The following is a 59,702-nucleotide window of genomic DNA, read 5'->3' as shown; positions in this document are numbered from 1 at the left end:
GATACATGTTACACACTACTATTATGGCCACGAGGGACGAACGGGTGCCGGTATAAAGAGCTTCGCCCCTAATAAGGCAGAGTTTAAAACGCGGTGTAAATCTGACGCTAGTCGCAGGTGACGCTGCACGTGCAGTGTCGCCAGACAACAGCACGTGCGGAATGCGTGAACATGCCACGGCCGGGCTAGACTGCATCTGCGCGCGCTTCACAGGTGCAGTCTAGCCCAGCCGTGAACCTGCTGACACAGCACCAGCAGAAGGCGAAAGCGGGGTACTGAGCGACCGGTTTTTGCTAGACAGGCAGCGAAGCCCGCGTGGTGCAGCGCCCCCAGGCCGAGTTTAGGAGGCTTATACCCAACTCGCAAACTGGCTCAGAACGTAGCCGTCCAATCTTCACTGCCACCAGGAAGCGTCATCACAGGACACTATTAGGGCATCACATTATGATTTAGTAAGGAGCCGTCGTAGTAGATGAGTACAGCCACAAACAATATCGGCTTTTCGTAATTGAAGGTTACCTACTTTCTTGGCCCCAAAAGATTGCGAGTTTACCGAAATGGTTGTGCGCGAAACGTACGAAACGTTTGTCGTGACGTTTACCTTGCTTGGTTAGTTTGCTGTACCTGTCTTCGTATCTGTTTTCAACTCGATTTTGATCCTTCAGACACGATACGAAAGCACAACCTACGAATGATCATTTTACAAAGACTGAGCCACACAAGCTATAGCAATCTGGTCTGTTATCAAAATTCACTGACATTTCTCGTTTGCCGAGTTTTCACTGACACGTGGTGCCATTCACTGACATTTCTCGTTTGCAAACAACTTTACAGGGGCGATAGCAACCCCGCATCCTTTCAAACTTAACTCGAACCATATCCCGAAAAAAAAAACAGAAAAGAAATCGGCTACACAAGCTGTAACAAAAATGACAACACATGTCCCTGCGTAATGTCGGTGCACCACGGCACCGCCACTGGTCGACACTGCTGCACTGTCCGGCTCGACGACTTCACCTCAGTGCTGGTCCAGCAACAGCAACGTTGCCGTCGGCACGATGAACCATCACTTGCGCCGACACGTCTTCTGGTTGCGACCAGCAATCACGAGGGTGCTGGGCTGCAGGCAGATGCACAGGTCCCAGTCATGTACATCGCCTGGCCTCACGACCGCATTCCTGGCCGGCGATGCTGACCATGTGCAGAAGACAGACAGCCGCGGGATACATCCCCGCGGTGTGTACATTAAAAACACTCGAGACCACAATGCTGTAGAGCTAAGGGAAGGCAGCTTCGGGCTCCTCGCTCACATGGTACGATGGTCAGTACTGCTAGCTAATTCATCGGTGGCAGCTGAGACAGCCAGCTAAAGGACAATAAAGTTCATTTTTCCAAACTCGTGCATCGTAAGATGAAAAAAATGAGGAAAGCCGAGTGCAACACTTCAACGCCACGATCCACCTATAGTTGTGGCACGTGCGACAGGCGGCTGCGCAGAGTCTTGAGCCTAATGAGTCGCTTGACGACAACTGGCATTCACCCAGCCTAGGCACAGAAAAGGCAGCCGCAAGGAGACGTCCTCTCTGTCAGGTGGCCCTACACACTCGGCGCACACAGCCGCGGCCCACACCGAGCGATCGGCGTCCACCGTCCCGGACGGTGTCACAACGGCGTCGAGCCGCAAGACAACGACAGCAACGACGCCCAGCTTCCTGGACCCAAAGAGATGGACCACCCACGAGGCTTCCGTACTCACTCGCTTCGGCCTTGGCCCGAAATTCACGTGCTCTAAGCTCTGCTCATACCGGGGTGCAGACCGCATGGCTCTCGTACCAACTCAACAACGTTCTTGAAAACCAACGTCAACAGGGAAAAAAGAAAGAAAAACACTTCGATAAAAAAAATACTCAACGTGCTGACAAGTTATAACACGTTTCAAAAATTGGCCCCGTATCTGCATGTTACATTGTAAATATCGTCGAAAGACAATAGTCTTGCGTCTTGAGAGAGTGAACAAGACGTTTATTTGATGTTCTGCGCAAGACAATTGGTGAATGGTATTCTGGAGGCACTGCGTTAGTGCCTAGAGCGTGCAGCGGAGGCGAACGAGTGTATCAAGTTACGTCACATGTAAGACATGAGCGCTATCTGGCAGTTATCTTGGGAAAACAAAGCGCGCTTCTGCACGCCCGTCTTGGATGTGATAAGGTATAGAACACAAGGCGACGGGTTGGTGCCACCACCGTGTCGTCTTAGCAAAGCGTTGGAAACACTTGCCTTTTCGTGCAAGCGTTGCTTGGTCAGCACAACGTGACAAACTCAATGGTTTTTATAATTACTTATGTATGCTTTTTCTAGTAAGAGACACACATACAGAATATTGACGTGTTGTTATGGTGCCTCAGATATGCACAATAACTGCTTTTTAATTGACAATAGCACAAGTTGAACGCTGAATCAATATTGGTGGGCGCTGCGGATGGGGTTGGCTGTTTGGAGTATTGTTTGGCCACTTTAGTGCCGTTTAAGGTACCGTTAAGAGCGGACAAACAGAGAAATTTACAGACAGACAGACCAAAATTTTTGCGTCGAAGGTCCCCAAGACAGACTGTTGTCTTTAAAATCAATCCCCCCCGCTCTCAAGAAAGCAAACCACCGACGCACGCAATGGAAGTCCCCCTAACCACCTTAGGCCTACTCTAGCCCGGCTGAAACAGAAGCTTGTACCGAACCGCGAAAACTGTCGTCTGATGCTCCAAGAGCTCCACGTTGGGCAGCCAGTGTGGGGTCTCGATGTGGAGAGACGCCCTGCTCTTGGAGTTAACGGACACAGAAGACGCGGTCGAAACGAACCGATCAACAGCGAATTTTTTACCTACTTGTAGAATGACGATATTGTCAGTCAAATTATTTATAACATCAAATATATGATCAACGATCGCAATCACACCGGCACCTAACCGTTGAAAAGTTGTGACCCCAAAAGACGGTTTTTGTGCAGAACACACTCGCCACGCGGCGCAAACGCCTTCACAAGAGGCGTCAGCACCTTTACAATATGAACCAAATAATAATAATATTACTTACCGGGCTTTTACATTCTAAAACCACGATAATATTTTCAGAGACGCCGCAATGAAGCGTTCTGGAATGTCTTACCGTTTTGTGTTGTTTAACGTGCACTGACAACTCAATATACACGAACTTATACAATTAACCCTCCGTTTAAATGCGACCGCCACGGCCGGCATCGAAGCCACGACGTTCGGGCAACATCCAAGCACCTCAGTCACTAGTAGTTCTACTAAGGCGGAGTGTATCTGATCCTAGTACAGTCCCTGTGGATTGCAGCAACTCGAGAGGAGCGCTGCTGAACCCGTACTTGAATCTCCCATTCTCATTAGACATGTACGCCGGTACCAAAAGCGTTCGGTGACAGCGACAAAATATAAACAGTAGTTGTGTTTTTTAAGCAGATTGTAACATAGTTATGTTTGTGGTGAGGTGAGAAAGTAATGAGCGCATATTCGAGTCTAACCAAAGCTTTTATCCGCTGTGAGTCAGCATTCCTTTGTCCAGTTGCTTAACGGGCGTCGAAGACAACAGTTTTCGTAGAGCTTGTATCGAATTGTTTTGATACAAGCTCTTTGTTCTCCGTAGTAGCTTTCCTCCTGATTAGGAAGAGAAGATCTTGTTTGAAATAAATGAGTGCTGCGAATATCGAAAAAAAAAACACAGTTTAAGTAATCATTATAGGCATTTGTTATATCTTCAGCGTTTGAGAAAGATTGGCCATGAAAAATGAATGACGAGAGCCCAGACGATGCAGTTCAAATTGACCTATAGAACCTAGAAAGAATTCCTTTCTCCTAAATGTAACCAAGGCATTACTAATGTAGTACTTCATAGCCCCTTTCATTCTAGCTTCTAATTTACTTTTGAACGCAATAAATGAAAAGCATTACCATCACACTCTTATTGACGATTCTTCCGTAAGTGCATTATGCAATGAGTGAGATGAATTATGTCTTTATGGAACCATGGGTCTTTTAGCTTCATTTATATATGCTTGAGGCGCACCCTCTGATAGGCATTCACGAACAATGTCACAAAACTTAAGAAAGAGCACATCTATCTACGTTGGAAAATTCGCTACAGCATTGAAATTCCTCAATAGGTAAGGCTAAAACGCTCTGTTGCCAGCACTTAAACAATAATGAGACCCCTCCGAGATAGTAAGTAGGGCAGACAAAAATACGACACCCCCCAGATCCCCCCGTCCTGTCCAGATGCACGAAGATAGAGGGCTTCCCCCATCGTTCTGAATCTGTGTCTTTTTTCTTTTTTTTGGGGGGGGGGGTCCCGACACCTCTTTCTGTGTTAAGTGTACAGCTGATGTTGTAAAGGACGTTTTTTTATGACTCTATCAAGCATTTTGTATGCCTGTGTTCACTCAAGTCTTGTTTATCTGTAGTGTACTAACTAATTAATTTCGTCTGTATTGATTTATTCACGGTTTACAATAAGCTTAATCACTTAAGCAAATATTTTGCGCCACAAGAAATACACGTTTCATTCGCAAAAATGGGTCAAGAAACACAACATGCATATACATACGTCAAAATAACACTAGTGAAAAGAAAGATCCGTATCTTGAAGAGGGTTTTTGAAGGACCTCCCTGAAAATGTCCAGCCAGTCGGGTAAAGGCGCCCATCGAACTGGGTAGGTGTCGCCATCGTCTTCGTCCGAGGAATCGTCTGCGAAGCCGCTGGGTCCCTTAATAGGCTCCAGGGCCGCCTAATTGGTCACGTAACCTTGTCACTCGCCAGGGAAGTCGTCCAGCCTGCGACGCCTGCAAGGCGGTTCCACCTCGTCATCTGAAACATAGAAGCCGAAGCACTTGCGGTATCAGGCCTTTCGGACGTCTCAGCGTCACTTACCTCGAGTCCAAGACCAGGAGCCGGTGCTGGATTTCCGCCATCAGCGGTTGACGATTCATCGCTTGATGAATGGTCAGTCGATGAGTCATCATGCCTGGACTACTTTTGAGGCACTTTACGAGCAGGACGCGGCGGTGGAGGGTCGAGCTTCTCTTGATCTTCAAATGAGCCTGCGAAATAGCATCTTTAACGTTCGGGGCACGGTTGACGGGCATGACAGTAAAGCAGTGTACTCAGGGGAGCGTTCCTTTTTTTTTCTTCAACACACCGCAAGTTATTTCAACGCTGAAGCCAGCAGGCGACTGAAGACTGAGCTCCTGTCATTTGAATTTATTTTCCTGTGAGAGTTTCACCAATGTACTTAAACTATGCAAAACACCCTCTAGACTTACACTATCACTATTATATCTAAAATGAAGAGGCTGTTTCTTATTTGAAATTGTCATGGCAGTCTATCTACACTGTTTCATGCTTCACTCCCGTAAAAACGACGAAAAAAAATATTATTGAGCACAACCTTATTTTGAGTATTAGAGATGGTTTTATACAGATAATTCCGTTGTCTGCATACATGCTATGTTTACTTTGACTATCACCGATGATTATCTCTCAATTATCCACCTTATCTGTCTTTTATATAAATAATAAACAAAAGCGAACTAATCACGGAGCTTTGAGGACTTTTCTAAATGACGTCAGTTCACTTCGCGTGGTTAAGTGTAACAAACATTGAGCGCGACAGCAAGTATTGATGCTTTCCCATCACCCCGCCTGTAGTCACCACAAAATATGTAAAAAGGCTAAAAGCTTAGAATATCAAGACCCGTCAAAACTGTTCCAACAGTCGGTAAATATTGCATCAACTTGTTTTCGGTGATTAAGGGCAGCAGCATTGTCGTTCGTATTATGAAGCAACTATGTAACAGCAGAATACCCCGCACTAAATCCAGGCTGCAACGGTCAAGAGAGAGAGAGAGAGAAACGAGAAAAAAGGAAGGCAGGAAGGTTAACCAGGTGCAACGGTCAAAATATATTATGTACATTTAGGCATTGTACAAAGTATTCGTTAATGATATGGTACAAATGTTTAGAGCTCGTAGAAAGCAAGCATATTGTCACGGGGTCGTGACGTGGCCGAAGACAGGGGACTTTATGTTGGGATTTAGCTGTTTTTTTGGGCGAACCTGTACCCGGTAAACAGAAAGTCCGATTACAGTAGCAGTCTTGCACAGATAGCAGTGAACGGAGCGTCGGCCGTCGATCAAATACTGACAAGCGGCGAAGTGCGTCGGCATTTATATTCTTGCCATCGAATGTTCTAGCGTTATCGCTGGTGGTGACAAGTGTTCCAGAATAATCTATACAGTTTGCGGAGTAGGCATGATCTTATTGAAATGATCTACTACAGTCCCGAAGCTTCTCGAAAACTGCAGGCTCGGTTGGCGCTGAGAATTGTGTAGTAAATTGGGGCGATAACAAAGCTTGAGGAATGGAACGTGGCAATATTGACCTATAATCTGGTATTTGCTCGTTTCTACAGTTAAGTATGGCGCAACGTTTGCTGATTTCCACAGCTGGGGAACTGCTGAAGAGATCATTCTGTTTTCTAATACTACACTGAAATAGTCAGCACACCATTCTAAGCATTACTTTAATAACATACTTGGAATACTATATGGGCAAAAGTGTTCATTGCCTCAAATTTTTTAAGGTTATGTACTCCGGAGGAGCTTACCTCAAAATGAGGAAGAGCAGATCTTGTTTGAAATAAATGAGTGCTGCCAATATCGAAAAAAAACGTAATTCAAATCATCATTAAACGTATTTGTTATATCCAGCATTTGAGAAAGATTCGCCATGAAAAATGAGAGCACAGACGATGCAATTGAAATCGACCTCTACAACCTAGATGGAATTTTTTTCTCCCAAATGTAACCAAGGCATTACTAATGTAGTACTTCATAGCCTCTTTCGTTATAGCTTCTAATTTATTTTAAATTCAATAAATGAAAAAGCAATACCATCACACTTTCATTGACGATCCTTGCGTAAGCACATTATGCAACGAGTGAGATGAATTATATCTTTATGGAACCATGGGTGTTTTAGCTTCATGTATTATACGGTTAAGGCACACCCTCTGATAGGCATTCACGGACAATGTGACGAAACCTAAAAAGCGCATCTATCTACGTTGGAATATTCGCTACAGCATGGAAATTCCTCAATGGGTGAGTTTAAAACGCTCTGTTGCCACGTGGCGTACGCTCGAGAGCAACAGGGGCAATACTGCTTCCCTCCCCGATCTCAAAAAAAAAAAAAGGCCAGAAAGCTTTGCGCTTTTTTTTATTTGGCAAGTCCAATAGTTTTCTCGACTGCACACGAATACAGCCACCTGAGACGTTCGTTGGGAAGGGTAGGATTGCGGAATATAGGCGCTACATGGTGGGAGTCACCTGACTCCTTTTGATTTTGGCATGACTAAATTATACAGAAACCACACAATGTCAAAGCCTGTAAGAAGGGAACCAGAGCCTTGACATGCATGACTACCATAGTAGTAGAACAATAAGAACAGAATCGGAAAGGAAATGTTTTTTTTCTCAAGATACAACAAGAAAGCGTAAGACGTTAAAAAGCAGATGTTCTGTCCCTAATTCGCAATTAAAGAATGAAAGACTGAGGCAATTATCTTTCCGCACCATTTCTTCTATATATACGAGAAAAAAAAACAATGCAGTGTTGAAAAGGCTCTGTAAATCCGATGCCAGGAAGTCTAAAAAAAAGCTATTATGCTTTGTGGGAGTTCGCGTTACGGTGAACGCCCCTAAAAAGACATCACCACTGATATGCATCTCGGAAAAGCTGCACCTAAGCAATAGCGAGACCCCTCTGACGCTAAACAGAACAGACAAAATATGCGACCCCCCCCCCAGATGCCTCCGTCTTCGTCCCCATGCATGCACGAAGACGGAGGGCTCCCCATCGTTCTGAATGTTTTTTTTTATTTTATCGGTCAAGGCTTGAGCCCAATTAGCTCAGATCCTGACCCCTTTTTTCTGTCTTAAGTGTGCAGCTAATGACGTAAATGACGTTTTCTTTTTGATTCTATATAGCAGTTAGTACGTCTGTGTTCTTAATAATGTTGTCTGTATTGATTTATTGACGGTGTACAATAAGCCTAATGGTTAATTACAAACAATTTGCGCCTAAAGAAATACGCATTGTATTCGCAAAAACAGACCAAAAGACACGGAATGCAAATATCTACCACAAAAGAACACTAAACTGCGTAGTGAAAAGAAAGATCCGTGTCCTGAAGAGGGTCTTCAAGGATTTATCTGAAACTTCCAGCCAGTCAGGTAAATGTGCCCCTCGAACTGGGTAGGCGTCGCCATCGCCTTCGTCCGAGGAATCATCTGCAAAGCCGCTGGGTCCCTTAATGGGCTCCAAGGTCCCCGAATCGCTCACGTATCCTTGCCACTCGCCAGGGAAGTCGTCCAGTCTGCGACGCTCGCACGGCTGTCCCACCTCGTCATCTGAAACAGAAGGCAAAGCACTTGCGGTGTCAGCGTCGCTTACCTCGAGTCCAACACCAGGAGCCAGTGCTGGATTAGCGCCATCGACGGTTGACAATTGATCGCTGGATGAATGATCGGTCGATGAGTTGTCGCACCTGGACCACTTTTTGAGGCACTCCACGAGCAGGACGCGGCGGTGGAGGGTCGAGCTTCTCTGGATCTTTCAATGAGCCTGCGAAATAGCATCATTAACGTTCGGGGCATGGTTGATGGGCATTACAGTAAAGCAGTGTACTCAGGGGTGCGTTCCTTTTTTTCACCAACGCAGCGCACGTGCTTTCCACGCTGAAGTTAGTGGTTCATGAGGAAAAGGAAGAAGGCACCTAATTTCTGTCTGTTTACAGGCGACACGGCGCAGTGCCTTTGGGGTGGGGTGGAGGGGGATGAAAGAGGATAGGAGAAATAGTGTGTGGTGTGTAAGGAGGAATGTCCGGTCTGCTTCAGCGCGAGCAGGAGGCCGTCGGCAAGGGCAAGGGCAGCATGGCTCCTGGGATCAGCGGTATGCAGCGATTCCCGACTCCTCCACGAACTCCGCCAGGCTGCGGAGTGCTGCTGGATGTGGACGACACGGGAACAGCAGGTGTTCCAGGGTGAAGACTGGCAGACCCTGTCTCCTGTAGGCCGTGTAGGCCCTCAAGCGTTCCTGTGCTAAGCCAGGGCAGGCACAGAGGAGGTGTTCGAGGGTCTCTGGGTCTCCGCAACGGCTGCAGGCCGGGGAGGCACAGAGGGCCTTGGCGTGGCGGCGGGCCGCTGTCCACACGCAGCCGGTCCGCAGTCGCAACAGGGAGGCCCGTTCTCTCCTGGTGAGGCCCGTCTCAGGGAGAGGCTTTGGTCCTCACCTGCTGGCCACCCTCGGATTGATTGATTTGTGGGGTTTAACGTCCCAAAACCACCATTTGATTATGAGAGACGCCGTAGTGGAGGGCTCCGGAAATTTTGACCACCTGGGGTTCTTTAACGTGCACCCAAGGCCACCCTCGGGTCTGGGTGGACTGTGACGAGGAGCTTCTTGATACGGGCCTGTGAATAGTCCCTGGCCGCCACGGCACAGGAGTAGGGAGTACCAGGCTGGTGGGCAGCCTTGGCGAGTGTGTCCGCCTTCTCGTTTCCAGCGATGCCCACGTGGGAGGGCAGCCAGTGGAAGGAGACGGACACCCCGGCGGCGGTAAGGGCCCGAACCTTGGCTGTCAGGAGGCAGGCCGTCAGTCCGGCACGGCGGGAGTTGGCCAGGGTCTGCAGGGCCGCCTTGCTGTCACACAGGACCGCGGCTGACTCAAGGGGGATGTCTTTGGCCAACAGGTCTACCGCGAGATGAAGTCCAGCCAGTTCCGCATCCGTGGAGCTCGCCGCGAAGGGTAGCCTGCACTGCCTGCTGTTGGCTCTGGACGGGACTACGCATGCGGCCGCTGCGGTCCCGTCCGGCATCACAGATCCGTCCGTGAACACCTGCAGCCATCCCTCCAGTTGTTCCTGGAGCTTGCAGGAGGCCGCCTGTTGCAGTGCGGCCACAGGCGTCCGTCGCTTGATTGCCCCTTCCAAGCAGCGGTGGACCTCTGGTGGCTGGTGTTGAGGCGGTGGAGAGGTAACCGGGACTGGCGCATCCGGGACCATCTGGTGGTACAGCAGGCAGAGGCCTCCCAGCCGACTGAAGACCGAGCTCTTGTACCCTCTCTCCCTTCACTCAAGCAGCGACGTCACTGGCAGCGCCCGCCAATGAGCCCACACTCGCTGTCGAAACAGGAGCTGGTTGGCCAAACGAATTTTGGCGAGGGCAACCACTGGAAAGGCTGGCGCTGCGGTCGCGCTGACGCAGCAAACCACAACACGCGACTGGTTCATGCAGTCGTCACTGTAGCACGCTTCCTTTCAACCACAAAACAGATATTTTTCTATCTAACCGTTTTTTTACCGCACGATACCGCAGTGCCGGACAAAATCGAGCGAGTCTAATATGAATCAGCCCTTCCAAAACGCCACGGCAGCGATACACTTGCCTCACAAAATTTAAATTGGCGACACAAATTAGCCATCATGCTCGGGTGTTAAACTGAGTCAACAGCCACTTTTTTTTGCGCGTCCGTGCATTTGCTAAGAATCTGTGTCTCTTATTAGATTTCAAATATACAGTATGTATTGAAGATTTGAAAAATAATACGGTGCACCCTTACCTTGATAAATACGTGGCACAACTAGCTGCTATATGACGTCCCTTGTTATTTTGAAACTACTTTCACCTAGTTAAACGCCCGAAGGCCTCAGAATGCTGTCACTGAGTCTTGTTCAAACTTGAGAGCGATGACATCTGTTACTCTCTATAGTTACGTCCCACAGTGCATCGCCCTGCATTCTATACAATGCGTTGCTGATGCAGCTCTTGCGAAAAGACTTGCGCACCATATCTTCCGTGAAAGATTTCCTTGCTGACGACACTCAAACAAAACTGTCGCGGGGTGCTGGACATCGTATAGGCGCCCAGCGTCCACTTATTGTAGAGTTTGCGCATGCAATCTCGGAAGGTCTTATTTGGCAGTACGTACAGAGGCTGGAGGATGGATGTTAGTTCCCTAGAGATCACGGCAAGGTGCTTGTGGCCATCGTACAGTGCTCCGTTTCAATTGACCGAGGGGTGGACTCTAGATGAGTTGAGCAACAACATGCTCGGTCGCTGAAAAAGTGCACTGGGTCACCGATTTCGCATGCTCCCGATCCTCACAAGCAAGACAGACTAATTTAAGAATCCTTTTTCGTTCCCTCTCACGATAGCATGTCGGGGAAGGTCTTCTTTCAGTTGGCCCTTTTATTTCGAAAATGATAAAAGGTGGTAGCTTCGTTCAATCGACTGTGCACGCGAGCATGAATGTGAATTCCCGTTATCAAGAGCTTCACTTGATTGTATGTCTTATCGGTCGAAGGCATAGCGAACCAGATCGGAGTTTCGTCACTGTTGCCCATGTAGCAAAGCTGTCGACGAAGCGCTGATATTCGATCAGCTCTTTATCGTAATCTTCGGGCAGTTTTCGGCACGTGGCAGTACGCCGCTCAGCGCAAAGTCTTCCCGCTTCATAAATCGGTGCATCCGCGATGACGAGACCTTGAATTGCACCCTCGTGAGCGTAGAGTCGCGCGCTATCTCGAGAGCTTTCACGCGGATGCACTTCGTTGTTGCGGGTGGCGACCTTGCTCGCAGCTCTCGGACAAATTAGGCAAGTAGCGTTGCCAGTACGGGGTGCACTGCAGTCTGTCCACGCAATGAAGCTTTCTTTTTTGGTTGCTGCAAGAAGTGATGAGCTGTTTTTGGCTCCCCGCGTATCAGACGCTTTTCTCCCTTGCACCGAATGTCCGCACGGTAACCTGGATGCCAGCGTTGTTACGGAGCGCGCCTCCGACGACGTTACGAAGGGTGCCACGAAATCTCGCCGCTGACTCCCACTGTTACGAAAGACGGCGACGCCAACACGGTCCCCAAGGTGCCACTGCTTCTAATTCCGCAGGGAAGGTCACCAGCCGTTTGGTAGCGTGGGTTTCTCAGCTGGCGACTGCTTCTGCGCAGAGCTGATAGACGAGCGTACGAGACGGCGGTGAGTTCAACAAGGTTTATGTACAGCATATATATAGAGGCGTTACAAATTCGGCTCTGGGGCCGATAGCTTAGAGACCCGAAGAGCCAAGCTCTCCTCTCTAACACATAGATATACTGCTCGCGACGCGCCGCAGGGCTTTTTTTATATGCACCGGGTGGATTCTTTAAGTAACCAAATGTCCAACCAGAAGCGCCTCTGGTCGTGAGGTCAGAATCCTCTTATGGGGTCGCCGCTGGGCCGCATCATTCTCATCAAATCTGGAGCCGCTGCACTGCGCGTGGCTGCACTCAAGGACGAGTGACGTCGCCACGCATTGCGTCAGACTCGCCAGACAGGAAGGCACCGATTGCTCGCTCTACGGGCTCGCTGGCTGAGGTGAATCACTGCGCGTGCGCGGCCGAGAGGCACCGCCACGTGATGACGCCGTTGAGTTGTTTGCGTCAGGCGGGCTGGCCTTGACACAGATTGCCTTTTTCAGAGGCATGGACGTTCGCTGTGCACTCGCAGGCATAACTGCGTGCGTTTAAGTATACTCTATAACTTTTTTCTTAAAGTGTATCGTGAACTGCCGTCCACAACCACTCAATCCTGAGGGAAATAGAAAACATAAAACAGCAATATGACTAAGATAACCGAAGCGAAATGGCGTTGCTAGTATACTGTAGGCAAAGCCCAGCCCCCAGCAGTGCCGCTGCTGATGTTCACGATGGCAATGGAGACTTTTCACTTCCGCTGCCCATTCTTGTGAGAATGTCTCTTTTTTTTTCTGCCAATGACCGGTATGTAAGAAAAGCGTCGACTTTTCGTCGCGTTTTTTTTAAATAACCATTTGACCTTTATATTGCGGTAAATGAAGAACACCAAGGACACAAGGGAATCGAGTCGGATGCCGGGAAACGAATCAAGTTATTATGAGTATTAAAACGTCTTAGAACACCAAAGCAACAAATAACGGCGTACACAATGCACATTGCGTGACCAGTGAGTCATCGAATTATCCACCCCATTGTGATCTACGTTACAAGAAGAATGTAAAAGTGTTTATTATGACATCTTCAAGCATAAATCTTCCTCGTCGTCAGCCACAGCACAATGATTGTGCAAGACTCTTTGCAATTATGTAGCGGATATCATGCTTCACCGGAGAATGCCTTATTGTGAAAGCCTCCATACAGCATACAAATTACGATGATGTATGGCGTAACTGGCACCTTGCAAGTGTGTTCGTATAGCAATTACTGAAATACTTTATAAAAAGCTCTGAAATGCTGCTATTCACACTTTCGTTGTGACTGTGCTGTGTTTCCGCGTAGAACTGGCGGTTTTATCTGACATCTTTGCGCTTTGCTTAGGAAAAAAAACCCAAGCCAGAGACAAATATCCTACCGCACCATTTCTTCCACTGTACGAAGTAAAGAATGCAGTGTTTATAATTCCGTGTAAATCTGACGCTAAGGCATCTCAAAAAGGGCATGTGTTCTCTGCGGGAGCAGAACATGGTGAAATCCTTTTAACATCACCACCCAAGAACTCCGTACAAATGGTTAACCGGCGAGACATGTAACGTGCAGCCCTGGTGTTTCTATCCGTGTTCAACCTCTCGTGGCACTGAAGCCATTCACAATTATAGGTTAGACGCATGTTTGGCGTGGGTTTACCAGTATTTATTGCACATGCTGCACGTTGGGCCTCGTATGAGCACGGTCATGGAGTAGTGTAATGACGGGTTATGCGCGTTGTGCAGTGCGTGAATAATAGTGGTGGTTCTCGAACCACAGGCGGTCGCAGCCGCAGCCAATGAAGCGCTGGAGAAACACTCGAACATTGATGTAAACAAATCGGAAACATAGAGTTTTTCGTGTTTGTTGCGTTGTTCATATTTATTTACTTTCATTATTACTAAAATAAACGCGTAACAATACTTCGCGTGGTAACACAGGCAGACATTCTCGTTTTAATATCCTTTTCACTGTTCTTACTTATCAACACTTTGATAGGTGGCGCCACCATCCCGTCCGGGGAATGTAAATGCTGTATCGCTAAACTATAGGGCACTGTCCGCGACTAATGTTTCCTGCACGGTAACGTCATTCCCTTAACCTCTGCTATCGCGCAGAAGTTAAGGAAATAACCCAAAGCGCTGCCGACGGCGTGCATACGACGCTGCGAGTGATTAACTGATAAAAGAGCCAGTGGAGACCGCTCGTGACACCACCACTATACGAATTTTTCAAGTTATACACAGCTTTCACTGTAAAACGGAGCCCAAACGTAAGCTTACTGCATCTCGGGGAACAGTGGCGAGACCACTCGACGATAAATATAGTAGAGTCGAATGCACCCATCTCCCCCCCCCCCCCCGCCCGTCCAGATGAACCAAGGTGGAGGGCGCCTCTATAGTTCTGAATCAGTTGTTTTTTTGTGGTCGGTAATTGATCTCAATAGCTCAGGTCCTGACCTTTTTTGGTGTTAAGTGTATATCTGATGTCATAAATGATACTTTTGACGCCTCTATCTAGGAGTTCGCAAGTCTGTGTTCTCCAAAGTGTTTCTTGAGGGTAATATTGTACCTATATAATGTCGTCTGTATTGCTTTATTCTCGGTGTACAATAGGCCTAATAGTTCATTTAAAACATTTCGCACCACAAGAAATACATCTTATTTACAAACACAGATCAAAAGACGCATCTTGCAAAGACGTGCAACAAAAGAATACTAAACTTCGTAAAGAAAAGGATGGTCTGGATCTTAAGTGGCTCTTCAAAGACCTCCCAGTCAACGTCCAGCCAAATGGCTAAGGGCGCCCCGCGTTCTGGCTAGACGTCACCATCGTCTTCATCTGAGGAGTTGTCCTGAAAGCTGCTCAGTCCTGGTCTGGGCTCCGGGGTATTCAAATCGTCCGTGTCACCTCGCCCCTCGCCAGGGAAGTTGTCCACTCTGCGACGCTTGCAGGGTGGTCCGGCGTCGTCATCTGAAACACACGGTAAAACCCTACAGACGGTATCAGGTCCAGTAGACGTCTCCGTAACCTACCTCGACTCCAGCGCCAGAAACACCAGGTGCCAAACCCGCACCATCGACAGTCGACGAGTCATCGCTCCATGAATCGTTACTGGACGAGTCATAGCTCGATGAATCGTCGCTTGAGGAATCGTCACACGGGACCCATATCTTCCCTCTCCGTGAACGAGACGTAGCGAAGCAGGCTCGAGGTGTTTTGCATCTTCCCTTGAGCCTGCGAAATAAGATCGTCAATAGTCGGGGCACGGTTGACGGGCATGACGATAAAGCGGTGTACTTATGGGAAGCAATACTTTTTTTTCTCCCAACGTAGCGCACGTGCGTTCAACGCCGAAGCCAGCAGCCGACTGAATAATGAGCGCTAGTCCCCTCTCTCCCTTCACTCAAGCAGCTCCCGTCAATGAGGCCCACTCTCGCTGTCGGAACAGGAGCTGGTTGGCCAAACGAGTTCTGGCGAGGGCAACCACTGGAGATGCCGGCGATGCTGTCGCTATGACGCAGCATACGACACCATGCGAGCCGTTCATGCTGTCGTCCGTGCTGCATGATTCCTCTCAACACCAACCCAGATATTTTTCTACCTAACTGGTTTGTTTACCACACGATGCCGCAGTGCCGGACACAGTCTAGCAAGTCTAATATGAAGCAGTTCTTCCAAAACGCCACGGAAGCGATACACTTGCCTCACAAAATTGAAATTGGCGATACAAATTAGCGATCGTACTCGGCAATTAAACTGAGTGGGCAGACGCTTTTTTTAGTGTTCGTGAACTCACTAACCCCCGAATGCAGAGATGTTACTTTGCTCGTGAATTCGACTTGACTTGAGTAAGTCAGCTTGAAGCAAGCAGCGGACTTCAAAACACCCAAGTCAGCCTTCGCGTTTTATAGATGCTCAGGCTGCCTTGCTTGGTCAAGTCAAGAATGAGCTTTAAAGCAAAAACTCGCTGCTCGCTTGCTAACGAGGTTAATAATGAAGTTGCTCCCGTAAGGCATGTGTTACAGCAAAAAAAAAAGACCATACGTTTTAAAATAACTATAAAAACAAACTGCCACAAGCATAGTTTTGCCATTTTACGGCTAGCGAGCTGCATGTGGTGCCTGCCGCCACAGCGATGCGCAGTGTTGCTTCTGTAGAGCGTTCGTTGCCCGCTGGTTTTAGTGGCCACGCAAATGCGGCGCGTTTCTCCACGCTTGCTTGTTTTGAGGCGAAACAAGCATCGCGTTGAGTTTTTTCGTCGTTTTTTTTATCGAACGCCATGGCGTGTATTTGTGCTGACCTGGCTCACGGGGTAACGAGACTTGCACGGTATTAGCCTTTCAGTACGCGTGTGCACATGCTTGTAGCGGGCTAGGTCGCAGTTATTACCGAAAATAAAGAAAAAACAAGTTCTGGGAACAAAAGTGATTCGGATCCTTTTCTTGGGCTTGGTAAACAAGAGAAAAAGCGGAGGTCAGGACATTGAACTCAGCAGAATTTTGTCTCGAGGGGTGCAGCAATGACTCGCTGCATGATGGTGAAGGGAGCGGCACATGATCAGGAAACCCGCTATAGGGGCACCTCTTTTGTGTGTTTGGAATGTTTAGTAGCATTGTGCTTAGAGTGATGCCTTTCTGAGCGAGTAACAACGCCCTAGACAGGACGAAAAGATAGATGAAGCGCACAGACACAGCGCCGAGTCAATTTTGTACCGAAAGAGGCGAAAAATGTCGTCGTGTTTTAGAAAAACAGAAATATCCTTTGCGGTTACGGAACACTTCGGCGTTGTCACTACAGCGGCTATAAATACGCACGTGTTTGTAGTCGACACAACCTGTAACGCCAGGGAAGTCAGCCACTTCACAAAAGTCCCGCAAAGCTATGGAAAGTGCCGCCGGATGCGAAAAGCGCACCAGCATCGCGTACAGGTGCTTTGCGAGGAGTAGCGTAACTTTTGCTGCTGAACGGCAAACTGTCGACTACGGAATGCGGACAGGATTCCCGGTGACTGCTTAGAACTTGCCAGCGCCGTAAAACCTGAGACCCATCAGTAGCTGTAACACAGGAGTCACAGGCTGTCTTCGGTTGTCCCCACTTTCACGGAGCGGCAACATAGTCGGCAGCTGCCGCACGGCGTCTTTCGTGAATCTATACCGAGCGTGGAATTGTTGCGGTTTATACTACTCCATCGAATTTCCTCGGTCACGTAAAGCGGGTCCAAGAAACTTCGGCAGCCAGTGCGCCTCAAAAAATGTTAACGCTTACGGTGAGGCAAGCAAACTAAAAAGCTGCCACTCTCGGCGCGACGTCCATTCGAAAAGTGGCCATGTTGGAATAACGCATGAAGTCACTTTCAAGCTAGCCCCGCAGCTGACTTGAAACTTGTCCTGACTTCGACCAAGCGAAGTCGCCTTCAAGTCGTCCGCAAGTTCAAGAACAATTTATGGCGACCGGCAAGACTGTCTTGAGTCAAGAACGAGTCATGTAACATATCTACAATACTTTTTTGCAGACTAGTTGGTTCATACTTGAAAAATTGAATTGCTGCACAAACTTGAAGGAAAACAAGGGAGACAGGAAAGAGCACAGTCTACCAACTGTTTATTGTCGTTTCTTGAAGCTAATATATACGCATGCTACGCTGCGCTTCCACGATGCGCACAAAACCAAAGATGCCGCTAACAAAGCCGACCCAAAACAAATCAAATCAAAATTGACTGCCCCCACAATGACAAAAGTGATAAAATGGCAAAATACAAAAGTGATACCCACCACAATCTAAACTGCGCATTCCCAAGGTGTGCGCTCATCTTTTTTTAAATTTATCTTTTATTATTTATTGCACCAAGCATCAACAAAGGCGTGAAAAAATGAAAACGTACTCTAGAGACTTTTGTTTAAAAACACTAAAAATAGCACTTAGCACCAAATAAAGCAATAAAATAACAATTTATATTCACTCCAAACAGCCCCAATTGAGCAACCCGAAGAAGCAGTACGCCGATAGTCAAAAACTATAGTAACATAAAACTTCACAAAACATTGCGTAGCGTCACATGGGAAATAAAACAAAAACACTAATGAACAAAACAAAAGAAGTGAAATGGAAGAGAACACAATGCAAGGCGTTAGCCACAACATTACACATGACCATGTAGGAAGACCATTTCCCTGTGCGAAAGTGAAATTGAAAGCATGCCTATGCACTTGTCATTATATTGCCTGATAAAGTACGCTTCGATAATCTGCCTTTCGATCTTTCCATGTGCCTTAGCCATGACTGACACATTCTCAAACCAGGGGGTGCAACAGCATGTTCTACAATGGAAATATAAATGACCACCATTTTTTCCTTTTACGGCCGGACTGTGCTCACGCAAGCGTTCGTTGAGGCAACGCCCTGCCTGCCCTATGTACACCTTCCCAGACGACAAAAAGATCAGATATACAACAGCAAATACACACCTAATGAACACGTTCGCATGCTTTTTTGTGCATTTTGCTCTCTTCTGTTTACTCCTTAACGAACAGATCTGACCTAACTTTGTAGGCGCTGAAAACAGTACATCAACACCGTAGCTATGAGCCACCTTTTTTACATTGTGGGAAACACTATGTAAGTAAGGCAGAACATAAATAGGCCTCCTCTCCCTTCCTTCGACGCTTGGACCCCCGCCCTTGAATTTTTTATGGCTTTCGCAAGCGCTAGCTAAAAACTGTGCCGGGTATCCAGCCGCGCCCTGGCGAGCTACCTGATTCTCGAAGCTCTCAAACATCAGATGAGGGCAAAACTTGTCCAGAGCTGTCGCACAAGCTGACAACACAATGCCTCTCCTAATCAACTTCGAGCACGCGCTATCAAAAGGCAACAAGCCTTTCTTCGATCGCGGATTGTATTTGAAGCAGATGTGCTCCTTGGCAAAGCTCAGCCATAGGTCCAGAAACTGGATCTCATTTTCGACTGGCATTTCGGTCGTGAACTTCAGGCCACTGGAGTGTCTGTTGAAAACCTCCTTTCACAACACCTTGTACCCGTTCACATGAGACCTTCCCAAGCACGATAAGGTAGTCATCCACATACCTAAAGGTGCGAATGACATCCAAATGGGACAGCTCATTCTTCAGTTGTTGGTCGAAGGCTGCCAAGAATATGTCACTGAGAACAGGCGCGACTGCAGAACCGATAGAAATTCCAGCTTTTTTGACGTAGGTACCCTCCTGGTGGCTGATTGCAGTGGTCTCAAGGCAGAATTTCAAAAGTTCCAAAAAGTTATTCACGAAGATACCATGCTTGTTTTAGAAATTAACTTCACCGAATACTTCGATTGCACTCCTGACAGCATCAAAAAGCGCGCCATGTGGAATTGAGTAAAAAGGTTCTTCCAGATCCACTGAAAAAGCCGTGGACGCCACTGGTAAGTCTTCCTTCAAAGTAAAAACGATTCTTCAAACTTCAAAGTAGAAACCCCACTCCTTTAACATCCGCTATCACGGTAACGGTAAATTATAACTGTCCAATGACGTTGCAAAGATTTGACATCCCGAATGAACTTGACGGCATAGTGTTCGGGATGCGCCCGTCACAAGCACCTGCATTCCTGTTGGCATTTTAGTGCTGCTTTGAAGGCTCCCGGATCAGCGGTACGGAGTTAATGCCGGCACTCGGCCTTCCGGCCTGTTCTTGAGCCCGGGCTGAGCCATCGGCCCGGCGAATGCGAGCTCTCTCACGTTCTTCCTTCGGCATTCTTCTCAAGCTGTCCATGGCATGCCCATTCGGAAGGTTTCAGGAGAAACTCTCGAACACGCTCGGCTAATATACCTGTCTATTAAACAGTTATAGTAGCCCGGGCGTACGGTGATAGCGGGATCGTAGTGTGCATGCGCAGATACGTGTTACCCGTACCGCTTACCGTACGCATGCTATTTTACGTAAAACATGGCGGTGCTCTCGGACGCCCACTTGGAAGTGACGTAGTTGTTGAAAGATTCACTTCTTCTGCAGCAAATGACTATCCAAAGTGGCCTCGGTTGCCTTCAGTTAGCTTCGACGACTCAGTATTACGTATAAAATGGCGTAGTTTTACAGATAGCTTTCCATTTCGAACGTTTTTAGGCCTAACTACATTATCGGTGTAAACAAATCGGCAACATATTTTTTGTGTGTCGTAGTGGTCTGAGGAGTTGCCTTGAAAGCCGCTCGGTCCTGGTCTGGGCTCCAGGGTATCCAAATCGTCCGTGTCACCTCGGCACTCACCAGAGAAGCTACCCAGTCTGCGACGCTTGCAGGGCGGTCCGGCGTTGTCATCTGAAACAGACAGTATCAGGTACAGTAGACGCCTCTGCATTACCTACCTCGACTCCAGCGCCAGAAACAGCAGGTGCCGAACCCGCACCATCGTCAGTCGACGAGTCATCGCTCCATGAATCTTCACTGGACGAGTCATCGCTCGATGAATCGTCGCTTGAGGAATCGTCACACGGGACCCATATCTTCAGACTCTCCGCGAGCAAGACGTAGCGAAGCAGGCTCGAGGTGTTTTGCATCTTCCCTTGAGCCTGCGAAATAAGATCGTCAATAGTCGGGGCACGGTTGACGGGCATGACGATAAAGCGGTGTACTTATGGGAAGCAATACTTTTTTTTCTCCCAACGTAGCGCACGTGCGTTCAACGCCGAAGCCAGCAGCCGACTGAATAATGAGCGCTAGTCCCCTCTCTCCCTTCACTCAAGCAGCTCCCGTCAATGAGGCCCACTCTCGCTGTCGGAACAGGAGCTGGTTGGCCAAACGAGTTCTGGCGAGGGCAACCACTGGAGATGCCGGCGATGCTGTCGCTATGACGCAGCATACGACACCATGCGAGCCGTTCATGCTGTCGTCCGTGCTGCATGATTCCTCTCAACACCAACCCAGATATTTTTCTACCTAACTGGTTTGTTTACCACACGATGCCGCAGTGCCGGACACAGTCTAGCAAGTCTAATATGAAGCAGTTCTTCCAAAACGCCACGGAAGCGATACACTTGCCTCACAAAATTGAAATTGGCGATACAAATTAGCGATCGTACTCGGCAATTAAACTGAGTGGGCAGACGCTTTTTTTAGTGTTCGTGAACTCACTAACCCCCGAATGCAGAGATGTTACTTTGCTCGTGAATTCGACTTGACTTGAGCAAGTCAGCTTGAAGCAAGCAGCGGACTTCAAAACACCCAAGTCAGCCTTCGCGTTTTATAGATGCTCAGGCTGCCTTGCTTGGTCAAGTCAAGAATGAGCTTTAAAGCAAAAACTCGCTGCTCGCTTGCTAACGAGGTTAATAATGAAGTTGCTCCCGTAAGGCATGTGTTACAGCAAAAAAAAAAGACCATACGTTTTAAAATAACTATAAAAACAAACTGCCACAAGCATAGTTTTGCCATTTTACGGCTAGCGAGCTGCATGTGGTGCCTGCCGCCACAGCGATGCGCAGTGTTGCTTCTGTAGAGCGTTCGTTGCCCGCTGGTTTTAGTGGCCACGCAAATGCGGCGCGTTTCTCCACGCTTGCTTGTTTTGAGGCGAAACAAGCATCGCGTTGAGTTTTTTCGTCGTTTTTTTTATCGAACGCCATGGCGTGTATTTGTGCTGACCTGGCTCACGGGGTAACGAGACTTGCACGGTATTAGCCTTTCAGTACGCGTGTGCACATGCTTGTAGCGGGCTAGGTCGCAGTTATTACCGAAAATAAAGAAAAAACAAGTTCTGGGAACAAAAGTGATTCGGATCCTTTTCTTGGGCTTGGTAAACAAGAGAAAAAGCGGAGGTCAGGACATTGAACTCAGCAGAATTTTGTCTCGAGGGGTGCAGCAATGACTCGCTGCATGATGGTGAAGGGAGCGGCACATGATCAGGAAACCCGCTATAGGGGCACCTCTTTTGTGTGTTTGGAATGTTTAGTAGCATTGTGCTTAGAGTGATGCCTTTCTGAGCGAGTAACAACGCCCTAGACAGGACGAAAAGATAGATGAAGCGCACAGACACAGCGCCGAGTCAATTTTGTACCGAAAGAGGCGAAAAATGTCGTCGTGTTTTAGAAAAACAGAAATATCCTTTGCGGTTACGGAACACTTCGGCGTTGTCACTACAGCGGCTATAAATACGCACGTGTTTGTAGTCGACACAACCTGTAACGCCAGGGAAGTCAGCCACTTCACAAAAGTCCCGCAAAGCTATGGAAAGTGCCGCCGGATGCGAAAAGCGCACCAGCATCGCGTACAGGTGCTTTGCGAGGAGTAGCGTAACTTTTGCTGCTGAACGGCAAACTGTCGACTACGGAATGCGGACAGGATTCCCGGTGACTGCTTAGAACTTGCCAGCGCCGTAAAACCTGAGACCCATCAGTAGCTGTAACACAGGAGTCACAGGCTGTCTTCGGTTGTCCCCACTTTCACGGAGCGGCAACATAGTCGGCAGCTGCCGCACGGCGTCTTTCGTGAATCTATACCGAGCGTGGAATTGTTGCGGTTTATACTACTCCATCGAATTTCCTCGGTCACGTAAAGCGGGTCCAAGAAACTTCGGCAGCCAGTGCGCCTCAAAAAATGTTAACGCTTACGGTGAGGCAAGCAAACTAAAAAGCTGCCACTCTCGGCGCGACGTCCATTCGAAAAGTGGCCATGTTGGAATAACGCATGAAGTCACTTTCAAGCTAGCCCCGCAGCTGACTTGAAACTTGTCCTGACTTCGACCAAGCGAAGTCGCCTTCAAGTCGTCCGCAAGTTCAAGAACAATTTATGGCGACCGGCAAGACTGTCTTGAGTCAAGAACGAGTCATGTAACATATCTACAATACTTTTTTGCAGACTAGTTGGTTCATACTTGAAAAATTGAATTGCTGCACAAACTTGAAGGAAAACAAGGGAGACAGGAAAGAGCACAGTCTACCAACTGTTTATTGTCGTTTCTTGAAGCTAATATATACGCATGCTACGCTGCGCTTCCACGATGCGCACAAAACCAAAGATGCCGCTAACAAAGCCGACCCAAAACAAATCAAATCAAAATTGACTGCCCCCACAATGACAAAAGTGATAAAATGGCAAAATACAAAAGTGATACCCACCACAATCTAAACTGCGCATTCCCAAGGTGTGCGCTCATCTTTTTTTAAATTTATCTTTTATTATTTATTGCACCAAGCATCAACAAAGGCGTGAAAAAATGAAAACGTACTCTAGAGACTTTTGTTTAAAAACACTAAAAATAGCACTTAGCACCAAATAAAGCAATAAAATAACAATTTATATTCACTCCAAACAGCCCCAATTGAGCAACCCGAAGAAGCAGTACGCCGATAGTCAAAAACTATAGTAACATAAAACTTCACAAAACATTGCGTAGCGTCACATGGGAAATAAAACAAAAACACTAATGAACAAAACAAAAGAAGTGAAATGGAAGAGAACACAATGCAAGGCGTTAGCCACAACATTACACATGACCATGTAGGAAGACCATTTCCCTGTGCGAAAGTGAAATTGAAAGCATGCCTATGCACTTGTCATTATATTGCCTGATAAAGTACGCTTCGATAATCTGCCTTTCGATCTTTCCATGTGCCTTAGCCATGACTGACACATTCTCAAACCAGGGGGTGCAACAGCATGTTCTACAATGGAAATATAAATGACCACCATTTTTTCCTTTTACGGCCGGACTGTGCTCACGCAAGCGTTCGTTGAGGCAACGCCCTGCCTGCCCTATGTACACCTTCCCAGACGACAAAAAGATCAGATATACAACAGCAAATACACACCTAATGAACACGTTCGCATGCTTTTTTGTGCATTTTGCTCTCTTCTGTTTACTCCTTAACGAACAGATCTGACCTAACTTTGTAGGCGCTGAAAACAGTACATCAACACCGTAGCTATGAGCCACCTTTTTTACATTGTGGGAAACACTATGTAAGTAAGGCAGAACATAAATAGGCCTCCTCTCCCTTCCTTCGACGCTTGGACCCCCGCCCTTGAATTTTTTATGGCTTTCGCAAGCGCTAGCTAAAAACTGTGCCGGGTATCCAGCCGCGCCCTGGCGAGCTACCTGATTCTCGAAGCTCTCAAACATCAGATGAGGGCAAAACTTGTCCAGAGCTGTCGCACAAGCTGACAACACAATGCCTCTCCTAATCAACTTCGAGCACGCGCTATCAAAAGGCAACAAGCCTTTCTTCGATCGCGGATTGTATTTGAAGCAGATGTGCTCCTTGGCAAAGCTCAGCCATAGGTCCAGAAACTGGATCTCATTTTCGACTGGCATTTCGGTCGTGAACTTCAGGCCACTGGAGTGTCTGTTGAAAACCTCCTTTCACAACACCTTGTACCCGTTCACATGAGACCTTCCCAAGCACGATAAGGTAGTCATCCACATACCTAAAGGTGCGAATGACATCCAAATGGGACAGCTCATTCTTCAGTTGTTGGTCGAAGGCTGCCAAGAATATGTCACTGAGAACAGGCGCGACTGCAGAACCGATAGAAATTCCAGCTTTTTTGACGTAGGTACCCTCCTGGTGGCTGATTGCAGTGGTCTCAAGGCAGAATTTCAAAAGTTCCAAAAAGTTATTCACGAAGATACCATGCTTGTTTTAGAAATTAACTTCACCGAATACTTCGATTGCACTCCTGACAGCATCAAAAAGCGCGCCATGTGGAATTGAGTAAAAAGGTTCTTCCAGATCCACTGAAAAAGCCGTGGACGCCACTGGTAAGTCTTCCTTCAAAGTAAAAACGATTCTTCAAACTTCAAAGTAGAAACCCCACTCCTTTAACATCCGCTATCACGGTAACGGTAAATTATAACTGTCCAATGACGTTGCAAAGATTTGACATCCCGAATGAACTTGACGGCATAGTGTTCGGGATGCGCCCGTCACAAGCACCTGCATTCCTGTTGGCATTTTAGTGCTGCTTTGAAGGCTCCCGGATCAGCGGTACGGAGTTAATGCCGGCACTCGGCCTTCCGGCCTGTTCTTGAGCCCGGGCTGAGCCATCGGCCCGGCGAATGCGAGCTCTCTCACGTTCTTCCTTCGGCATTCTTCTCAAGCTGTCCGTGGCATGCCCATTCGGAAGGTTTCAGGAGAAACTCTCGAACACGCTCGGCTAATATACCTGTCTATTAAACAGTTATAGTAGCCCGGGCGTACGGTGATAGCGGGATCGTAGTGTGCATGCGCAGATACGTGTTACCCGTACCGCTTACCGTACGCATGCTATTTTACGTAAAACATGGCGGTGCTCTCGGACGCCCACTTGGAAGTGACGTAGTTGTTGAAAGATTCACTTCTTCTGCAGCAAATGACTATCCAAAGTGGCCTCGGTTGCCTTCAGTTAGCTTCGACGACTCAGTATTACGTATAAAATGGCGTAGTTTTACAGATAGCTTTCCATTTCGAACGTTTTTAGGCCTAACTACATTATCGGTGTAAACAAATCGGCAACATATTTTTTGTGTGTCGTAGTGGTCTGAGGAGTTGCCTTGAAAGCCGCTCGGTCCTGGTCTGGGCTCCAGGGTATCCAAATCGTCCGTGTCACCTCGGCACTCACCAGAGAAGCTACCCAGTCTGCGACGCTTGCAGGGCGGTCCGGCGTTGTCATCTGAAACAGACAGTATCAGGTACAGTAGACGCCTCTGCATTACCTACCTCGACTCCAGCGCCAGAAACAGCAGGTGCCGAACCCGCACCATCGTCAGTCGACGAGTCATCGCTCCATGAATCTTCACTGGACGAGTCATCGCTCGATGAATCGTCGCTTGAGGAATCGTCACACGGGACCCATATCTTCAGACTCTCCGCGAGCAAGACGTAGCGAAGCAGGCTCGAGGTGTTTTGCATCTTTCCTTGAGCCTGCGAAATAAGATCGTCAATAGTCGGGGCCCGGTTGACGGGCATGACGATAAAGCGGTGTGCTTACGGGAAGCAATACTTTTTTTTCTCCCAACGTAGTGCACGTGCGTTCAACGCCGAAGCCAGCAGCAGACTGAAGACCGAGCTCTTGTCCCTTCTCTCCCATCACTCAGGCAGAGACGTCACGGGCAGCGCCAGCCAATAAGCTCTGCTCTAGATGGCGGAACAGGTTCTGGTTGGCTAAAAATGTCTGTGCGGCTGTGCATTGGCCTCGAGGCCGAACACCGGAGAGGCTGGTGCTGCGTTGCTGTGACGCAGTAAACGACATCACGTGACTCACCTATTTATGCCACTGTCAGTAAAGCGCTTGCTCTCAACCCCGAAACAGCAAATTTTCAAGCCAAACGGTTTGTTTACCTATCAAGGCCGCAGTGCCAGACATTTTGAAGCGAGCCTAATGTGAATGAGCCCTTCCGAAACCTCGCGGCAGCCAAATACATGACTGATGAAGCAAAAATTGCCGAAACAACTCGGCTAATATATTCCAGTTTTTAGCCCATTCGGGAGCCCGTCGCCCTTTTTCCTTATTGCTCGTGCACTAACGAGGAACTTTGAGCTAAGAGAGAAATAAATAAAAGGAAGAGACGGGGAGGTTAACCTAGAACTGGTTTGCTACCCTGTACGGGGTGGGGAAAAGGGTCGGAAAGAGGATAGAGATATGAAAAATAACTTTGAGCTAAAAAATTCAATAAATATAATGGTCTGATTTGCGAATCTGTAAGCATGAACTTTTTCGGGGGATGGAAAAGCCGATCTACTTTCCAAACTTCCTTGGGTACGACACCGCCGCTTCGCAAAATAAATTCCCACAAGTGAATATTACAAAAAAACAACGATATCATCTGCAGAGAAACACGTGTAATATATATTTCATGTATAATGTAAATGCAAGGTCGAAAGCGGTATCAGCGTCTGTACAAAAGCAGCAAGAGCTGGCTGGGTGTACAGGCAGCGTCGCAACAACAACCAGACAGTCTTAGCTCGTGCCTCGCGCCAACGTGTCGATGTCGCTTTAGTAGTGGGCATTCCTCTTCAGTACACTTCGTCCCCCGTCTGAAAAGGAGCCATCCTGGCGACTCACAGTGAACAGTGTACGAGCGGATCGTAATAAAGTTTCAGCCGCTGTACGTGAACAGTTTCACGACCTACGACCCCGAAAGCACTGGTGTGTGGATGGCGTAACGGGTTCGACGATGTAGTTAACAGGTGAAGTCTGCGAGACAATGCGGTAGGGTCCCTGGTATTTTGAAACAAGCTTCGAGGAAAGGCATGTAGGCATAGCGGGAACCCAAAGCCACACAAGAGTGTCCGGAACAAAGTTAGGGTACGGCTGGTTATCGTCACGTCGAGATTTTTGTCTCCATTGGTCGACAGTTGTAAATGACTGGGCGAGCTTACGGCATTCCTCGGCACGGCAGGCAGCTTCAGAGATAGGCGTAGACTCGGAGGAATCTGGGTAGTAGGGTAGAATGGTATCTAGTGTGATGGAAGTGTCTCGGCCATATAACAGGAAAAATGGAGAAAAGCCCGTAGTTGCCTGTGGAGCAGAGTTATATGCGAACGTCACAAAAGGGAGAATGAGGTCCCAATTGGAGTGGTCTGAGGCAACATACTTTGATATAATGTCCCCTAGGGTACGGTTGAATCTTTCCGTCAAGCCATTCGTCTGCGGATGGTAGGCGGTGGTAGTCTGGTGAATGATACCGCATTCGGCAAGGAGTGCGTTGACGACTTCAGAGAGGAATACACGTCCTCTATCGCTGAGAAGTTCACACGGTGCGCCCTGACGGAGAATTAAGTTCCGCAGGAGAAAAGAGGATACGTCGCGTGCTGTGGCAGCAGGCAAAGAGGCTGTTTCTGCGTATCGCATCAAATAGTCGACAGCGACAACAATCCAACGGTTTCTGGAAGCCATGAATGGAAGAGACCCGTACAGATTGATCCCGATGCGGTCAAAAGGCCTGGCTGGGCAAGGGATTGGCTGGATTGGACCGGAGGTATGATGAGACAGAGATTTCCGTCGTTGGCACTGTGGGCATGACTGAATGTACTTGCGCAAAAAGGTGTACATGCCTCGCCAATAAAATCGGGAGGAAAGCTGAGCGTGTGTTTTGAAGATGCCCGCATGTGCGCACTGAGAGTCAGCGTGGAAAGCTGAACATATTGCAGCACGAAGATGGCGTGGAATGACGAGTAACCACTTTCGGTCGTCGGACTTGTAGTTCCTGCGATAAAGGAGGCCATCGCAGACCTCAAAGTGAGCCGCTTGACGGCGCAATGTTCGAGAAGATGGAGAAGTCGACGCTCCGAAAGGAATCGCAGAAGAGTGCTGATCCAGTCATCCTTACGTTGCTCTGACGCCATGTCGCAGTTTTCTGGGAACGCAACTGTTTGGTCCACGGCAGATATACATGCAGAGCTTTCGGAGAGCACAGGTGAACGTGATAGGGCGTCGGCATCAATGTGACGTCGACCGGACCTGTAGACAACACACATGTTTTACTCTTGCAACTGCAAAGCCCAGCGAGCTAAACGGCCGGAGGGGTCTTTCAATGTGGATAACCAGCAAAGCTCATGGTGATCCGTGACTACGTCGAAGCGGTGACCATATAGGTATGGTCTAAATTTACCTAGAGCCCATATAATTGCCAGACACTCCTTCTCTGTCACAGAATAGTTATTTTCCGCTTTGGTGAGGGTACGACTTGCGTACGCGACTACGTACTCCTCGAATCCCGATTTGCGCTGCGCGAGAACTGCGCCGAGTCCAACACCACTGGCATCGGTGTGTACCTTAGTCGGAGCAGTCGGGTCAAAGTGACGCAAGATTGGCGGCGAGGTTAACAGGCAGCGCAACTTTTTGAAAGCATCGTCACAGGCAGGTGACCAAGCGTAACTTTTCGAGTCACTGCGCAGAAGTTCAGTAAAGGGGGCGCTGATCATCGCAAAATTCCGAATAAAGCGGCGGAAATAGGAGCAGAGGCCAAGAAAGCTGCGCAGATTCTTCAGATACGCAGGTTTAGGAAACTCTGCAACTGCCCGAAGCTTGGTAGTGTCAGGAAGAATACCGTCTTTAGAGACAATATGGCCGAGGATGGTGAGCTGATTTGCGCCGAAGCGGCATTTCTTCAGGTTGAGCTGAAGGCCAGCGTCAGCTAGCACTGCAGTACTTCATCTAGCCGGCGGAGATGCGTTGGAAAGTCTGGTGAAAATATAACTACGTCATCCAAGTAGCACAAGCTTGTTTCCCACTTCAGGCCACGCAAAAGATTATCCATCATCCGCTCAAATGTTGCGGGCGCGTTGCAAAGACCAAAAGGCATGACACAGAATTCGTAAAGGTCATCAGGTGTGAAAAAGGCCGTCTTAGGCTGACCTTCAGGTGCCAGAGGGACTTTCCAGTAGCCACTCTGTAGGTCAATAGAAGAGAAGTACTCCGCACCTTGGAGGCAGTCAAGGGCATCGTCGATTCTCGGTAAGGGGTAAATGTCTTTTCGAGTTATTTTGTTCAGACGATGGTATTCAACACAGAAGCGAATTGACCCGTCCTTCTTCTTAACGATAACGACTGGAGATGCCCAAGGGCTATTCGAAGGCTGGATGACGCCACGCTTGAGCATGTCAGCTACTTGGTCATCGATAACCTGGCGCTCGGCTGCGGACACTTGCATTTACATTATATTTTGGTGGAGAGTGCTGCGGTTTTCCCCAGTCCTGGAACTGCGTAGCCGAAAGCTGCCATCCGTCATGCCAGACGACGCCTTCTTCACACCCCCACCGGCTTCACCGCGTAGGACCTGTCTCGGTGCCCAGCTCTTGCGAGAACCCGACATATTCAGCGCCACCGACGAGAAAGACGTTGAGGATTGGCTGGAAACTTATGAACGAGCCAGCGCTACTAACAAATGGGACGATCCCACAAAGCTTGGTACCGTGATGTTTTATTTAACGGATGTTGCCAAGCTGTGGTACAGAAACAATGAGGCGGATATCTCCACCTGGACGACCTTCAAAGCCTGCATCGCAGATGTTTTTGGAGGCCCAGGTGTGCGCAAACTTCGTGCAGAACAACGTCTACGAAGCCGGTCCCAACAAACTGGCGAAACATTCACTAGCTTCACCGAGGACATCCTCGACCTCTGCCGGCGTTTCGGCCCGACGATGGCGGAAACTGACAAGGTAAGACACATCGCAAAAGGCATTTCCGACGGTGCCTTTCAAATGCTGCTCTCGAAGAACCCTGTCACCGTCTCTGAGCTAATCGAGTTGTGTCAGAGTTTCGACGAGCTCCGACGACAGCGTCTTCTCACGCGATGCCCTTACGTCGCGGATTACACACTCTCAAGCCTAACCACCACATCTGACCATGAGTCCCTGCTATCGCAGATCAAGCAGTTTGTTCGTGCTGAAGTCGCTCGTCAGCTATCGCTGCTATCGACAGTCGGCCAACCACAGTCACCTCTTCCAGCAAACCTTCGCCAGGCCATCCAGGAGCAAGTTTGCGCGGCTCTGCCATCTGCCCGTGACGCTTCACCGTTGCCGACCCCCGTTGCCTGTGCCGAAGTAAATGCACCTCTAAGCTATGCTGAAGTGGCCACTCGACCACCTCTTCAGACTTTTACGTCACTGCCATCAGCCGTGCCACCGCGACCTACTACTGCTTGGTTCGCTCAGCCAAGGTCCCCTCAGAGTATTGGACAATGGCGTACAGTCGACAATCGGCCCATATGCTTTTCCTGTGGCCTACCTGACCACATAGCGCGATACTGCCGTCGACGCGTCCCTGTCTGCCACCAGAGCTACCACCAGAGCTTCGAACCTGCCCCTTACGTGCCACCGCGCCCTTCGTTCACAGAATCTCAGCCTCCTGACCAGATGTCATCATACGCCGACCACCGCCCTCATCACCTCGACGCCGCTCGCCATCCCCGATGCGTCGTCGTCCTTCATCGCCGGAGCGCGAAAACTGCCGCAGTTCCAGAGGCAGGAACTGCGTCGTCAGTGAAAAGACCAAAGCCTCTCTCTTCCCCAACGACTGTTCTCGACGTATATGTGGACGGCGTCGCTGCACTCGCTCTTGTCGACACCGGTGCCGCAGTTTCAGTGATCAGTGTCAGACTCTGCAGCTTGCTCAAAAAGGTTATGACGCAAGTAGCAAGTATATCACTTCGTACAGCCAGCGCAGAGCACACCACGCCAGCCGCTGCTTGTACTGCTCGCATCACGATTGATGGCCTCATATATGTCGTTGAATTACTAGTTTTGGATTCCTGCTCCCAAGACCTCATTTTGGGTTGGGACTTTCTCTCCGCTAACAAGGCCGTCATCGACTTCTCTCGCGCTGAGGTATAATTTGAAGTGTTTGGTGACGCGCCGTTAAGTGATGCTCTTAAAACAGGAACAAACTATTTGTTGCTGAAGGCGTCATCATACCGCCGCACTCTTTCGTCCTTACCATGGTATCTTGCAAATCGCTCGCCGAGTCGAGTGCCCTTTTCACGCCTCCTGCCCTTTTCATTTGCCGCAAGTGTTCGCCGCTACCTTATGCCCTTCCAGAACTCCATGACGGCGTCAGCAGACTGCTCATCTCGAACCTCTTGTCATGTCCTGTAACACTACTTCGGGGTGAGTGCGTCGGGTGGGTTTACAGTCTCGACCCTTCTGCAATTTTTGACATGTCGACTGGTCCTTCCGCCAAACACGAAGTCGCCGGAATGACTTGTGCCTCTTCGCCGCAGACTACTAGGCCTGACGTATCCAGCACCTCCACTAAAATATAATGTAAATGCAAGGTCGAAAGTGGTATCAGCGCCTGTACAAGAGCAGCAAGAGCGGGCCTGGTGTACGGGCAGCGTCGAAGCAACAACCAAGCAGTCTTAGCTCGTGCCTCGCGCCAACGTGTCGATGTCGCTTTAGTAGTGCGCATTCCTCTTCACTACTTCATAAATTTCTCATCGCAAATAGTGAGACCAAGAATGAAGGGCAGATACAATACGAACCAAGAGCAGCAAGCAATGTTTACGAAGTGAAATACGCGATTCGTGCACACGAGAATCAAGCATACAGCCGTCAGCGTGTCTTTGCTTACACAAAATTGGTGCCGGAACAAGTTATGCATGTGGAATACCGGCTGAAAACTTACGCTGTGAATGGATGATCTCTTTGTCGGATGTCACTTGTCATGTTTGCTTTTCGCTGTTGAAAAGGCCTTTATTTCGGGTCTCTTGGGAAACGATACAGCTTCCAGATTTTCTTCAATGATCAGTGTCCTGCAGCACGCAATACCCGCCATGGTGACAGAAGCGAGCGCATTAAGCTGGAGAAAAGCGAGCGCCGCCACAATTATCCGGGCGCAGTGAACACGCAGAAGTGACTGAGCGCAATCAAAATGGCGGCCATGCAGCCGCTAAGGCCGAAGAGGCGGCACCTGCCCTTTCAAAGGCCGACACCACTCTAAGCTGGGGTGCGCGCATCGAGGTACTCTAGTTTGCAAAATTGCAAAGGAACGCTCGCTACCCTAGCGGAAAGAGGGCAAAGCTTCGATCGCTCGGATGGGCCCCGCTTGCCGAGTTTTCCGATCGCCCGTGCGAGGGCGCTTACCTCGCATTTTACACGCTATGGGCGCCGTTCCTTCGTCATTCGGGAAAGCAGGCACGCACACATACTGCTGCATTGTGAGCAGCTACAGAAGTTTACACATGACGAAGACTTGCAAACTGCCTGTCAATTTCTACCGTTTCCAATGTAAGCAGCGCGAGAAGTTCGCCGATACTCCGCGGTGTCATTACTTAGAAAAAAATTTGTCGTGCACAGTGCTACAAACTATTCTTGAACTGAAGGATACGCAATGGGCAGTGAGTGAGTGAGAATTTATTAGAAGGCAGAGAGGTCGGCCTGAGCTAGTTCGCTCTAGCCTGCTACTCAGCAGAGGGGATAAGGGAAGGGGGAAGAAAAGAGGGATGAAGGGTGATGATGGGAAACCCAACAGGTAGTGCGTATGTACAGTAGCCACTTAGCATAGTGCCTTGGAGTCTAGTATCTAGTCCAGTGCTTTTTATAAAATCTAAAACAGCCTTTGTAGCAGTTTTTGACATTGTTTGGTCGTTCATTGCGGACAATATGTGGCTTTCACTCAATGGCGTTCACCCGATGCTTGCCAACGTTGCAGTCAGCATTTTTCTTTGCGCCACGTATAATGCACAGTCACAAAATATGTGAGCTAAAGTTTTGCGCACTTGGCAGCGTTCACAATTCGGGCTGTCCGCACGGCCGATTAGGTGGGTGTAGTGGTGAGTGAAGGCGACGCCCAGGCGAATCCAGTGCAGTATAATAACATGTCTTCGGCTGATTTAACCTGGAAGATGAAAAGTCAAACCGGGGTACCTTCCCGCTACCAGATCACCAGAAAAAGCGATGGGCATACTCATAATAAAAGAAAGTGCGTTTGTACCTTCCCGCTACCAGATCACCAGAAAAAGCGATGGGCATACTCATAATAAAAGAAACCGCGTTTGTAAAAGGAAAACGCAGCAAGTAGACAACCTCGGTACATTTCGGAATCGGGCATTGGCTTTCCGAGACAACAATTTGTAGTGCGACAGTGTTCAAGCTTGCTATTCTAATACACCACATTTTAACTACCATATCTTGAGCCCCTCAAGTGTTTATTTCAGCTAATAGCTGTAGATTTTCTCATCGCCACCCAATGTAGACAGATTTATGCTGTGTGTTTGCGCTGAGGGTTTATACGTACAGGTCTTGCATACAACGCACACCGCTAAGTTAGCAGATTAATGTGTTGCTTTGCTAGGAGCGAAGTCCTCAGTTCGATTCCCGCATACAAAAACTGCATTTTCATGGGAGCAAAATGTAGTAACACTGGGCTTAGATTTAGGTGTAAGAGTGATGGCGAAGGCGTCTTAGTTATCCATATTTTGCGCGTAAGGCGGTTTTACGCACTATGTACACAAGTGGCTCTCTGTGTTCACACCTTCTGTCCGCTGTCGTCATCGTGCCTTACATTTAAAATAGATTAAAGTGCACGTTAAAAAAAACCCAAGCGGCTGAACTCGATCTGGAATCTCACACCATGGCGTGACTCCTACTGATTTGACAGTTTTGGCTCCTCAAATGGTATATCCTTGCATGCTCCCGCACCGCGGGCGATTTGCACCTGTTGGTATGAAATTGAGTTGGAAAAAGAGCCAAGGCAGAAATGAAACTTCGATGGTTTTGCGAAATTGAACGCGGTTATCGGGGGCAAAAATACGCGAAAATTTAAACATGCTCAATCCTAAAGTGCGTATTGTATTATATTGTCACATGCTTGTCACAAAGAAAGACAATGGCGGTTGTGCATGTGCCATGAAGTACAATGAAATGGAAGAAAGAGAACAACTCTCTTGAGCGTTCTATAAAAGAACCGACCTGCTTCCGGTGTCTTAATCAGAGCTGCAAGTCCTCCGTTTTGACGTCGTGACAATAAGACGACGACCAAGTGAGCTGTCCAAAAAACCAAATCGACATTCGAATCAGTGAACATGCTTTGGGATAAGGCGTGAATCTTATCCGAAAGGAAACGTGCGCTTCAAGAACCATGCATGGTCGAAGTGGACATAAAATACTTTTTTCTGCGCATAATCGTATATATACTTTTGAAGGAGCTGCCAAAAAATCAAAGGTGTCATTGAACTCACGATACGACATTATTAATATCTGACGAAAACCTCGGCAAAAGTGAATTTTTTATGAAACTTGACACTCCGCATTCAAATGATGCCAGAGAGACTACAGAGCAGACGTAATTTTACTCTCTTCACACTAATCTCCTAATTAAATTAAAGCCACGTGACCAACTTGGCAATAAAGCAACTGAAATCGGAACTCTAAATACATACGCACGCGAAAGCGTGGTGGTGGTTTGCCGAAAGCTCCGAGAAGACACGAATGCCCCAGCAAATGTGCGTTTACAGGTATATACATATAGAATTCGCGCTGCCACCTCACTTTTGCCTTAACTGAGTGGCGTGAAAAAAAAATGAATACCAAAGAAAGACACAGCGCACCTGTGCGCTGAAGAAAAGCTGCTTTGTGTGTGCGTCACACCTTTGCATGCTCCGCTTAGCAGTTGAAGGCCCATTCGTTTAGCCTGCACTACGGGAACCGGTTCAGGAAGGCGCTGCACTTTGGCATTCCTTACACCAGTTCAACATGGCGCTAGCAGCATCACAGTATTCGTTTCGGAAAAGTGAAGCTGTCAAGCAAGGCTAGTTGATGAATTCCCTGCTTCTGCTCATGAGGTAGTGCCGACTCCGTTCAGCACAGGATGGCTGCAGCAGACGAAAACATCGCTGATGCGTTCCAGTGCAAACGTATTGAAATGGCTCTGTAACGCAACCTCTTTGATTATATCGTGGCCCCGCCGTGGTGGTCCAGTGCCTAAGGTACTAGGCTGCTGACCCGCAGGATCAGATTCCGGCTGCATTTTCTATGCAGGCAAGAATACTGCACGACCATGTGCTCAGATGTGGGTGCAATCCCGGGTTGTCAAAATTTTATGGCTTTCCACTACGGTGTCTCTCATATACATATGTTTGTTTTCGGACGTTAAACCCCACATACCCAAGCCTTTTGCCAAGTTCAACCTTCTTGATTGAATATAATATGGCGTGGCTCTCTTCAAGTCTACGCTTTATTTTTTTGATGAATGGACTGGTAAGGCATTGTAAGAGCAAGTTTGAATTGTTGGTGAACACGTGAGTTATGCCTTCTTGCTTTTTTTCTAAAAGTGAAAACACGGTCTATGAGTGTTATTAAGGAGGCTGAACTTGGCCAGAGGGCACTCAAACTAACCAACTAGGCCAACAACAATTTCTATTTCAGACGATGGAAGTTCTGCTCCGGAACAGAAAACGCATTACTGAAACAAGAAAATGTTGCGGGCCAAGTTGGAGCTGGCCTTACAAATGTCGAAATAAACTCTCTGTTGCCCCGTGGCATACGCGAGCCACAGGAGTAATATCCCCCCACCCACCTTGAACAAAAAACAAAAAAAAACAAAGCGAGGTGATTATTTTATTTGGCTAGTCGCATAGTTTTCTTTCCACTCCGCACGAATACAGCCACCTGAGTGGTTAATGGGGGTGGCGGCGGAAGAAGGATTTTGAATATAGACGCTACATGGTGTAAATAACATCCCTGTTTTAATTGTGGCATGAATCCAAAATTCACAGAGGCACACACACTGTCAAAGCCTGAAAGATGGAAACCAGAGCCTTGCCGTGCATGACAACCTTAATACTAGAACAATAAGGACGAAATCAGAAAGTAAGTTTAAACAATTCATTTATTATTCGCAAGGCACAAGAATAAACAGCCAGAGGTTTAAAGAAGAATTTTCCTTTCATATCTGTCTTTGCTTTTTAAAAAAATGACAGACTGAGCCAAATATCTTCCTGCGCCATTTCTTCTATATATACGAAAAAAAAAGAACGAATGCAGTGTTGAATAGGCTGTGTAAAGCTCACTATATGGGGTCTCAAAAAAAAAAAACTTGTAGTCTCTGTGGGTGCTCGCACTCTGGTGAACGCCCCTAAAACCTGGTATTTCAGGCAACCAGCACCTGGAAAATAGCAAACCACACCTACACTAAATAGGGCAGGCAAATATAACCCCCTCCCCCCGATGAACGAAGACGGAGGGCGACCCCGTCGTTATGAATCTGCTTTTTTTACTTTTTTTTGGATCAAGACATGAGCCTAGAAGTTCAGGTTCTGACCCTTTTTTTGTGTCATGTGTAGAGGTGTCATAAATGACATTTTCTTTTTATGACTATCTTGCGATTCGTATGTTTGTGTTTACACAGGCGTACTTGAACTGTAATGTTCAAATTATTTCGTCTGTATTGATTTATTGGCGGTGTACACTAGACCTAATCTTTTATTAAAAATAATACGCGCATGATGAAACACACATTTTATTCGCAAACACAGATCAAGAAACACAACATGCAAATACCTACCACAAAAGAACACTAAACTTCATGGTTAAAAGAAATATCCGTATCCAGAAGAGGGTCTTCAATTACCTCTCTGAATATGTCCAGCCAGTCGGGTAAAGGCACCGCTCGAAGTGCGTGGGCGTTGCCATCGTCTTTGTCCGAGAAATCGTCTACAAAGCCGCTGGGTCCCAGAATGGGTTCCAGGGTCCCCAAATTGTGCGCCCAACTTTGCCACTCGCCAGGGAAGTCGTCCAGTCTGGGACGCTTGCACGGCCGTTCCGCCTCGTAATCTGAAACAGAAGGCAAAGCACTTCCGGTATCAGGTCTTTCGGACCTCTCAGCGTCACTTACCTCGAGTCCAACACCAGGAGCAAGTGCTGGATTCGCGCCATCGGCGGCTATTCATCGCTGGATGAATGGGCGGTCGATGAGTCGTCGCACCTGGACCACTTTTTGAGGTACTCCACCAGGAGGACGCGGCGGTGGAGGGTCGAGCTTCTCTGGATCTTCTCATGAGCCTGCGAAATAGCATCATTAACGTTTGGGGCACGGTTGATGGGCATGACAGTAAATCAGTGTACTCAAGAGAGCGTTCTTTTTTTTCACCAACGCAGCGCACGTGCTTTCCACACTGAAGCCAGCAGCCGACTGAAGACTGAGCTCCTGTCCCCTCTCTCCCTTCACTCAAGCAATGACGTCACCGACAGCATCCACCAATGAGGCCCACTCTCGCTGTCGGAACAGGAGCTGGTTGGCCAAATGAATTCTGGTGAGGGCAACCACTGGAAAGGCTGGCGCTGCTGTCGCGCTGACGCAGCAAACGACCACACGCGACACGTTCATGCAGTCGTCAGTGTAGCACGCTTCCTTTCAACCCCAAAACAGATATTTTTCTAGCTAACCGGTTTTTTTTTTTTACCGCACGATACCACAGTGCCGGACACAATTCAGCGAGTCTATAATGAGTCAGCCTTTCGAAAAAGCCACGGCAGCGATACACCTGCCTCACAAAATTGAAATTGGCGAAACAAATCAGCCATCATGCTCGGGTGTTAAACTGTGTTGGCAGCCACTTTTTTTTTGTGCGTCCGCGCTTTCGCTAAGAATCTGCGTCTGTTATTAGATTTCAAATATACGGTATGTATTGAAGAATTGCAAAATATTACCGTGCACCCTTACCTTGATAAATACGTGGCACAACTAGCTGCAATATGACGTTCCTTTTTATTTTGAAACTACTTTCACCTAGTTTAACGCCGGAAGGCCTCAAAGTGCTGTCACTGAGTCTTGTTCAAACTTGAGAGCGACGACGTCTATTCCTCTTTATAGTTACGTCCCACAATGCATCGACCTGCGTTCTATCCATTGCGTTGCTGATGCAGCATTTACGAAAAGACTTGCGCACCATATCTTCTGTGAAAGATTCCCTTGCTGACGACACACCACCAAAAACTGTCGCGGAGCGGTGGACGTCGTATAAGCGCCCTGCATTTTCTTATTGTAGAGTTCGCGCACGCAATCTCGCAAGGTGTTATTGGGCACTACGTACAAAGGCTTTAGAATTCCGCGTAGACGTGGCGATTGTATCTGATACATTTGCGCTGTGCTTAGGGGAAAAAAACGAGAGCCAGCGGCTAACATCCTACCACACCATTTCTTCATTTGTACGAAACAAAGAATGCAGTGTTTAAAATGCCGAGTAAATCTGACGCTAAGGCATCTGAAAAAGGGCATGTAGTCTCTGCGGGAGCAGAGCATGGTGAAACCTCTTTGGTTTCCACACTCATGCACCACGTAGACTGCGCAACGACGTTATAAACGTTTAACATTGCGAATGTACTTGGCGGCGTATATAGTGTGCAGGATCTGCCTGTTAACAGCACCTGCAATCGCGTTGGCAATTTCGCTCTGCTTCGAAGGTTCCTGGATTATCCGTACGCAGTTGTTGCCGGCACTTGGCCTACCGAGCCTTTTTTTTGTGCCCGGACTGCACCATCAGCCCGCCGAATACGAGCTGTCTCACCTTCTGACTTCCGGCATTCTTCTCGAGTTGTCCTTGGCATAACCATGTGGAAGGTTACAGGAGAAGCTCCCGAACACGCTCGCCTACTATAACTGTCTATCAAACAGTTAGTGTACCCCGGGCGTACCGTGATAGCGTGAAGTGTGCATGCGCAGATACGTATATGTTACCCGTACCGCTTACTGTACGTGCGCTATTTAACGTCAAACATGATGGCACTCTCGAATGCCCGCTATGAAGTGACGTGGTTGTTGAAAGATTCACTTTCTTTGCAGCAAACGACTGTTTATGGTGTCTTCGCTTGCCTTCAGTTAGCTTCTACGACCGAGCATACAAATAAGTTAACGCAGTCTTCGAGATTGCTTCCCATTTCTAACGTCTTTAGGCGTAACTACAACATCAATGTAAACAAATCAGAAACTTGGAGTTTTTCGCATTTGGTGCGTTGTTCATATTCATTTACTTTCATTATTACTAAAATACTTTCGCGCGGTAACACAGCCTGATAATCTCGTTTTAATATCCTTCTCACTGTTCTTAGTTATCAACACTTTGATAGGTGGCGCCACCATCCCGCCCGACGCATGTAAATGCTGTACCATTAAACTATAGGGCGCTGTCCGCAACTAATGTTTCCTGCACGGTAACGTCATTCCCTTAACCTCTGCTATCGCGCAGAAGTTTAGGGAATTACCCAAAACGCTGCCGACGGCGTGCATACGACGCTGCGAGTGATTAACTGATAAAATAGCCAGTGGAGACCGCTCGTGACACCACCGCTATACGAATTTTTCAAGTTACACACAGCTTTCACTGTAAAACGGAGCACCAACGGAAGCTTACTGGCGTCTCAGGGAACAGTGGCGAGGCCACTCGACGATAAATATAGTCGAGTCGAATGCGCCCATCTTCCCCCCCCCCCCCCCACTTCCAGATGAACAAAGGCGGAGGGCGCCTCTATAGTTCTGAATCTGTTTTTTTTTTGTGGTCGGGACTTCATCTCAATGGCTCAGGTCCTGACATCTTTTTTTTTAAATTTTCTGCGTTAAGTGCATATCTGATGTCATAAATGATGCTCTTTACGCCTCCATATAGCAGTTCGCAAGTCAGTGTTCTTTGAAGTGTTTCTTGAGGATAATGTCGTACCTATTTAATGTCGTCTGTATTGCTTTATTCTCGATGTACAATAGGCCTAATCGTTTAATTAAAACATTTCGCGCCACAAAAAATACACGTTATTTACAAACACACATCAAAAGACGCATCATGCAAAGACGTGCAACAAAAGAACACTAAACTTTGAAAAGAAAAGGAAGGTCTGGATCTTAAGTGGCTTTTCAAATACCTCCCAGTCAACGTCCAACCAAATGGCCAAGGGCGCCCCGCGTAATGGCTAGACGTCACCGTCGTCTTCTTCCGAGGAGTTGTCCTGAAAGCCGCTCGGTCCTGGTCTGGGCTCCAGGGTATTCAAATAGTCCGTGTCACCTCGCCACTCGCCAGCGAAGTTGTTCATTCTGCGAAGCTTGCACGGCGGTCCGGCGTCGTCATCTGAAACAGACGATAAAACCCTACAGACGGTATCAGATCCAGTAGACGCCTCTGCATTAGCTACCTCGAGTCCAGCGCCAGAAACAGCAGGTGCCAAACCCGCACCATCGTCAGTCGACGAGTCATCACTTCATGAATCATCACTGGACGAGTCATCGCTCCAAGAATCGTCGCTTGAGGAGTCGTCACACGGGACCCATATCTTCAGACTCTCTGCGAGCAAGACGTAGCGAAGCAGGCTCGAGGTGTTCTGCATCTTCCCTTGAGCCTGCGAAATAAGATCGTCCATAGTCGGGGCACGGTTGACGGGCATGACGATAAAGCGGTGTGCTTACGGGAAGCAATACTTTTTTTTCTCCCAACGTAGCACACGTGCGTTCAACGCCGAAGCCAGCAGCCGACTGAAGACCGAGCTCTTGCCTCTCTCCTTTCACTCAAGCAGTGACGTCACCAGCAGCGCCCGCCAATGAGGCCCACTCTCTCTGTCGGAACAGGAGCTGGTTGGCCAAACAAGTTCTGGTGAGGGCAACCACTGGAAAGGCTGGCGCTGCGGTCGCGCTGACGCAGCAAACGACCACACACGACACGTTCATGCAGTCGTCAGTGTAGCATGCTTCATTTCAACCCCAAATCAGATATTTTTGTAGTTAACCGGTTTTTTTTACCGCACGATACCACAGTGCCGGAAACAATTGAGCGAGTCTATAATGAGTCAGCCTTTCCAAACGCCACGGCAGCGATACACTTGCCTCACAAAATTGAAATTGGCGAAACAAATCAGCCATCATGCTCGGGTGTTAAACTGAGTTGGCCGCCACTTTTTTTTGCGCGTCCGTGCTTTCGCTAAGAATCTGCGTCTCTTAATAGATTTCAAATATACGGTATGTATTGAAGAATTGCAAAATATTACCATGCACCCTTACCTTGATAAATACGTGGCACAACTAGCTGCAATATGACGTTTCTTTTTATTTTGAAACTACTTTTCACCTAGTTAAACGCCGGAAGGCCTCCAAGTGCTGTCACTGAGTCTTGTTCAAACTTGAGAGCGACGACGTCTATCCCTCATTATAGTTCAACCCACAGTGCATCGACCTGCGTTCTATCCAATGCGTTGCTGATGCAGCATTTGCGAAAAGACTTGCGCACCATATCTTCCGTGAAACATTCCCTTGCTGACGACACTCCACCAAAAACTGTCGCGGAGTGGTGGACGTCGTATAAGCGCCCAGCATTTTCTTATTGTAGAGTTCGCGCACGCAATCTCGCAAAGTGTTATTGGGCACTACGTACAGAGGCTGGAGAATTCCGCGTAGACGTGGCGATTGTATCTGATGCATTTGCGCTGGGCTTAGGGGAAAAAACGAGAGCCAGCGGCTAACATCTTACCACATCATTTCTTCATATGTACGAAACAAAGAATGCATTGTTTAAAATGCCCAGTAAATCTGACGCTAAGGCATCTGAAAAAGGGCATGTAGTCTCTGCAGGAGCAGAGCATGGTGAAACCCCTTTGGTTTCCACACTCATGCACCACGTAGACGGCGCAACGACGTTACAAACGTTTAACATTTGCGAATGTACTTGGTGGCTTATATAGTGTACAGGATCTGCCCGTCACCAGCACCTGCATTCGCGTTGGCAATTTAGCTCTGCTTCGAAGGTTCCTGGATTATCCGTACGCAGTTGTTGCCGGCACTTGGCCTACCGAGCCTGTTTTTGTATCCGGACTGCAGCATCAGCTCGCCGAATGCGAGCTGTCTCACCTTCTCACTTCCGGCATTCTTCTCGAGTTGTCCGTGGCATACCCATGTGGAAGGTTACAGGAGAAGCTCTCGAACACGCTCGCCTACTATAACTGTCTATCAAACAGTTAGTGTACCCCGGGCGTACCGTGATAGCGTGAAGTGTGCATGCGCAGATACGTATATGTTACCCGTACCGCTTACTGTACGTGCACTATTTAATGTCAAACATGATGGCGCTCTTCTCGGATGCCTGCTTGAAGTGACGTGGTTGTTGAAAGATTTACTTTCTTTGCAGCAAACGACTGTTCATGGTGACTTCGCTTGCCTTCAGTTAGCTTCTACGACCGAGCATACAAATAAGTTAACGCAGTCTTCGAGATTGCTTCCCATTTCTAACGTGTTTAGGCGTAACTACAACATCACTGTAAACAAATCAGAAACCTGGAGTTTTTCGCATTTGGTGCGTTGTTCATATTTATTTACTTTCATTATTACTAAAATAAACGTGTAACAATACTTCGCGCGGTAACACAGCCTGATAATCTCGTTTTAATATCCTTATCACTGTTCTTAGTTATCAACACTTTGATAGGTGGCGCCACCATCCCGCCCGTTGCACGTAAATGCTGTACCGTTAAACTATAGGGCGCTGTCGGCTACTAAAGTTTCCTGCACGGTAACGTCATTCCCTTAACCTCTGCTATCGCGCAGAAGTTAAGGGAATGACCCAAAACGCTGCCGACGGCGTGCATACGACGCTGCGAGTGATTACCTGATAAAAGAGCCAGTGGACACCGCTCGTGACACCACCGCTATACGAATTTTTCAATTTATACACAGCTCTCACTGTAAAACGGAGCACCAACGTAAGCGCACTGGCGTCTCGGGGAACAGTGGCGAGACCACTCGACGATAAATATGGTGGTGGTAGTGGTTAGAAGATGAGAAAAGGCACCTAATTTCTGCAACCCGGTCGGGAGCACGGCGCAGTGCCTGCGGGGAAGGGAAAAGGGAGAAAAGTGGAAAGAAGAGGAAAGATTAATTGAGCAGTGGATCGGTCGTCATCAACAGAAGCAGCAGTCCAGAAGCAAGGGTAGGGGTGGCAAGGGCCCCATCCTCATCGGTAGGCCACGATTCCCGTCTCGTCCAGGAACTCCACCAGGCTCCGGAGTGCTGGTAGATGGGGACGAGATGGGAACAGTAGGTGCTCTAGGGTGGTGGCAGGAAGGCCATGTCTCCGGTAGGCTGCGGTGACCCTCGAGCGTTCCTGGGCCAAGGCAGGGCAGGCACAGAGGAGGTGCTCGAGGGTCTCAAGGTCGCCGCAGCGGCTGCAGGCTGGGGAGGCGCTGCATCCCTTGAGGTAGCGGCGGGCCGCAGTCCACACGCATCCGGTCCGCAGCCGCAGCAGGTTGGCTCGTTCACTCCTGGTTAGGCCTGCCTCAGGAAGACGCCTGGGTCCCCGCCCATTGGCCACCCTTTGGTCTGGGTGAACTGAGGCGAGGAGCTTCTTGATACGGGCCTGCGAGTAGTCTCTCACCGCCACGGCTTGGGTGATGGGGGTTCCCAGCTGATGTGCTGCCTTGGCCAGCGTGTCCGCCTCCTCGTTTCCAGCTATGCCCACGTGAGAGGGCAGCCAGTGGAAGGAGACAGACGTCCCGGCTGCTGCTAGGGCCCGGTACTTGGTTGCCAGGAGACTCCCCGTGAGCCCGGCACGGCGATGGTTGGCCAGTGTCTGCAGGGCTGCCTTGCTGTCACACAGGACTGCGACCGGTTGAGCGGGAATGTCCTCGGCCAGCAGGTCCGCCACCAGGTGTAGCCCTGCCAGCTCCGCAGCCGTCGAGCTCGCCGGGAAGGGCAGTCGGCACTGCCTGCTGATGGCCCGGGATGGGATGACGCAGGCGGCTGCTGCTGAACCGTCTGGCATGACGGATCCGTCAGTGAAGACCTGGAGCCGCCCTGCCAGTTGCTGCTGGAGCTTGGAGACGGCGGCCTGTTGCAGTGCTGCAGCAGGTGTTCGGCTCTTGGTTACCCCGTCCAGGTGCAGGTGGACCTGAGGCGGCTGGTGGTGGGGTGGTGGAGGGGCCACCGGGACTGGCGGGTCCGGGACCATCTGGTGGTAGAGTGCACAGAGACCACCCATCCGTGACCTCGGCTGGCTGCGAAGTCGCTCCTGGAGGGTTCTGCCGTCGGCAGCACGGTGTAGGCGGTCTACGTGCCCCAGAGCACGCTGGAGCATGTGCAGAGACAGGGGCCACTCTCCAGCCTCGGCCAGGGTCGCTGCCACGGGGGAGTACCTGGAAAGCCCCAGGATGGCCCTCTCTGCTCTCCTGTGATGTCCTTCCAGGTCCAGTCTCCTGGCAGGCGTCAGGTCCACCAGTGGAAAGGCGTACAGCAGGACTGAGGACGCTGAAGCCTGGTTGAGTCGAAGCGCCAGCTTGGTTGAGCAGCCGTGTCCACGCTGCTGCAGCTTGCTGATGGCTCCCTGGACTCGCCGTACTTGTGTGCAGGCGACCTTGGCAGCTGGGACCCAGGTGAGACGGTGGTCGATGGTGAGCCCCTGGTACTTCACTGTCAGCTTCCAAGGCAGGTTGCGGTTGCCCACTCTCAGCTGCTTCACGTAGCGTCGTGCTGCGGCCAGCGGGTGGATCAGCAGGGCCTCGGTCTTGGTTGCGGAGACCTTGAGTCCGATGCCACTCAGGTAGGTGGACACCGCATCCAGGGCCGCCTGCAGTGACGTCCTGATGGCTGGAATGGACCGCCTCGGTCCCCGTGCCCAGAGTGCCACGTCGTCGGCGTAGACAGAGCAGCGGGCCGCGAACCTGGTGCCTGTCGGAAGAGAAGCGGGGAGTCCTGCCATCGCCAGGTTGAACAGGAAGGGGCTCAGCACGGAGCCCTGTGGTACACCTGCGGTGATGTCTCTGGGTTTGCTGGGTTTCTTGCCAACTCGAACCCGGAAGGTCCTGCCGGTCAGGAAGGCAGACACGAAGCTGCGGAGGCACCCGTGAACGCCAAGTCGGTCCAGAGACGTCTCGACGACCTCGTGTGGGATACTGTCAAAGGCACTCTCCACGTCCAGAAGGAGCAGCATGTCCACGTCACCACAGCTCTTGGCATCCTCGAGGGTGGCGACGACGTCGGAAATGGAATCAGCTGTGCACCGGTGGCGCCTCAAGCCAGTTAGTTGTTCCGGGAAGAACTCGAGTTGGCCAGCAATCCACTCAAGTCGCTCCAAGGCCACCTTCTCCAGCACCTTGCAGGGTGCCGAGGTGAGAGAGACTGGCCTGTACGAGGAGAGGGCCATGGCTTTCTTCCGGGGCTTCAGGATCGGGGCGACGACCGCAGTGCGCCATGACTCCGGTAGAACCCCACTGCTCTAGACGTCATTGTAGTACTCGAGCAGGTGCTGGCGGCCAGCTCCGTCCAGGTTACGGAGCATCTGGAAGGTGACACCATCAGCTCCCGGGGCACTTCGTCTTTTCGATCCTGCAAGGGCAGCCTCCAACTCGTGTTTCCTGATGGGTTCGCAGCACAGCTCTTGTACTTCTGCAGCTGTCCACCCAGGATGGTGGCAAGTGTCAGGATACTGCAGCGCAGCAAGGGGAGGTGCAGCAGGCAGCTGGGCAATGTCCCTCGCAGAAAACTGGTCAGCCAGCCGTTCTGCCAGGTCCGCTGCCTGGATGGAAAGGTGGACGGCCAAGGACATCACTTGGTTGAACGGCCGTGGCACCATCAGCAGGCACTTCAGCAGGCGCCAGGCCTTGGTGCCATCCCGTGATCGGTCGATGGAGGCACAGACGCCCACCGAGCCCTGCTTCCTGCGCGCTCGGGCGTGGCGTCTGCAGGCGGCGTCGACCTTCCGGAACACTGTCCAGAGCTCTGGTTGTCCCTTCTTCAGAGCCTGGCGTTCTGCCCGCCTCCGTGCTGCTCTCAAGGCTAGGTGCCGGATGTCTGGAACAGGCTGCCCTTGCTGCGCCTTAACAGCGACGGTTGCAGCCCGGGCACTGTCAGCCACCAGCTGCATGACGTCCTTGTCACCGGTGTCCTGCCTGAGCAGCTGCCGGTATACCCGCCAGTCTACGACACGGTACTCTCGATCCCTGGGGGCCTTGCCTCGGTAAGGGGTGAGAAGGATGGGCAGGTGGTCCGAACCCCAGGTGTCCGGGAACGGTGTCCAGGTGTACCGGCAACCCTCCGTATCCACGCTGAGGTTTATGGCTGTGGTGGTGCTTGTGCTCCGCGACGCAGGTAGGTGACGGCCCCTGTGTTCAGGATCACCAGGCCCAGCTTCAAGAGGACGTCTCGCACCTCTCGCCCTCGTACATCGGTCCTGCGGCCGCCCCAAGCTGGATGGTGAGCGTTGACGTCTCCACACAGCAAGAAGTCCTTCCCCAGTTGGTGCGCAAGCTGCCGAAGACACCCGGGGTCCCATGGTTCCTTGGGTCTGATGTAGACGCTGGCCACCGCAGTGTCAACACCGTCGAGGCGGACCCGGACGGCGCCGCACTCGAAGGGCCCTCCGGCCAGGTCGGCCACGAATACCTCCGCCTGCAGCAGGTCCCGCTTGACGTAGATGGCATGGCACAGCGGGAAGGTCCTTGTAGGTGGTTGTCGTCCAGGCAAGGGGCAGCACTGCAGTCGGTCAGAGTGCAGCTGGTCCGGCTGCTGTAGCCGACGTAGCCGTGGAGTCGGAGCGGCTCTGCCTGGGTGTAGACCTCCTGGAGTGCAAGGACGTCGTAGTCGTTGTGGAGCAGGTGTTGTGCGAGGTCGTCTCTCCATGGTCCCAGCCAGTGGACGTTCCACTGGAGGACGCTCGGGCGTCGGGGCTGACGTTGCCTGGTGGGAGGACTAGCCATGCTGGTTGTTCTGTTGCCAGCCCCTGCCTGCAGGCAGATGGCACGAAGCGGGTGCTCTTGTGGAAGCAAGGCAGCGACTGCCTGCAAGGAGAGCAGAAGGGGGCCCAGAAGCTGTTCCACTAGAAGCGTCGGGGCAGAGGTCTCAGCAGGCTGGGCCCTGGGAGTGGCGGCTGCAGGCGTGCAGACCTGAGCAGGAGGTCGGACAACAGGAGCGGCCGGGTCTGCAGGCTCAGCTGGAGTGTTGGTTGCAGCTGCGGGGGTTGGCCGGCGGAGGGTGCGTGGTGCTGGGGTTGGTCTAGCTGGTGCCGCGTGGCCCTTCACTGCACTGGCATAGGACCGAACCTCCCTCGTCTCTTCCCTCACAACTGCCGCGACTGCTCGTCTTGAGAGGGCTGTGGTCGAAGAGGCCATGATGGTAGCCACTTGTCTCTGCTCCTGCCAGCGAGGACAGTCTGGTGTGTCAGCACGATGAGGGCCCCAGCAGTTCACACAACGGAGATGCTGCAGTCTGACTCTCCTGGGTGAGACCGGCCGCAACGGATGCAGCTGTCTGGCCAGTTGCAGGTCTCCCTCACGTAGCCGTACCGGCCACACTGCCTACACTGGAGTGGCCGTGTTCTGGCTGGTCGGACTGGGAAGCGTACTCGGAACAGTGTCACGTGGTCGGGGGGAACTGGGCCCTCGAAGCGCAGCGTGACGGTTCGGCCTTCTCTAGATGCCGAAAGGACCCGTACAGCCGACTGGAGTCCGGACAGCAAGTTCTCGTCAGCAGCGTCGCCGTCCACACCGTGGAGGAATCTCATACTGGTTCGGCGGTCGGCAGGCTGCCTGGCGGTCACTGGTATACCCTTGAGCTCTGTGAGGGCCAAGAGCTGAGCAAGGCAGTCCTGGGAAGTGACGTCCACTGCTACCACGTTGCCGTGTTGGTTCACCCGGATGGCAGCGACTCCCGGGTTCAGCGAGAGTGCCTGGGCTATGGTCAGTCTGGGGCAGTTCCGGAACAAGCCTCCAGCAGAAGCAGGCCGGTAGAGCACTGTCCCCTTCACCGCAGGGTCTACAGGAAGGGCTGCTGAAGTCAGGTTCCTGGTACGACGAAGGGCAGCCTTAGAGCGGACTGTCTGGAATCCCTCATGGTCAACTGTCTCACTGGTAGGGGGAGCTGCATGTCTGAGGGCAGTATGGGGCGTGGGGGTGGCCCCATGGTCTGCTTGCACTGGCTCCCAGAAGAGGGTGGGGAAACCACTGCACTCTGCAAGACTGGTACAGTCCTCCTCCTGCACCGATTCCTGTTCCTCTTCCTCCGAGGTTTCCCAGTGGTGTCGGCACTTGTGGCATCCTTCAGGAAAGCCGCGGCAGGGTGAGGGGACACGGTCTCGTGGTGGAGAGCTTCGTCCATTCCTTCAGGAGCATCAATGGCAGGTACACCTGCAGGGCCCGTAGTCACAGTATGGGGGTCTACTTGGATCACCGAGGCCACCCCAGTCGCAGTGCTGCTTGCAGAACTGTTGGTAGAGTTCTCGGTGTGTTGGGAATCATAGGACAGCCGGGAATCCGAGCTGTCGGCACTGCTGTCACTCTCTCCTTGAGGGTTGCCTTGGGCCAGCTTGCGCCGTGTATCCGCTTCGTTGTCACTGCTGTCTTGAGGGCGGGGACGCTTCCGTGACGCGGACATGTCCATCTACTCTTCTGCAGAACAGGGGCACTGGTACACATGGCGTCTCCGCGCGAGGCCTGCGACAAGCGTCGTACAGCATCTGCGGCAGCAGTCTTCCACGTCATGACCATGTTGTCTCTGGACTCCTGTAGCGTCCAAGATTGCAGGCTTTCCAGCTGGACGAATGGAATGCCACCAAAACTTGCGCCACGTTTGTGCTTGCTGTTTCGCACAGGTCGGGCCAGCAGTGCTCCTGGCGGCGGCATCATAGCTTGCGCTAGTGCCTTCGCGTCCTCGGAAGGTCTGTACCTATCCTGGTCGTCCATGATCGTGCAAGGGAGCTGACTGAGGTCTGTCGGTTGTGCACGCACTCACCCGCAAACACTCACTCGCGTGCACACACACACTTTCACTTACACCACTAGTTGGCAGAGTTCTGGAAGGAAACACTTCTCGGCAGAGCCGGTGGTTATCGTGAGGGGGAAAGCACTGGTTAGTCACTGAACTCGCTACACGTAATGTAGTGTACTAAAAAAAACCACACGAGCACGCGACCATACACGCTGCACAGAGGCAGAAGACACGCACTTCAGCGGAAGGCAAGAACGCAAACAAGCACACACACAAGGGCTAAAAACGAGTCAAGTAAACGCTGGCACAAGGCACACTTGCTAGGAGTAGTCAAACACCAAAGGTACTCACACTAAAAGTAGCCGAGAGGCACAAGAACACACTTTCTATAAGTAAAAAGCGCCCTGTAGTGAGCTCTCTAGGACACTACAGGTAAGCGCGAAAAACAAACTCGCGTGTTAATCAACAAGTGAGCAGCTACCAAACAGTAAAAAAAAACCTAGAAGGGTAGGCTGAAACGAAGGATCGCACGGGTTCCTGAAAAGAAAGCGCACACGCCCACCTGAAGAAAAAGATAACGCTAGGCACAAAGCACACTCACGATACGAGATCAAAAACGCGCGTCACTTGCGCTATCAGTAGCTCGAGAACACGCGCTGAAAGTAAACAAACCTTAGCAGAGCGCACGCTACGGCACTATAAACACAAGAACAGGGCACGCGGGTTAAATGTACCTAGCGGCTAGTGACTATCAAAGAGCCTGAAAAGAAAAGTCAAGCTCGTTCCTAAAGAACGCTGGCGTTTCTAAAAAACAAACACTTGCATTTCTGCAAAAAAACGAAGCCTGAAAAGAAAGTAAGACCGCACGTGTTCGAGACCACTGTCGTCACACGCGGTGCGATGAGCCGCGCTAGTCGCTACACTCACTAGTCGAGCACAAGAAAGCGCAACAGTAATAAAGAATCACTCACCAACCAGTCGATGCAGGCTAGAAGGCAGGGGCCGAACTTCTGTGTCAGTTATCTAGGAAACAGGCCCAGTGCACACGCGTTGAACCACGGGCACGGCGGTGCTTGCGGCGCGCGCGAGTACGGACAGCGTACTCGCGTGAGGCACCGGTGAAGCGACCGCACTCCTCGGTGGACTACGCACGCCCGGCGCGAAGTGCGAGTCACGAAAACAACAGCTGAGGAGCGCGCGTAAACACGACCTTCCCCTTAAGCTGCCGAAACGGCTCTCCCGATAAATATAGTCGAGTCGAATGCGCCCCCCTCCCCCCCCCTTCCAGATGAACAAAGGCGGAGGGCGCCTCTATAGTTCAGAATCTGTTTTTTTGTGGTCTGGACTTCATCTCAATAGCTCAGGTCGTGACCTCTTTTTTTTAAAATTTTCTGCGTTAAGTGTATATCTGATGTCATAAATGATGCTCTTTACGCCTCCATCTAGCAGTTCGCAAGTCTGTGTTCTTTGAAGTGTTTATTGAGGATAATGTCGTACCTTTATAATGTCGTCTGTATTGCTTTATTCTCGATCTACAATAGGCCTAATGGTTTAATTAAAACATTTCGCGCCACAAAAAATACATGTTATTTACAAACACAGATCAAAAGACGCGTCATGCAAAGACATGGAACAAAAGAACACTAAACTTCGTAAAGAAAAGAAAGGTCTGGATCTTAAGTGGCTTTTCAAATACCTCGCAGTCAACGTCCAACCAAATGGCTAAGGACGCCCCGCGTACTGGCTAGACGTCACCATCGTCTTCTTTCGAGGAGTTGTCCTGAAAGCCGCTCGGTCCTGGTCTGGGCTCCAGGGTATTCAAATCGTCCGTGTCACCTCGCCACTCGCCAGGGAAGTTGTCCAGTCTGCGACGCTTGCACGGCGGTCCGGCGTCGTCATCTGAAACAAACGGTAAAACCCTACAGACGGTATCAGATCCAGTAGACGCCTCTGCATTACCTACCTCGACTCCAGCGCCAGAAACAGCAGGTGCCGAACCCGCACCATCGTCAGTCGACGAGTCATCGCTCGATGAATCGTCGCTTGAGGAATCGTCACACGGGACCCATATCTTCAGACTCTCCGCGAGCAAGACGTAGCGAAGCAGCCTCGAGGTGTTCTGCATCTTCCCTTGAGCCTGCGAAATAAGATCGTGAATAGTCGGGGCACGGTTGACGGGCATGACGATAGAGCGGTGTACTTACGGGAAGCAATACTTTTTTTTTCTCCGAACGTAGCACACGTGCGTTCAACGCCGAAGCCAGCAGCCGACTGAAGACTGAGCTCTTGCCTCTCTCTCCTTTCACTCAAGCAGTGACGTCACCAGCAGCACCCGCCAATGAGGCCCACTCTCGCTGTCGGAACAGGAGCTGGTTGGCCAAACGAATTTTGGTGAGGGCAACCACTGGAATTGCTGGCGCTGCAGTCGCGCTGACGCAGCAAACGACAACACGTGACACGTTCATGCCGTCGTCAGTGTAGCAGGCTTCCTTTCAACCCCAAAACGGATATTTTTCTAGCTAACCGTTTTTTTTACCGCACGACACCACAGTGCCGGACACACTTGAGCGATTGTGTAATGAGTCAGCCTTTCCAAAACGCCACGGCAGCGATACATTTGCCTCACAAAATTGAAATTGGCGAAACAAATCAGCCATCATGCTCGGGTGTTAAACTGAGTTCGCCGCCATTTTTTTGCGCGTCCGCGCTTTCGCTAAGAATCTGCGTCTGTTATTAGATTTCAAATATACGGTATGTATTGAAGAATTGCAAAATATTACCGTGCACCCTTACCTTGATAAATACGTGGCACAACTAGCTGCAATATGACGTTCCTTTTTATTTTGAAACTACTTTCACCTAGTTAAACGCCGGAAGGCCTCAAAGTGCTGTCACTGAGTCTTGTTCAAACTTGAGAGCGACGACGTCTATTCCTCTTTATATTTACGTCCCACAGTGCATCGACCTGCATTATATCCAACGCGTTGCTGATGCAGCATTTGCGAAAAGACTTGCGCATCATATCTTCCGTGAAAGATTCCCTTACTGACGACACTCCACCAAAAACTGTCACGGAGCGGTGGACGTCGTATAAGCGCCCAGCATTTTCTTATTGTAGAGTTCGCTCACGCAATATCGCAAGGTGTTATTGGGCACTACGTACACAGGCTGGAGAATTCCGCGTAGACGTGGCGATTGTATCTGATACATTTGCGCTGTGCTTAGGGGAAAAAAACGAGAGCCAGCGGCGAACATCTTACCACACCAATTCTTCATATGTACAAAACAAAGAATGCAGTGTTTAAAATGCCGATAAAATCTGACGCCATGGCATCTCAAAAAGGTCATGTAGTCTCTGCGGGAGCAGAGCATGGTGAAACCCGTTTAGTTTCCACACTCATGCACCACGTAGACGGCGCAACGACGTTACAAACGTTTAACATTGCCAATGTACTTGGCGGCGTATATAGTGTGCAGGATCTGCCCGTCACCAGCACCTGCATTCCCGTTGGCAATGTAGCTCTGCTTCAAAGGTTCCTGGATTATCCGTACGCAGTTGGTGCCGGCACTTGGCCTACCGGGCCTGTTTTTGTGCCCGGACTGCACCATCAGCCTGCCGAATGCGAGCTGTCTCACCTTCTGACTTCCGGCATTCTTCTCGAGTTGTCCTTGGCATAACCATGTGGAAGGTTACAGGAGGACCTCTCGAACACGCTCGCCTAGTATAACTGTCTATCAAACAGTTAGTGTACCCCGGGCGTACCGTGAAGCGTGCATGCGCAGATACGTGTATGTTACCCGTACCGATTACTGTACGTGCGCCATTTAACGTCAAACATGGTGGCGCTCTCGGATGGCTGCTTAAGTAACGTGGTTGTTGAAAAATTCACTTTGCTTGCCGCAAACGACTGTTTAAAGTGACCTCGCTTGCCTTCAGTTAGCTTCTATGACCGAGCATACGAATAAGTTGGCGCAGTCTTTGAGATAGCTTCCCACTTCTAACGTGTTTAGTCCTAACTACAACATCAATGTAAACAAATAGGAAACTTGGAGTTTTTCGCATTTGGTGCGTTGTTCATATTTATTTACATTCATTATTACTAAAATAAACGTGTAACAATACTTCGCGCGGTGACACAGGCTGACAATCTCGTTTTAATATCCTTCTCACTGTTCTTACTTATCAACACTTTGATAGGTGGCGCCACGATCCCGTCCGGGGCACGTAAATGCTGTACCGCTAAACTATAGGGCGCTGTCCGCCACTAATGTTTCGTGAACGGTAACGTCATTCCTTAACCTCTGCTATCGCGCAGAAATTAAGGGAATGACCCAAAATGCTGGCGACGGCGTGCATACGACGCTGCGGGTGATTAACTGATAAAAGAGCCAGTGGAGACCGCTCGTGACACCACCGCTATACGAATTTTTCAAGTTATACACAGCTTTCACTGTAAAACGGAGCACCAACGGAAGCTTACTGGCGTCTCGGGGAACAGTGGCGAGACCACTTGACGAAAAATATAGTAGAGTCAGATGCGCCCATCTCCCTACCCCCCTTCTATATCAACAAAGGCGGAGGGCGCCTCTATTGTTCTGAATCTGTTTTTTTTGTGTGGTCGGGACTTCATCACAATAGCTCATGTCCTGACCTCTTTTTTAATTTTTGTTAGGCGTATATCTGATGTCATAAATGATGCTATTTACGCCTCCATCTAGCAGTTTGCAAGTCTGTTCTTTGAAGTGTTTCTCGAGGATAATGTCGTACCTATAAAATGTCGTCTGTATTGCTTTATTCTCGATGTACAGTAGGCCTAATCGTTTAAATAAAACTTTTCGAGCCACAAGAAATACATGTTATTTACAAACACAGATTAAAAGACGCATCATGCAAAGACATGCAACAAAAGAACACTAAACTTCGTGAAGAAACAAAAGGTCTGGATCTTAAGTGGCATTTCAAATACCTCCCAGTCAACGTCCAACCAAATGGCTAAGGGCGCCCCGCGTACTGCCTAGAGGTCACCGTCGTCTTCTTCCGAGGAGTTGTCCTGAAAGCCGCTCGGTCCTGGTCTGGGCTCCAGGGTTTTCAAATCGTCCGTGTCACCTCGCCACTCGCCAGAGAAGTTGTTCAGTCTGCGACGCTTGCACGGCGGTCCGGCGTCCTCATCTGAAACAGACGGTAAAACCCTACAGACGGTATCAGATCCAGTAGACGCCTCTGCATTACCTACCTCGACTCCAGCGCCAGAAACAGCAGGTGCCGAACCCGCACCATCGTCAGTCGACGAGTCATCGCTCGATGAATCGTCGCTTGAGGAATCGTCACACGGGACCCATATCTTCAGACTCTCCGCGAGCAAGACGTAGCGAAGCAGCCTCGAGGTGTTCTGCATCTTCCCTTGAGCCTGCGAAATAAGATCGTGAATAGTCGGGGCACGGTTGACGGGCATGACGATTGAGCGGTGTACTTACGGGAAGCAATACTTTTTTTTTCTCCGAACGCAGCACACGTGCGTTCAACGCCGAAGCCAGCAGCCGACTGAAGACTGAGCTCTTGCCTCTCTCTCCTTTCACTCAAGCAGTGACGTCACCAGCAGCGCCCGCCAATGAGGCCCACTCTCGCTGTCGGAACAGGAGCTGGTTGGCCAAACGAATTTTGGTGAGGGCAACCACTGGAATTGCTGGCGCTGCAGTCGCGCTGACGCAGCAAACGACAACACGTGACACGTTCATGCTGTCGTCAGTGTAGCACGCTTACTTTCAACCCCAAAACGGATATTTTTCTAGCTAACCGTTTTTTTTACCGCACGACACCACAGTGCCGGACACACTTGAGCGATTGTATAATGAGTCAGCCTTTCCAAAACGCCACGGCAGCGATACATTTGCCTCACAAAATTGAAATTGGCGAAACAAATCAGCCATCATGCTCGGGTGTTAAACTGAGTTCGCCGCCATTTTTTTTGCGCGTCCGTGCATTCGCTAAGAATCTGCGTCTCTTATTAGATTTCAAATATACGGTATGTATTGAAGAATTGCAAAATATTACCGTGCACCCTTACCATGAAAATACGTGGCACAACTAGCTGCAATATGACGTTTCTTTTTATTTTGAAACTACTTTCACCTAGTTAAATGCCGGAAGGCCTCAAAGTGCTGTCACTGAGTCTTGTTCAAACTTGAGAGCGACGACGTCTATTCCTATTTATAGTTACGTCCGACCGTGCATCGACCTGCGTTCTATCCAATGCGTTGCTGATGCAGCATTTGCGAAAAGACTTGCGCACCATATCTTCCGTGAAAGATTCCCTTGCTGACGACACTCCACCAAAAACTGTCGCGAAGCGGTGGACGTCGTATAGGCGCCCAGCATTTTCTTATTGTAGAGTTCGCGCACGCACTTTCGCAAGGTGTTATTGGGCACTACGTACAGAGGCTGGAGAATTCCGCGTAGACGTGGCGATTGTATCTGATGCATTTGCGCTGTGCTTAGGGGAAAAAACGAGAGACAGCGGCTAACATCTTACCACACCATTTTTTCATATGTACAAAACAAAGAATGCAGTGTTTAAAATGCCGAGTAAATCTGACGCTAAGGCATCTGAAAAAGGGCATGTAGTCTCTGCGGGTGCAGAGCATGGTGAAACCCCTTTTTTTTTCCACACCCGTGCACCACGTAGACGGCGCAACGACGTTACAAACGTTTAACATTTGCGAATGTACTTGGTGGCTTATATAGTGTACAGGATCTGCCCGTCACCAGCACCTGCATTCGCGTTGGCAATTTAGCTCTGCTTCGAAGGTTCCTGGATTATCCGTACGCAGTTGTTGCCGGCACTTGGCCTACCGAGCCTGTTTTTGTGCCCGGACTGCACCATCAGCCCGCCGAATGCGAGCTGTCTCACCTTCTGACTTCGGGCATTCTTCTCGAGTTGTCCTTGGCATACCCATGTGGAAGGTTACAGGAGAAGCTATCGAACATGCTCGCCTACTATAACTGTCTATAAAACAGTTAGTGTACCCCGGGCGTACCGTGATAGCGTGAAGTGTGCAGGCGCAGATACGTATATGTTACCCGTACCACTTACTGTACGTGCACTATTTAACGTCAAACATGGTCACGCTCTGGGATGCCCGCTTTGAAGTGACTTGGTTGTTGACAGATTCACTTTGCAGCAAACGACTGTTTAAAGTGCCTTCGCTTGCCTTCAGTTAGCTTCTACGACAGAGCATACAATTAAGTTGGCGCAGTCTCTGAGATAGCTGCCCATTTCTAACGTGTTTAGGCCTAACTACAACATGAATGTAAACAAATGGGAAACCTGGAGTTTTTCGCATTCGGTGCGTTGTTCCTATTTATTTACTTTCATTATTAATAAAATAAACGTGTAACAATACTTCACGCGGTAACACAGGCTGATAATCTCGTTTTAATTTCCTTCTCACTTTTCTTACTCATAAACACTTTGATAGGTGGCGCCACCATCCCGTCCGGGGAACGTAAATGCTGTACCGCTAAACTATAGAGCACTGTCCGCGACTAATGTTTCCTGCACGGTAACGTGATTCCCTTAACCTCTGCTATCGCGCAGAAGTTAAGGGAATACCCCAAAGCGCTGCCGACGGCGTGCATACGACGCTGCGAGTGATTAACTGATAAAAGAGCCAGTGGAGACCGCTCGTGACACCACCACTATACCAATTTTTCAAGTTATACACAGCTTTCACTGTAAAACGGAGCACCAACGTAAGCTTACTGGCGTCTCGGGGAAGGTGGCGAGACCACTCGACGATAAGTATAGTAGAGTCGAATGCGCCCATCCCCCCCCCCTTCCAGATGAACAAAGGCGGAGGACGCCTCAATAGTTCTGAATCTGTTTTTTTTTCTTTTTTTGTGGTCGGGACTTCATCTCAATAGCTCAGGTCCTGACCTCTTTTTTTTTTACTTTTTGGTGTTAAGTGTATATCTGATGTCATAAATGATGCTCTTTACGCCTCCATCTAGCAGTTCGCAAGTCTGTGTTCTTTGTAGTGTTTCTTGAGGATAATGTCGTACCTATATAATGTCGTCTGTATATCTTTATTCTCGATGTAAAATAGGCCTTATCGTTTAATTAAAACTTTTCGCGCCAAAAGAAATACATGTTATTTACAAACACAGATCAAAAGACGCATCATGCAAAGACATGCAACAAAAGAACACTAAACTTCGTAAAGAAAAGAGAGGTCTGGATCCTAAGTGGCTTTTCAAATACCTCCCAGTCAACGTCCAACCAAATGGCTAAGGGCGCCCCGCGTACTGGCTAGACGTCACCGTCGTCTTCTTCCGAGGAGTCGTCCTTAAAACCGCTTGGTCCTGGTCGGGGCTCTAGGGTATTCAAATCGTCCGTGTCACCTCGCCACTCGCCAGGGATGTCGTCCAGTCTGCGACGCTTGCACGGCGGTCCGGCGTCGTCATCTGAAACAGACGGTAAAACTCTACAGACGGTATCAGATCCAGTAGACGCCTCTGCATTACCTACCTCGACTCCAGCGCCAGAAACAGCAGGTGCCGAATCCGCACCATCGTCAGTCGACGAGTCATCGCTCCATGAATCTTCACTGGACGAGTCATCGCTCGATGAATCGTCGCTTGAGGAATCGTCACACGGGACCCATATCTTCAAACTCTCCGCGAGCAAGACGTAGCGAAGCAGGCTCGAGGTGTTCTGCATCTTCCCTCTAGCCTGCGAAATAAGATCGTCAATAGTCGGGGCACGGTTGACGGGCATGACGATAAAGCAGTGTACTTACGGGAAGCAATACTTTTTTTTCTCCCAACGTAGCGCACGTGCGTTCAATGCCGAAGCCAGCAGCCGACTGAGCTCTTGTCTCTCTCTCCTTTCACTCAAGCAGTGACGTCACCAACAGCGCCGGCCAATGAGGACCACTCTCGCTGTCGGAACAGGAGCTGGTTGGCCAAACGAGTTCTGGTGAGGGCAACCACTGGAAAAGCTGGCGCTGCGGTCGCGCTGACGCAGCAAACGACCACACGCGACACGTTCATGCAGTCGTCACTGTAGCACGCTTCCTTTCAACCCCAAATCAGATATTTTTCTAGCTAACCGGTTTTTTTACCGCACGATACCACAGTGCCGGACACAATTTAGCGAGTCTATAATGAGTCAGCCTTTCCAAAACGCCACGGCAGCGAAACACTTGCCTCACAAAATTGAAATTGGCGAAACAAATCAGCCATCATGCTCGGGTGTTAAAATGAGTTGGCAGCCACTTTTTTTTGCGCATCCGTGCATTCGCTAAGAATCTGCGTCTCTTATTAGATTTCAAATATACCGTATGTATTGAAGAATTGCAAAATATTACCGTGCACCCTTACCTTGATAAATACGTAGCATAACTAGCTGCAAAATGACGTTTCTTTTTATTTTGAAACTACTTTCACCTAGTTAAACGCCGGAAGGCCTCAAAGTGCTGTCACTAAGTCTTGTTCAAACTTGAGAGCGACGACGTCTATTCCTCTTTATAGTTACGTCCCTCAGTGCATCGACCTGCATTCCATCCAATGCGTTGCTGATGCAGCATTTGCGAAAAGACTTGCGCAACATATCTTCCGTGAAAGATTCCTTTGCTGACGACACTCAACCAAGAACTGTCGCGGGGCGGTGGACGTCGTATAAGCGCCCAGCATCCACTTATTGTAGAGTTCGCGCTCGCAATCTCGCAAGGTGTTTTTTTGCACTACGTAAAAAGGCTGGAGAATTCCGCGTAGACGTGGCGATTGTATCTGATACCTTAGCGCTGTGCTTAGGGAAAAAAAACGAGAGCCAGCGGCGAACATCTTACCACACCATTTCTTCGTATGTACGAAACAAAGAATCCAGTGTTTAAAATGCCGAGTAAATCTGACGTTAAGGCATCTCAAAAAGGGCATGTAGTCTCTGCGAGAGCAGAGCATGGTTAAACCCCTTTGGTTTCCACACTCATGCACCACGCAGACGGCGCAACGACGTTACAAACGTTTAACATTGCGAATGTACTTGGCGGCGTATATAGTGTGCAGGATCTGCCCGTCACCAGCACCTGCCTTCCCGTTGGCAATTTAGCTTTGCTTCGAAGGTTCCTGGATTATCCGTACGCAGTTGCTGCCGGCACTTGGCCTACCGGGCTTGTTTTTGTGCCCGGACTGCAGCATCAGCCCGCCGAATGCGAGCTGTCTCACCTTCTCACTTCCGGCATTCTTCTCGAGTTGTCCGCGGCATACCCATGTGGAAGGTTACAGGAGAAGCTCTCGAACACGCTCGCCTACCATAACTGTCTATCAAACAGTTAGTGTACCCCGGGCGTAACGTGATAGCGTGAAGTGTGCATGCGCAGATACGTATATGTTACCCGTACCACTTACTGTACGTGCACTATTTAACGTCAAACTTGGTGACGCTCTGGGATGCCCGCTTTGAAGTGACGTGGTTGTTGAAAGATT

The 59,702-nt window shown here is 49.6% G+C and overlaps 1 protein-coding gene across 1 annotated transcript; it reads right to left on the bottom strand.

Annotated features, from left to right (window-relative positions):
• Positions 1-14,920: 14,920 nt before the first annotated feature.
• On the bottom strand, positions 14,921-45,662 carry LOC142768300 (uncharacterized). The gene is made up of 6 exons (XM_075870262.1): positions 43,652-45,662; positions 37,130-37,332; positions 32,644-32,725; positions 25,682-25,732; positions 20,360-20,410; positions 14,921-15,075 (listed from the first exon to the last, which is right to left on the bottom strand). The coding sequence occupies exons 1-6, from the start codon at positions 45,660-45,662 to the stop codon at positions 14,921-14,923; spliced, it is 2,553 nt and encodes an 850-aa protein (XP_075726377.1).
• Between the last annotated feature and the right edge of the window lie 14,040 nt (positions 45,663-59,702).

Source organism: Rhipicephalus microplus, chromosome 8 (genome assembly GCF_043290135.1).
Source record: "Rhipicephalus microplus isolate Deutch F79 chromosome 8, USDA_Rmic, whole genome shotgun sequence".
NCBI classification, from domain to species: Eukaryota; Metazoa; Arthropoda; class Arachnida; order Ixodida; family Ixodidae; genus Rhipicephalus; species Rhipicephalus microplus.
This window is presented reverse-complemented; position numbering and strand designations above follow the sequence as displayed.

Coding starts and splice junctions, on each gene's coding strand:
- LOC142768300 (XM_075870262.1), bottom strand. CDS start 45,662: ATGGCCCTCTCCTCGTACAGGCCAGTCTCTCTCACCTCGGCACCCTGC. Junction 37,333..43,651: donor GACCCTCGAGCACCTCCTCT/GTGCCTGCCCTG, acceptor CTTCTGTTTCAG/ATTACGAGGCGGAACGGCCG. Junction 25,733..32,643: donor CATAGCGTGTAAAATGCGAG/GTAAGCGCCCTC, acceptor TGTCTGTTTCAG/ATGACAACGCCGGACCGCCC.